Raw genomic sequence first — 72,089 nt, 5'->3', positions numbered from 1 at the left:
TGGGAAAACTGGGACACTGATGCATTGTTGGTGGAGTTGTGAAAGAATCCAACCATTCTGGAGAGCAATCTGGAATTATGCCCAAAAAGTTATCAAAATGTGCATACCCTTTGACCCAGCCATACTACTACTGGGCTTATACCCCAAGGAACTACTAGAGAAGGGAAAGGGTCCTGTATGTGCCAAAATGTTTGTGGCAGCCCTTTTCATAGTGGCTAGAAGCTGGAAGATGAATGGATGTCCATCAATTGGAGAATGGTTGGGTAAATTATGGTATATGAATGTTATGGAATATTATTGTTCTATAAGAAATGACCAACAGGAGAAATACAGAGAGGCTTGGAGAGACTTACATCAACTGATGCTGAGTGAAATGAGCAGAACCAGAGGATCATTATACACTTCAACAATGATACTGTACGAGGATGTATGCTGATGGAAGTGGATTTCTTCAACATAGAGAAGAACTAATCCAATTCCAATTGATTAATGATGGACAGAACCAGCTACATCCAGAAAAGGAACACTGGGAAATGAATGTAAACTGTTATTTTTACCTTCTGAATCCAATTCTTCCTGTGCAACAAAAAATTCGGTTCTACACACATATATTGTATCTAAATTATACTGTAATATATTTAACATATATAAGACTGCTTGCCATCTGGGGGAGGGGGTTGGGGGAGGAAGGGAAAAATCTGAATAGAAGTAAGTGCAAGGGATAATGTTGTAAAAAATTACCCATGCATATGTACTGTCAAAAAATGTTATAATTATAAAATAAAATAAAAAATTAAAAAAAAAAAATAAAGTAGGGTTCTGTTTCCAGATGGAAGGCATAATGTCCCAAGCTTCAGGGGATTTTAGAAATCCTTCTTGGGACCTGTATTATGAGCTAGCACTGCTACCTAGATCTGAGTATGGACAAAGCCACAGAGTCCTGCCACAATGCCATGAAAGAGGCCCTGCAGTCATCCTCTGACCACTGTTCCAGCCCCTATCTGAGCTTTGATCTCAGGAAGGAGCCAGTGCAGTTGCTGAGATCACTGTGGCTACTGCAGCACTGCTTGTGTCTCTGTTGATTCAGTGCCCCCAGAGCCTGATTCTGTGCTGGGGCTCCCGTCACCCCCTAGTCTTGCTGAGTTGTCCTTGGTCTTTGTGGACTGAGAGATCTGGAGATTACTGCCACTGCTGCCTGTTCCTAGTTTCCTGAGGCCTGGCTTGGGCTGATATGTCTTCACCATGATTAGTTCCTGACCCACCCCTATGCAATAGACCCCTTCTGCCAACCTTCAGCTGGAAAATTGTTTCACTCTGTCCTTCTATAGGTTCTGGCCCTCTAACATATGTTTAAAGTCATTATTTAAAGATATTTGGAGGAGTTTGGGGGAGACCTTGGGTGAGTGCCTACCTTTACTCTGCCATCTTGACTCCACTTCCATTTAAGGTTCTCTTGGTAGAGTGATAAGAGAGTTGCCATTTCTTTCTCCAGCTCCTTTTACAAATGAGGAAACTTAGGCAAGCATTTATAAATGATTTGCCCAGAGTCACACTGCTAGTCAGTATCTGAGACCAGATTTGAGTGACATCCCCACCTTGCCAGGCAGAGTATCAAGCTCTCAAAGGAACCTGGGCAAATAAAAGCCTGGGAGTCAATGGGCTGCACTGGGACTGGTAAGCTACATCTTGAAATTAATCAACCAACCAACAAGAATTTTTAAAACCACTAGAATCCAGGCACTACGTTAGGTCCCTGCCCTACAGAAATTATATTCTAATGAGGGAAGTAGGAAAATAGCATGCATACATCTATAAGTGAGGAACATATAAATCAAGAGTTACAAAGTAGCTCTGGAAGGAACATTAACAAGTTTGGATTGTTCCTGGTTTTATCTATGGGGCTTGACTTTTAAGACTGGGATGGGACTGAGCAGTACATCAAACAACAAGTTTTTAAAACATCTACTGTGTGCTAGCTTCCCTGCCCTTGAGAAGTTACATTCCAATGTGGGAGACTGTGTATGGATACAAGTCTATACAAGATAAATCAAGATATACAAAATAGCTCTGGAAGGAACATTAACAGGTTTCGATTTGTTTCTGTTTTTACAGACCTGAACTGAGTACAAAGCTGGGAGCCGACTGAGCAGCTGCCCCAAACAAGAGTTTTTAAAGTATCTGTTATTCCTTAACCATTATATTAGGTCCTGCCCTTGAGAAGTTACATTTGGACCCAATGAGTATGGATACAAGTCTATGCAAGATAAATCAAGAGACACAAAGTAGCTCTGGAAGGAAAATGAGCACGTTTCAATTATATTTCTGATTTTACATGCCAGAACTGATCTGGGAGGGGACTGAGCAGCTGCACCAACCAAGGGTTTTTAAAGCATCTACTCACTATGTGCTGGCTGTTATATTAGATTCCCAAATGATGGGGTTTGGCAGCAATTCATATGTGAAGACTCAGAAGGATCTTTTCCTTGCCAAAAGGAGCATTTATTTAAGAGAAGAGATTGGAGACAAGATGCAAACGTAAAATAGGCACCAGGAGTGGTAAATGTGAAAAAGATCCGATAGAACACATAGTTAGCAGGGAAAGGGGGTTTTAACAATTTACAATGGAAAAGCAAAGTTCCCTAGTGGGACTCAGAATTAATGAGGAGAAAAGACACTTGTATGAGGTGGGAATATGCCATTGACTGGCAGACTAAATACTAAAATTGAGCACCCTAAAAGAGTTAGCCAACCATGACAAGGAGAAAGACATCACAATTTTTAAAAATCTCTCCTGGATCTATGTTCAGGACAGAGAAGTTACATTCTAATAGGGGGAGACGGTGTGTGTGGATACAAGTACATGCAAGATAAATCACGAGACACAAAGTATCTCTAGAAGGAAATTCAACAAGTTTTGAGGAATTCAATCAACGAGGGCCAGTATTTCAGGCCCTGCATAAAAAAAACAAAGAAAGCAGAAGATACTATGAGGAAGGAAAGAGTAGGAGCAATGTGAAAGATCAGGAAAGGCATCCTGAAGGAGGTAGCAATGGAGCTGAGCCAGGGGGATGCTAGGAAAAGTAATGAGGGGACATTCTGCAGTTGCAAGGGATTGCCAGGCAAAGCAGGCAGATTTCAAGAAACACTAACTATAGGACAATTCTGGAGGAAAGTACTTTGAAATTCCCATGGTTTTGCTTTTTCTTTCTCATACCCACAGGTCAGTGGATTCGGCACACTAGGAAAAAATGTTAGCGATAATGGAGGCATACGCCAACCTTATAAAGTTAGCTGGATGTCATTTCTTCATTCAGCACCTATTGAGTGCCTACCGTATACAACAGAACATGCTATGTCAAGCTATATTATGAAAGTATGTCCTGAGTGCTTGAAGCCTAACAGAAAGATCTTGGGATTTGGAATGAAATGGATCACAGAAATTATCTAGTGAATTCCCCTCGTTTTACAGATAGGGAAACTGAGGCAGAGAGAAAAATGGATTTGTTTCATCTAGCATGGATCAGAGTCATAACTCCAATGAAAGTCCTGTGACTCTAACTAAGCCCAGTGCTCATCCCTATCAAAGAGCCAGAAAGTACCTTACCTCATTTAGCAGGTAAGTAAACTGAGGCCCACAGGAGTCGAGTTATTTGCTCAAGGTCACAGAAATAGTCATCAGGATTTGAACCCAAATCCCTTACTCCTAATCTATCACTAATTCATGCTGCTTCCTCAGTTTACATGGGCCTGCCCTTTGGTTGGAGAGAATTTCCTTTTATAAGGTTTTGTTTGTGGTGTCCCAAACAGGGATACCCAAGGCTATCTCACAGAATAGTGGATAAAGCACAAGACCATGAGTTCAAATCCAGCCTCAAACATTGATTGGGTGTATGACCCCAGGTGAGACACTTAAACTCTATCTACCTTAGCTTCCTCATGTGTATAATAGGGATTTTAACAGCTCCTATCTCTTAGGGTTTTTCTGATGCTCAAATAACAATTGTAAGGCTTTTTATCACACGTCCAGCACATATATAGTGTTAACTATTGTTATTATCATTACCATAATTATTATTATCTGTAAAATGGGAATCAGAACACACCTGACTTTCAGAGCTGTTGTGAGGATCAAGAGAGACAATAAGAGTTTCTGTAGGGTAGATGGCTTGTATAAATATTTAGAAGGTGCTTTCTAACTGCCAGCAATTATTATTGTGCTTACTCCAAGGTGGGGTGACCCCATTACAAAAAGATCTTTTACCAGGATGGGCTCTCCCACATTCTGGGTAACATGGGGCTTACCGGTTTCTCCTGTACACAGGCTTACACAGAACAAGTGGGGAGAGAACCCAGACTGCCAGCACTGAATCTTAACCATGAAGAGCCCAGCTGGGGCCTTCAGGCCTGTTACCTGAATAGGGCAAGCCTCTCTTACCTCCTGCAGCCTCACTTCCTTATGTCAAAGGGCCTAAAGTTTTCCAGATTTCAGATAGTCTCACATAGGCTGAGATACAACTAGAACAGGGTGACTGGGGCTTTTCCCCAAGGGGGTGAAATGTGGAGGTGTCTGAAATACAATCTTCCTCCATAGTGTTGCACCACAAAAAGCTTAGCACCTAATTAGAATAGAAACATGTTAAAACAAGAAACCAGAAGATGGCAAGCTTCTTTCCCAACAGCCCACACCCCTTCTGACTTTCTCTGGGACAAGTTCCTACTCATATACCCTGAGGTCTCTAGATCCTCCTCCCCTCAGCTGAATTTTCCCAAGTACCAAGATTGCTGTTTACAACTCTCTTCATGGACCTGTTCAGAATATCCTTCACCCAGAGAAATATATATTCCTCATCTCTTCAATTAAAAGGGGGATTAACTGGGCAGTATTGTGGTCCAGGCTCTGCTGAAGTGAAAACAACTCTTTATATAAAAGCATAAGAGAATGAGGGATGGAAGGGATCTAGAGTTATACCATTTTATAGATGTGTAGACTGAGGCCCATAGAAAGAAAGGGACATTTGACTCAGGTCCTCTAACTGCATTGCAGCATTTGGCCAGGCACATTTATAATAGGTATTTTAAATTCACGGCTTATTAATTTCTATAATCTTCATGCAGTGATATTAATTTATCATTTCCCAAAAAAGCAGAGAGAAGGACAACGACTTTGCCAAAGGTCTCTTGGCTCGAAAATCACAGCTATCCCATAATTTAAAGGTTAGAACAGATCCCAGCAGCCATCTGGTCCCAGCCATGACTGAAAAGAATGCCCACGATATGCCACAGCGTACGAGTGGTCTCTCAGCTCTGTTTTATGGCCCCCCAGAAGGAAGAAATACACAGCCTCTTGAGGCAGCTCCTTGCACTTAAAGGTTGCATTTTGTGGGACTCTTTGGCCTCAAAAGCAGACACCAGGCTCTTTCGCCAAGTCTGATTTTCTTCAAGTGAAAGCTCTCCACTTCCTTCAAACAGTCCTTACACCACATGGAATTTGGTGGTTTCTGATACTTTTCAATGTCCAGTTTCAGAAATTGTTTCCACCCCCATTCCATTGGTCCCCAAATGCACAAGGGACTGAAGCAAAGAAGTCTGAAAGCAGGAGGTCTGGCGGCTTGCAAGGGGTTAGAATGGGGAACACATTTATTCTGTGGAACAAAATCCATGGAACTGCAGCCAGGGACAGAAGAATTCTACATGTGTCGGTGTATTCTGCCATCGGGATGTGTGAGGTGCTACCCAGGGCTCTGGGAGAACACACATTCCTTCTCCACAGGTTTGATACTTTTGTGTGAACGATCCACAGCAAACCCACTCTGCTACCTGGGCCCTGATTTTGCCACAACCCAAGACACCTGCTACCTCCCAATTCAGGCTTCATTCCTAAATCATCTTCCTAATTCTCTAGTTGTATGTTTCTCCTTCATGACTGTTTACTGAGCTCCCGTTTGTTGTCATTATAGTTCAGTTGTGTCTGACTCTTTGTGACCCCATTTGTAGTGTTCCCAACAGAGACTCAGATACAATTTTCCATTTTCTAATTCAGCTCATTTTACAGGTGAGGAAACTGAGATAAACAGGGTAAATGACTTGCCCAGAGTCACACAGCTAGGAAGTATCTTACGCAGAAATGCAACTCAAGTCTTCTAGTCTCTAAGACCAGTACCATCTAGCTGCCCAGTAATTTAGCAGATGTCTAATACTGTGTGCTCATCCCTCCTCCCACTTGGGTTCTTCAGGGTGATGGGGTCCTTGCAAAATTTTGAAGCTTTTTCAAAAACTTTCCATTGCTACAATGGGACAATAATGCACTCTGAGGAGAAATATAGGGTGGGATACCCCAAACTCAGCCCAAATACAAGCACTTCAACCCCACAGTCAATTCCAAGCAATCTTCAAGGTAGGTTTTGAGGACTGGTCCCTTTCTTCAGATTGCCCATGTGCCCACTGCTTTCTCTCCTTCTGTCCCATCTATTGTCTCTGCCTGGGGGCAGATACAGGAATATGTGCCAAGAGATTGGTTTTCCACCAATTATCAGCCTGACTAGGGAGTTCTTTTTTTTTTTTGGGGGGGTGACATTTAAATATACTTTCAAATGACACTTAGATGGTTATTTAACCAACTAGTTTGTTTGTTGGTTTGTTTTAATTTGCTGAGGCAATTGGGTTTAAGTGACTTGCCCAGGGTCACACAGCCAGGAAGTGTTAAGTGTCTGAGGCCACATTTGAACTCAGGTCCTTCTGACTTCAGGCCTGGTGCTTTATCTACTACACCTACCTGTTGTCCCAACCATCAAGTTTTAAGATATATGTGTGTGTGTGTGTGTGTGTGTGTAAATATATATATATATATATATATATATATATATATATATATATATATATATATATATATATATATATATATATATATATATATATATATATATATATATATATATATATATATATTTGCCAGCCAATACCCTTCATACAAAGGTCCAGAGCCTGAATGGCTGACCTAGCTGAGGTGTTTCACTAAATACAATTCAGCCATATCTCTTAGCTCCTACTGTGCTACCTCTTCCTGGAGATTCCTCAGATTTGCTTCTGGTGCAGAAATCTGTAATCCTGTGTCTCCTTTCCCAAGCACCTCATGGCTGTTCCATGTCTGAGAGTTTCAGACTCAAACAAAATAAATCTCTCTGAATCCCACTCGGCCTTCTAAAGAGCTGTTCTTTGTATCCTCAGCATTCAAATTAAGGTGGGGATTTGTTTCACTTCTGGAAGGAAACATGATGAATGAGTGATTGAGTGAGTGAAATGGGGCCAGTTATTTATTAGGCACCTACTATACGACAAGCATTAACTCTTGGGAAATAAAAACTAGAGCAAGATACCATCTCTACCTTCAGATAACTTTTGTTGAAATGTCGCACACTACATAGATGGGAGATGACAATCCCATGGAAGAGAGTTCTGGTCTGAGGTGTCCCAGCGATGCTGAGCAGAACCATGGGATAGCTGACGGCTACGTCATTTTCAGGACTGGGGCAGTGCTGAATACCGTTCTGGGACAATACAGGGAATGTTTGTGTGGTACAGAGGCACAATATATGCGAAAGCGGGACCAGAAGGCAAGATGCCTCGGTAGACCCTGGTACCCTATGACAAGACAAAAGATAACACAGGGTTTGGAGTCAGTTAAAGGAGAGAGCAGGATTAAGTGGCTTGGGACATTCTCACCAGTAAGACAATTGAGACCCAGGAAGGGCTTCAAAGAGAAATGAATTAATGGCCTTAGGGAGCTATGGCACTGCCTCTAAGGCCCAGTTTCAGGGAGTGACTGTTCTAGGGCAGGAAGGAGATTCAGGGGCAGGACAGGTGGTCTGATGTGCAGATTCCTACTGTGGAAAACTTGCATGTGGACATAGGTGCCCAATCTTTATTTATACAGATGTGCAATGAGGAATTTTCATGCCTGGACAAGAGTAAGAAACCTAGCACGAGAAAGAGGGAGTCCAATCTGGTTTTCCATCTAATAGCTTTCTAATTTATTTTTGCTGACTCATTTTAAAATCTACATCTTCTGCATTGATAAAGGATCCATTAATTGGGTTAAGGAACTAGTGTCCTACTTTGGTGATGACTCTGCCTTTCCCAGAGTTCTTGGCACTTTCAGATTCTTCTCCATAATGGTCCAGTGAAACTAGTTGTGGTCATTTGTGGTAGTGGGAACTTACAAAAATCAGTTCATGTGTCTTGCTAGATGAAGGCAGGGAAACTGCTGATAGCCTGGGCTGGCCTCCTCAGGCCAAAGAATCAGTTTCCCCTCCCAGTAAGAACTTTGTTTTGGCTCAATATCACATTGGAAGCTTTCACAGACAGCTCCCAGACATAGCTGTATTTCTCATCCATATTCTTCCCTATCTGACAATTCCAGCTTTTCCTGTTTGGTAGTTAGATCTTCCCACCCTTCCCAGGTCCCACTTGGCCTATGCGAGGCTCACAGAAAAAAAAATTATTTCATTTGGCAAGAGTAAGAAATCTTTCCCTTACATCACACAAATCTCCATTGAGATCTATTTCATAATAAGTGTAAGGAGAGCTGTAATCTGTTGATTGTGAAACCACGTCAGCTTCTTTCATGTCTGGTTTCTCCCACTTTCTCCCTCCTCTTTACCCAGAAATCTGTCCAGGGACTTTCCTTCATAGGATGCTTTGGGGAACAGTTCTGGGAAACTTTATTCTGTAGATATGATTTGAATGTGCCTGAAATTTAAGTCAACTAAGAAAGGCAGCTTCCTTTTTTTCTCCTTTGTTGCTACAATGCATGTTTAGAGGTTAATTTGGAGGTGAGCATTTTTTTCCTTTTTATAGTGGTAGCAAGAAAGTCTACCAACTTTGCTGAGCTCTGGTCTGATGAGAGGGACACAATAATCAGAGTCTTGGCTTTGGAGGCAAGAAGCACCTGAGTTCTGATTCCTTTTTTACTGTAAACCAGTCACTTATCTCTCTGGGCCTCAATGGGTCCACTTGTAAATATGAGTGTTGCATTAGGTGATCCCAGAGGTTCTTGTAATTCTAGAACTATGATGCTACCATCCTTACAGGCCACCTTCCCATAAGGAAAGCCCCCTTTGGGGTATTTGTATTATGGTGGCTCCATGGAGAGAAGAAAAGGTGATGCCTCTGATATCAGGCCCCAGCTTGTCTGACCTGCCTCTGCTGGGCTTGTACCTACTTAACTTCCCCTCCACCAAGAGGCAGCCAGGTGATGGTGTCTGGCCCTTGTTAGGTAGTGCTGAGCCTCTCAAAATAGAGTCAGGGCAGCAGGAAGAAAAGAAGTTTGGTAGGCAGAGGCTCCTGACTGAAAAATCTATCTGGGTTCCATCTTCTCTGCAGAGCCTTGGGTAGTTCACTTTGCCTCTCCTACCCCAATTTGGAGAATGAGCTTTTTGAGAGCAGGGATCATCTTTGGCCTTTCTATCTCCAGCCCCTATCCAAACGCCTGGCACATTTTTGTCTTTGTTCCATTATTTTCAATCATATCCGACTCTGTCCTTGATCCCATTTGGAATTTTTCTGGAAGTCTTGCGGAGGGATTTCAAGGAGGGCTATGCCCGCTGCCTGCAGGAAGCCTTCCAGTTCTTCTCTTTCCATAGGGCACAGAGGGACACCCAAAGCAAATTGAGCAGCCACTTCCAGAAAAGCTCCTGGGCCACCTCTGAGGGGCTGGCTCCCTCCTTCTCCGCTCCTGCTCCTGGGAAGCAGCCTGTCCTCAAAGGCCCTCCCAGTCCCCTGTGGAGGCCCTGGTAGATGGACCCATATCAGCCAGCTTGAGGTTTTCACTCCAGAGGAAGATGGCTGCTGCAGTCCTCCTCTTTTCAGTAGGGAATATTAGTTCCCCCTTAATTTATGTGTGAAGAGAATGGAACACTCGAACTCTTGGCAGTGGACAGAGCCCTGGACTGGGAGTCAGCAGGCCTGGACTCCAAACTCCATTTCTGCCACTTAGTGATCTTGGGCCAGACACTTTCTCAATTCTAAAGTCACTTCCAACTTGAAAGGAAAGACTCCAATATTCTGTTGGGGGTGTGGGACTATGTCTTCATAATGAAGGATCCCTTAATGAGTTGGAACAGAGTGGGAGAGGGAAAGGGATTTTTGTTCTGTATGTTTCAAGTGTAGTAACATTGTAAATCTGTTAAGTGCAGAGATGGGAGTGGGGGAGAATTCTCTGACTTGTGTAAGAGCTTTGTGCCTTTGCACCCAGTTTTCCCATCTCCCTCCTCCTGCTCCCAAGATATAAAGCCCTTTCTGACCTGTAGGCTAGCTTTTTTTAATCAAAGTTTTTTATTTTATTTTAAAAACATATGCATGGATAATTTTTCAACATTTAACCCTTGCAAAACCTTGTGTTCCAATTTTCCCTCCCTTCTGTCCACCCCCTCTTCTAGATAGCAAGTAATCTATGTTAAACATGGTAAAAGTATATGTTAAATACAATATAGGCAGACATAATTATTCAATTATCTTGCTGTACAAGAAAAATCAGATCAAAAAGGAGGAAAAATGAGAAAGAAAATAAAATGCAAACCAACAACAAGAAGAGTGAAAATGCCATGTTGTTATCCACACCCATAATTACAAATGCTTGTATAAGGAATTCAGTGACCACTCGGGCTTTCTCTTTTGCTGCTGGTATTGCAACAGTGAATCCTGAAAAGGTGTCTACCACAACGTGGATAAAAGATAGACAACCAAAATATTTATAATGGGTCACATCCATTTGCCAAATTTCATTAGGTCTCAAACCATGAGGGTTCATCCCTGGAGGGAGTGTAGGAGCATGGAAAGGAAGGCTTTTATTAGGCTCCTAGCTTCTTCTCTTGCTATTTCAAATTGTAAACGTAAAGCTTGGGCAGCCTGGTGATATTTAGAATGAGATTCTTGGGCTTCTTAAAATAAAGGAGTATTGGCTAACATAGTTAGAAGGCTATCTGCCTTTGAATTACCATCAAAAATAGGATCTGGAAGTCCACTATGAGAGTAGACATGCAAGATATAAATCTTACCTGGATGATTTCTCACTTGCTCTTGAATTTCCTTAAAGAGCTGATATATATTGGAGGCTACAAATTTTATTTGGGCTGTGGCAATTCTTTGTACCACACCTACTGAATAGGCCAAATCAGATATTATATTTACGTCTCCCGGATAATAAGAAACAGATAGAATGATTGTATACAATTCATTCTGCTGAATGGACTGAAAAGCAGTTCTGACTACTCTCTTTATAGTTAAGTCACAAGAGTATATAGCACAAATATTATGTTTGGATGCATCTGTAAAGATAGTTGGTCCTTTAAGAGGAACTTTAGAAACCTTTCTTCCAGAATCCATCGCCAATTATGTAACAGTCTGGTTATTTTTAATGAAGACCTATGTGTAAAATTTGGAACCATGGCTAATAAAATTTGCCACTCTGGGATGGTTTCACAGCACACATTAACTTGTGCACTAGTATAAAAGGTGTACATCTTGTCAGGTCTTATCCCAGATCATTGTACTGCTTGCTTAATGGCCTTTAATAAAATTCTAGCCACAAGCACTGGGTAAGGAATAAGACTTTATTCTGGTTGTGCTGGGAGGTTCACCCACTCTGTCACACTGCCTCTTTGATGAAGGACTGCTGTGAGTGCCTCTTGTGTAGCAAAAACTGATATTTCCAAGGGATTTGAGTGACTCTTTCAACAACATTGGATAAAGCTAGTTCAACTTGTCTCAAAACCTCTTGAGCTTCTTTTGTAAGCTGGTGTGGTGAATTTAAAGCACTGTCTCCCCTATATGTCATATAATGGTTGCAGTTGACAGATAATCAAGTCTAACAGAGGATGCATCCATTGGAGATCTCTTATCAATTTCTGGAAATCATTTAAGGTGTTTAGCTTCTATGTTCTTAAGGAGAGTTTTTGTACTGTAAGCACCTTAGGGTATACTTCATATCTTAAATATTGAAAAGGAGCATGCCATTGAATCTTTTCTGCTATGTATAATTTATGTATAATTTATAATTCCTTAGTGTTTCTATGGTTTTTTGTAGACATGCTTCTAACATTTGTTCCTCAGCTGCACATTCCAATATATCATCCAGGTAATGTAATAACATTACTTTTGGAAATGCTTTTCTTACTGGAGTAAGAGCAGAAGCAACATACATTTGACACATAGTAGGGCTGTTTTTCATTCCCTATAGCAAAACTGTCCATTCATATTTTTTATAATGCTCAGCTAAGTTAATGCTGGGCACAAAAAAGGCAAATAATTTCATATCCTCCTTACCTAGAGGGATAGAAACAATCCTTAATGTCTATAACCCACAGAGGCCATTCTCTAGGCAATTGAATAGGAAATGGAAGTCCAGGTTGAAGAGTTCCCATAGTTTTCATCTGTTCATTTATTTTTCTTAAATCAGTCAACATCCTCCATTTTCTAGATTTCTTTTTACAACAAATACTGGGGAATTCCAAGGACTAAGAGAAGGTTGTAAATGTCCTTGGTCAAGTTGCTCCTGTACTATATCTAATAAGGCCTGAATTTTATTGCTACCTAAGGGCCACTATTCTATCCACACTGTTGTATCAGTTTTCCATTGGATAGGAACAGGTGAAAATGTTGGCAGGCCTTCAACAGCAGCCCTGCCTAAAAAACCAAAGTACTCCTTTTTAACCCTAATTGTTGTAAAAGGTCTCTTCCCCACAGATTGATGGGGATTTTTTCAACTATAAAAGGAGTAAAAACTCCTGTTTCACCTTCAACTATCCATCTCAAAGGGATAACACTAACTTCAGTTGCTATTGATCCTCCTACACCAGACACGTAGGTGTCTGCCTTAATCTTTGGCCAGTGACTGGGAGTTAGCATCTCTAATGACTGTGTGATCTGCACCAGTGTCTACCAATCCTTCTAATGGTGTGCCATTTATATAGATGGTGAGCATAGGTCAATCCGCTGTCACAGCTGCTGTCCAGTATATTCCTGGGTTTTCCTGCTTGGAGTCAGAATCTGGGTGACTATCACCAGATTGCTTATTAGGGGTCTGTATCAGTAAACCTGATGCTACTACTTCCCCTGGTTGAAAAGTCACACATTGTCTATCTCTATTAGTGACTGGGATATTATCTACACATTTCCTGCTTCCCACATCAGTGGGACACTGTTTTGTAAGTACTCTCAGGAGGTGAAATGGTCAAGCCTACTGTGCCTGGAGGCAAGGGATCCATAGGCTGGAGAGGAACAGATTTCACCTCTCCAGGGAGTATCTCAGTTGTCCCAGCTGCATACAACTCTATCCTCCCCAATTGTAATCCCTTTCTCCCATCCAGTTGCTTCCTGGCTGATTGATCATGTCTGGGTATTGGACTTCTGCGAAGGTCCAGTCTAGCTCCTCTGAAGGGCTCAGAATAAGTCCTTGTCAGAATAAGGAAAGGTCCTGGTCCCATGTTGTGGACGCCAATTTGTAAGGTGCTGTTGTCTCCAGAAGCTACCGATCACTCTCTGGGAGGAGATCTGCCATGTCAACTCAAATCTCTCGGACAGATTCCTCTTCCTGTAGAGAACCGTTGTCTCCAGACAGTTGCCATTAACTCTTGTCCAGAGAAGTGACTTCCCTTCCTGCAGAGAGCCACGCCATGCCTGATGTAGAGCAGAGACTTCTCCTATCTCTGGAGTGGTATCCTCTTTTATCCTCCCAGAGAATGGGCGTGGGATGATGCAAGGGCTTCTGGGAAGAATTACTTCAACCAATGGACTTGCTCCTCCTAAGCATGCAAGCTCTTCCCCAGGAAAGGCCTGAACTAGAGAATTGTCAAGTACGGATTTAGCACTTAGTAAGAACCTAATATCTCATTATCTCATTATCACTTAGTAAGAACCTAACAGATGAATACTGTTTTGTAAGTATTCTCAGGGGGAGAGATGATCAAGCCTACTGTGCTTTATAGCAAGGGATCCATAGGCTGGAGAGGAACAGATTGCACCTCTCCAAGGGGTATCTCAGTTCTCCTAGCTGCATACAATTCTATTCTCCCCAATTGTAATCCCTTTTGCCCATTGTTTCCTGGCTGATTAATTGTATAATCCCTTTCTCCCATCAGATGGCTTCCTAGCTGATTGGTCATGTCCAGGTACTGGACTGGATGCTATGGGTGTAGCATTAGCTGTCATCATGCCCCAAGTGTTTTTTGCCTGGGGCCATGGAGCTGGGCCCCTCATCCCATTTCCCTGAATCAGTCTACATCCTGAAGCCCAATGGAAGTCTCTGTTGCATTTTGGCAATGGGGTATTGGGTCTTGTTCTTCCACCCTGTTTTCTCACTCTATCTCTGTGCCAACATTGAGCTTTCAGATGCCCTACTTTACTACATTAAAAGCATTGATGAGTCTCTCTGAAAATCCCTTGCTAAAAGGGACCCTTGTCTTCCCATGCTGGGATCTTGGGAAGTCTGCATCATAGCCTGGCTATAAAAGGCATGTGTGTCCACTGTGGCACAGTGTCTTATGAACTCCTCTAAAGAAGGATCCTTGCATAGTTCTAGTATAATTCTTCTACAAACCTCATTAGCATTTTCTTTAGTAAGTTGCCTTATCAAAATGTCTGTTACTGCATTTTCACCATTAGTTCCTATGATACCTGTCTGCAAACATCCCACAAAATCAGCAAAGTGTTCATATGGTCCTTGTGCAATTTTTGTGAAGGCCTCACCCTTGTCATTTTTATTGGGGAAAAAAGCCCATGCTTTGATAGCAGCAGCAGCAATTTGCTCATATGCTACTATAGAGTAATTAATCTGTACTGAAATTTTTGCATAAGAACCAACATCTGTTAGTTAGTCATAGGTGATTGGAGTATTAACTCCACTTTGACTGTTTTGTTGGGCTTGTATCCTATAGAGCTCACTATATTCAGAAAGCCACAACAAATTTTTTCCAGGTTCTAAGCATATCCTTGCTATAGATTTCGAGTCACTAGGGATTAAGACTTCGTAAGCCAAATTCTATAATAACATCTTAACATAAGCTGATGTAGCCCCATAAAGAGTGCAAGCCTTTTTCAGGTCTTTGAGAATTTCTATATCAAAAGGAGTGTGTCTTCTACTTTCTTGACCTGAAGAGTTAAACTGTTGAATCACAGGATACATTTCTATTTTCAAATCACCTAAATTCTGCCCTTCTTCTGTGGCTTTAAGTACTGCCTTTTGCAATCTAGTCATAAGAGGGGGTGATTGCTTCAGGGGAAGAGCTGGTGGTATCACTGCCCCTTCCACTATTCCTCCTCCCTCCATCCCAGAAGGTGGAGTTGATGGGGGCATGCCAATAATCTGTTCTGTAGGTGGGGTTGAAGTTGCCTTGTTGAGAAGAAGAATCACCATACCCTTGGACCTCACTTAAATCCTCATGCCCTCTGGTGATGTCATTAATCCATTCTTCATCCTCCTCTTCTCCCTCATACTTCCTCATCTAACTGTTCCTAAAACTTTTCTTTTTTCTATAACTTGCAGGATTCTTTAAGGCCAGTTGTATTATATTGTATGTATAAAATGCTTCCTTGGAAATTGAATGAGGACCTTTATCATTGTAGTATTCACATAGTTGATCTCCTACCAGCTTCCAATTATCTAGTCCTATTTATTCTTCATCTAAGAACCAAGGAGATGTGCATTCTAATGTACTCAAGAGCCTAACTATCTGTTCCCAAGTTACAATTAAGCCTTGTCCTTTGATCAACTTAAGTATGCTTTCTATAGTGCCCCTTTAGGGTGGGGGTGGGGATAGGAGTAGGGCTGGAGATGGGAGAGAATCTTTTTCTAACTTCTGCCCCATTTCAGCTAGAAAAAGTTACTAGTTTAGCCCTTAACAAAGTAAATTCCTTGTTTGTCTATTAAAATACTCACCTAATTGCCTGGTCACTCAAGACTTCTTCAATGAAAGAAGGGTCCTTGGTCCACACATTGGGCACCAAATGTGAAGAATGAGTTATCACCCTGGATATTTTAGAATCAGCCAGAGTCAGGATAAGCAAAAACCCTTGATCTTTATTCTTGGTCTTTTGGGGTAGCAGTCAGAAAAATGGACACAGGAATCTCCACACCTTCTTTCTCTCTCTCCACAGCCAAAAAGTAACTCTCACTTGTCTTATTCCACCCTCTAATCACCCTTACAATTCTCTGCATACACCAACAGATGGAGCCAGCACGGAATAGTGGGGCAGGCCATTTTCCAAGCATATGCTAATAAGAGTATTGTCCAATAAGTAATTAACCTTAAGTGCTCAGTTGTCCAAGTGCATCTCCTCAGTTTCAGCCCTTTACAGTGATCAGTAGATTATTTCCATTTCAACTTTGCCCTCTGTTTCTAAAATATCTGGGTAGTTTTCCTTTATACCTTCTTGAAATGTGATGTCTGAAATCTTTTCTTGATGATGGCTTTTAGGTAGTTCAATAAATCCTAAATGCTCTTCAGTCAATTTTAAAGGTCAGGTTTTTTCCTTTCTTTTTTTTTTTTAATTTTTTTATTAATTTTTATAATTATAATATTTTCTTTGACAGTACATATTCATAGGTAATTTTTTTTTTTTTTACAACATTATCCGTTGTACTCCCTTCTGTTCCAAATTTTTCTCCTCCTTCCCTCCATCCCTCCCCTAGATGGCAGGCATTCCCATACATATTAAATATCTTATAGTATATCCTAGGTACAATATATATGTGCAGAACTGAATTTTGTTGTTGTTGTAAAGGAAGAATTGTATTCGGAAGCTAAAAACAATCTGGGAAGAAAAAACAAAACAAAACAAAACAAAACAGTGCTCATAGTTTATACTCATTTCCCAGTATTCCTTTTCTGGATGTAGCTGATTCTGTCCATCATTGATCAATTGGAATTGGATTAGCTCTTCTCTATGTTGAAGATATCCACTTCCATCAGAACACATCCTCATACAGTATCATTGTTGAAGTGTATAATGATCTCCTGGTCCAGCTCGTTTCACTTAGCATCAGTTGATGTAAGTCTCTCCAAGCCTCTCTGTATTCCTCCTGTTGGTCATTTCTTACAGAACAATAATATTCCATAACATTCATATACCATAATTTACCCAACCATTCTCCAATTGATGGATATCCATTCATTTTCCAGTTTCTAGCCACTACGAAAAGGGCTGCCACAAACATTTTGGCACATACAGGTCCCTTTCCCTTCTTTAGTATTTCCTTTGGATATAAGCCCAGTAGTAGCACTGCTGGGTCAAAGGGTATGCACATTTTGATAACTTTTTGGGCATAATTCCAGATTGCTCTCCAGAATGGTTGGATTCTTTCACAACTCCACCAACAATGTATTAGTGTCCCAGTTTTCCCACATCCCCTCCAGCATTCATCATTATTTGTTCCTGTCATCTTAGCCAATCTGACAGGTGTGTAATGATATCTCAGAGTTGTCTTAATTTGCATTTCTGGTCAGGTTTTTTTTCTTTGAGATATTTTACATTTCCTTCTATATTTTCATTTATCTGACATTATTTTATTATTTCTTGAAGTCATTAGCTTCTAATAGACAAATTCTAATTTTTAATGAGTTATTTTCATCTATAACATTTTATGCATCTTTTGTCATTTGGACAATTCTTATTGTTAATTAATGTGGTTTTTTTTTTTTTTCATTTTTTGTGTCTTACAAAATGGTGAATTATCACTTTAAAATTTTCTTGTATTACTTTCATTTTTCTCTAATTTTTGTTCTAGGCTCTGATTATTAAAAGCATTGTTTTGATTTTTCTTTACCTCTTATAAGAATTTTTTGCTGGGCTTTATATTTTTGAGGTTTTACTGATATTTTAAAATCATTACTTCCTTTTGAGCCTTGAGCTTCTTCCACAGTATGCCCACATTCCCCACAGTATCTTTTGATGGTCAAATTCTCTTTTGGCTTGTCCATTTCTCCACTCTATTTTCAATTTAGATTTTATGTGAGAACTGGGTTCTACTCACCACTTCAGAGAAGTGGGATTGTGGAGCAGTAGTGTGAATAACTGTTTTACTTGGTCATCAGATTTTTATATTCTACTGCTTTCCAAGCTAGGTCTGGAGGTCAGTAAGTTTTTGGTGCTTCCATGGTGTTATGATGCAAAAAGAGTTAGGTCACTGCCTTCTTAGTCTTTGCTCTGATTCTTACCCAAGTAGGGATTCAGCACCCTTGCCATTACAAATATTTCTCTCCACCTTCAATAGGTAAATCAAAACTGAATAATGGCAGATGAAACTTCCAAATAGCTCAAGACATTATTGCAAATTATTTAAACAAAATAAATGGGCTTAATTTTGAGTGATTTGAAATAGATAAGAAGTTATAACCTGAAGCCTTCAGAAAAGTATAATCTCCATTAGATGGTTTTCCAGTAGTGTAATTCCTGTTACATTCCTGTTGGGCTTTAGCTGAATCCCTTGAGCATTGGCAGAATACCTGGGTGAATATTTTTCCAGCATAAAAGAGGTTAATTCTGAAGGGATAGATAATTTCTCTAAAATTATCTTAACTTGATAAAATCTGTGTCACCTTACAATGAGGAAGTTCTGCTGAGTAAGTTGTCTTTGAGTCCATTTGCCTATCAATTATAAAAACAAAACAAGACTGTGATTGTAACTAGGATTGCCTAAAATTTTTTTCAAAAATGGTAGGAACTGTGCATTTGTAACTATAAAAGAAACAAAAAAGAGTTTCCTAGAGAGATCAAGGAGGTAGAAGAAGGAAAGTTGTATAAGCAAATAGGAAAAGTTAAGGATGCATGGTTGGGTAAAAAAAGTTGGAGTTTGCACTGACAAGGAAATTCAGGGTTTGAAAGTAAAGGGTTTTAGAGTTTTGAAAAGGAATTTTCTGAGAGTCTTACCTCACAGAAATAGAAAACATTTAGGAATATTTTTAAGCAATGCCCCTTTGATAGTTGCTGCTTCCTTCCTTTATCAGTATAAGACTGCAAAATACATTTCATAAAATGCATGTTGATTAATTGATTGATAGAGAAAGTACTATTTCTGTGCTCTGGTTTCAATAATTAAACTAAAGGATTAGTAATTTAGGAAATTTAAAGGAATTGGTTTGGCTCTTTGGATAACTCAAACAAACAAAAAAGCAGTAATGGGAAGTTGGGAGTGTCATCATGAATTGTTTCATTATAAGCAACTAAAAATAATTAAACCTTGTATAAATTGAAGTCTAGTTATTGTCACTAGTCATAAATCAAAATTAACTGACTTGGAGATATTGTAATGGTAGTAAATTTAAAAACACAATCAGTCTTTACATGTATAAAGAGAGAAATACTTAGTATAAATACTTAAATTCAGATAGCATTATTCTAGGAAGAAATAACAGAACAAAACTTTTTAACAACTTTCCAACTAGGGAACCTTTTCATAGCAAAGTTTTAAAAATCAAAGTGACTGCAACTATGCATGAGCTAGGAATGTGGATCAGAAAACACAGAGAGCATGATGATTATACAATAGAACAATTAAAGCTTAACATCTATTTTATAAACTATATAATAAGATCTTCTGTGAACCAGCTTAACCCAAGTAAATGTAGATTGTTGAGTTAATAAGTTGTACAGTTTTAAATTTTACGTTCTGATTGACTTGTATAACATTACAAATTTTGGGAGATTCTGTATAATTCATAAAAGTTACTGTCTATGGGGCAGCGAGGTAGCACAGTGGATACAGCACCAACCTTGAAGTCAGGAGGACCTGAGTTCAAATCTGGCCTCAGACACTTAACACTTCCTAGTGGTGTGACCCTGGGCAAGTCACTTAACCCCAATTGCCTCAGCTAAAAAAAAAAAAAAACAAAAGATTAAGAGAAAATTTAAATTTTGCTTCTTAAACTTATGATACACAGGGAAATGGGGGTAGGAAAGAGAAAATCATATGTCCTTAAACTTTAATATTCATTCATTTATAGTTTTAAAATAAGTATGTGGAATTTTTTTATTCTGCTAATCTTTATACTGCTTAAATTATGTTGGAGTTATTTTACTAAGCAAAATATAAATAAAATCAATAAAATAATTTTTGGATTTTTTTAAGCAAAAAAAGAGTCATGAATATTTATATTTATCTCCCAGGGTTGTTGGGAGAAATACACAGATATGAAATGCTTAACACAGTGCTTGTGTTGTAATAAGGATGAGGGCTGTTCAGACTTTGTGGGAATACAATTAAGCAAGATGCTATCCCATTTATATATACCTTTTCAAAGTGGCATGAAATATTAACTGTAACATGCCCTCCTGGCAGTTACTATTACCAGTCTGTCCTAGGCCCAACAGAGTACCTTTGACCACTGACCTTTGCAATGTCAACTCTACCTGCCTTGCCTCCTCTGAGGCCTTCAAAGGTCTCTGGCCATGATTTCTTGAATCTATAGTTTAATAACCAGTAGTACGCTCAAGAACAGCCACGTGTAATCTTAAAAGCCTTTATTATACCTACTCACATAATGCCCTGACTTCATGCCCTGACTTGTTAACTCCCTAGTGAACACCTGGTCTGAAGACCCATGTGTTCACTACTAAACTCCTTACCTCTCTTGGCTATCCATCAGCTTGGCTTGGCTACCCCTGGCTAGGGAGCCAGGTTAAAGAGAGCGACTTGCTGCAAGCAGTGGGCTTATAAAGGACCTGTGATGTCACACACACAGCCAATCAGCGAGAGAGCCGTCACCCATTACGAAGCTATCTCAATATGGCCAAGGATCCCCCCCAGAGGGCAGTCCACAGAGAATACTTCTGGACCACTTGATCTCCTGTTGCACTGTGGCCGCCCATTTAAAGGATCCTTACAATTAATAAAATTGGGAAAATATGGGCTAAACATATTAAAGTATTATTAAACATATTACATTAAATATATTATAATATTAATGCTTAAACAACTTTCAAGACATAGAAATACAGAAACAGGCTGGCACATATTGGGCACTGCATAAATTATCATGATTAGCATGAAAATGCCAGGAGTAATGAGATAAATTACTTTCTGTGATTTTATACATTTTAAGTTATTTAACTAAAATGTAATCATGTGCTTGGTGATGTTTTCAACGCAAGAAGCTTAAGAGAAACTGTTAAAGTAATTTCTTTCACTTTTCAATGTGAATATTATTATATTATAATTGTATCTATGATTATTGGAGTATATTTAAAAATCACTAGAAAATAATAATGCTAAATGACATAGTATTGAGAGAAAAGCAAGGTATAATCCTCTTAGGGACATCTTTGTCTGTGAGGTTCCTTGGATTAAGCCTTACTAATGGGAAGGTAGGGGATATTCAGGAAAGACTAGTTCCTCCTGAGTGAGGTGAGCCCTTTTCAGGGCTGGTGTCCATCTGATCTCCCTAACTCTCACCCATGACTAGAATTAGTGAAATGTTGCTGTTTGAGGAAGAGTTTTTGGAGACTTCAGTTTCCTGTTATGTTGAGTCTTGAATCCAGGTCTCAGTGTCTTGACCCTGCATAAGGCTTCTGGTTCATCATTAAAGAGAAATGCCAGGTACCCTGTGGTCTGAGGTGGATGTCTGCCCCTTTCTGGGTTTGCATCGTCCATGGAGGACTGCCCTCTCTGCATTTAGATTGTAACAATCCATAGAAAGACTTTTGTCTTTCTGGGGCTCAGAATGGGGAGAGGGGAATGAGAGGAATAATTCATCTTGGACCCCTATTCCATTCCAATCAATATTAATCAATTTGACAGAATCATCTTGTATCAAAGTTTTCCACATAAGGCCCCAGAGCTTTAGTTAACTAAAAGCTCTCCACCCTTTTTTTGTCTTGTGTTGTCATGGTGACCAAGTCCAGCATGGCAGAGACCACAATGACATGGAAAGTGCCCCCAAAACATTTTGTGCCTCCAGACCAACCACTTGGCTGATAAGAGCAGACAACCATCTTATGCCTACGGAGGTTACTGATTGTAACCTCTCACCTGAGGAGAGGCCTGTCTATCTTCTGTGGAGATATTCCTTGCATCACCACCTTGTGACCTGCTGACACATTGCTTGTTTTACCTTCTACATCACATGTCAATTGATGGAATTATTCTATACTTGGTATGACTGTTCTGGAAGGACTGAACATCTAGCCCTTTAAAAATAAAGGCTAGAAGGAGGAGGCATCTCAGTGAGGAGGAGCTGAGGCCCACTTCATTAGAGGGGATGAGGGACCTTTCAATAAAATGCCATTGGCTCAGATCTTTGTCTCAGTCTCTCTTACTGTAGGTGGGATGATTTTAATCCCACCATCTTTAAGGCACTGCCCAGGGTGAGGTGAGAGGTCTAAGTGATGACAATTCTGGAAGGGAGCACAATGCACAGAGGGCAGATGGCTGTGGGATTGTAGCCCACTTCCTTCCCTTTCTAAGTTCCATAGCATCCCAGAGCAGTTGGAGATTTGCTCAAAGATTTAAGCAAAAAGGGGTTGGGAGGCCCTTCAGTTAGATCTCTTCCTTTTACAGAGAAGCAACGTGAGGCCAAGAGCTGGTGGCAGCTAGATAGAGCAGTTGAGAGGGCCCCAGGTCTGGAATCAGAAAGACCTGAGTTCAAATCTTCAGTTACTAGCTGTGTGACTCTAGGCAAGTCACTTCACATAGTTTGCCTCAGTTTATTTATATGTAAAATGAGCTGGAGATGGAACTGGCAAACCATTCTAATGTCTTTGCTAAGAAAACCATAAATAGGGTCACAAAGAATCAGAACTAAAAAGATTGAACCACAAAACATGCCAGGGAATGTGCTGAATTCAGGGATACAAGAATCCTCAGTGCCCCCCTCAAAGATCTCACATTCTTGAGGGAGAGCATGGGCAGACTACCATGGCTATACAAGATAGTTAGTGGTGAATGAGAGGTTCTCTCAGGGGGAAGAGGTTAGTATTAAGAGACACAGGGAAATGTAAGGTTCTGGTTGTTTTTCTGTAAGTCTTTGGATCAGCTTTAGTTTCATCTGAATAATCACAACAATAATAGCCAGGAATAAAGTCCAAATTCTTTATTATCTCCTTCACAGTCTAGTTTCCTTGCCTGGGGCTTGGGCCAGCTTTCTTGAGGTCCTCCGGAATGTGTCTTGGTTTCTATGGGGGAGGCAGGAGAACCACCACAATGATCTCTGTCTTGAAGTCTGTCTAAATTCGAGAGCTTGTGCTCTCTGTCTTCTCTGAGGCTGTCTCCCAGCCCTTCTCTGACTGAGTTTGTCCCAGTTTATATGCAGTATACTGACTATAAGCCAGTCATTACATCACTAGGGAACCATTATTTGTTGTAAGATTAATTCAATTATTCTGAACTAGAGAACTATTAATCACCATGCTAAAGCAGATAACCATTGCCTCTTCAATTCCACTTAGCATCTTGTAAGAATCTTTGTTTCAAATACACAGGAAAAGATCTCTTTCAGAAAGTAGAATCTGAGCTTTAACTGAAGGTAGAGAGGAGCAGCAGGTGAAAGGCATTACTGGTGTCCCCTGCTGGAACAGAAGATCCCTGAGAGCAGATAGTGTTTTATTCTTTGTTCTTGTAACCCTGGAATTGCACACAGTGCCTGGCACATAGGAAGCACTTAATAAGTGCACGTCAGAGTTAAACAGATAATATCTGAGACGGTGCATGCGTCCAGGTCTTTTTGACTCTGAGCCTAAAGCTCTGTCCACTGCAGCCTCTATAGATCTTCCTGTAGTTCAATTTCTCCTTTCATTGTGTCTCTGAAAAGCTTGTCTCTTCTGCTTCCTGACACCTGTCTTCTTTGAATTTCAGCTTTCAACACAACTAGAACAGAACGGTGAGGAGCTTTTGCCAAATTCATGAACTGATCAGTTGCTTCCTGCTCTGGCATCTTTTTGCTAATATTGCTGAGCTCTTCCAGCTGAGAACATCACTTCCATCCATCTTTGGTCTAAACAACAACCCTGAAAGGATCAGCTGGCCGGTGATCTCTAAATCTCTTTCCATTAAATAGAAGACCCCCTTTCATTAAAAAGCACAAGGATTTCAGACATCATAGTTAGGAAGGAAATTGATAGGAGAGGAAGGTGGCCAGGCTGAGGATTCCTACCACATAAGAACTAAAGAAAGTTCTGGGCATCTTTAGTCTGGAGAAGAAAGGAAACCATGAGTGATGACTTCAGGCTGTTATTTTTAAAAATTACTTTTGTTCTGTTAAATCATCTGAGATTGGATTGAAGCTAGGAAAAGTTTCCTCAGCATTGGAGCTGCTGTCAGGGAGAAACTCCCTCAGGAGGGAGCTGGCTCTCCTTGGCTGCAGGTCCCTTAGAGGCTGGAGAACTGAGTCCTAAGGAGTCAAGGGAGAGCATTCTGGCTCAGGTTTGGGTTGGGGGAGTTGTCCCCTGGGGTCCCTTCTGCTCTGACTCTATGATAGAGAAAAGCCAGGGGATATCCTGTTGTGTGTAATGTTCTGGTCCTGCATAAATCATTCTTTTTTTTCTCAGTTTCAGAATTCTCCCATGACATGTAAGGGCTGGATGAGTAATTGCAGTTATCCCTTCCATATTGCTGGGGTTAGAACACAGCAGTCCTGGGATCTAGAAAATCTGCTGTATCACAGCAGTCTGAATTGCTATGGTATTAAAAGATGAAATATGTTCATGTTATAGAATACTATGCATGCATAGTGTTCATGCTATTTTTGAGTTATATATTTTTTCTCTATCATCTGCAGGCATTCACATGGAATCTGTGACTTCTGCAAAACTCCAACCAGATTCCCATTTAATTTCTTACTTGACTCATAATACATCAAAACTGCTATTTAAAAAGTTGTGATTGCAAAAGATAAATGTGTTAAATACACACACACTCTCTCTTTCTCTCTCTCACACACACACACACAAATAAACCTTAAAAATACAGAACAGCCTCAAACTGAATTCTTTTTTGCTTCCCTATCTATATTTTCTTATAATTCAGGTCAAAGATGTGGAAAGAATCCTTTAGGTCAATGAGTAAGTCACCAATATGCTTATGTAGGAGAATAGTCCATTTTCTCATTAAAAAAAAACAAACAAAAAAAACTCCAAAAAACAAAACTATTGTGGTATATTCATAATTATCAAGGATACATGAAATGAATATACTAATAATTTAGTTTTTTCAGAGTTAAAACCATTTTCCCAGCAGATTATGGGAATCAGAGTCTCACGATGCAGCTTGAAATGACCAATTTTTGACCAGTGCTCTCCTGTGTATATTAAGTGAAGTGAATCAAAGACTGTAGAATCTGATCTTATCACAGAGTTCTAGTCCTTCACCTGGTAACAACAACTTAATAATTGTCCCCACAGGACTGAAGAACAGAGTTCTCCACCCATTGTGTCCTGGACTCATGGGCTTGTCAATGGGTAAGCATCCAGGCCCCTCCCTTTCATGATTCATGATTTTTGTATATATCTTTGAATTTAGAATAGAAAAAGCAGCCCACAGTGGAACTTAAGGCATTTGGGGAAAAGGTATTTGAGGACATTTGTATGATAATTTGTGCATCACAACAATTTATATCTCTGTTGACTTGGACAAAATCTGGGTTGAAACACTGGCATCTCAGTAGATTAAACTTGCTAGAAAAGATATAATATCAAAGAGTGTACCATGCATTAGCTCTATAAATATTAGAGACATATGGAGCAGGACTCCAACAGTGCTCTACTCAGGCCCAGGTGGGGAATTTTTAAAAAAATAGATTGTCCAAGATTAGGGGCAACTAAGGAACTAAATGACATAATCATAGTTTAAGTCCAGTCCTTCCTTGTAATATTCACTCTCATTAATTGTTAACCAAAGTTGATTGCCAACCTGGGGAGCACTGATTGTAAAAAAAACTATAAATTGTCTTTAAGCTAAGAGAATGATGGCCAAATGACCATCTTTTTCTTAAAATTCTAGTATTTTAATATAATATATTTATATTATATATTTAATATAATAAATTACTCAAATTATGTCTCTTAAGCTTCTTTACTCATCACACAAGAGTGCTTTTGGTAACAGCTCTTGGATTTCTGTGGGTTATGACTTTTATGGAAAATAAGTCTAGACCTAAATCACCTATTTATCCCAAATTAAAAAAAAAAAAAAAAGAAGAAGAAGAAGAGAGAGAGAGAGAAACATTGGACATGTCAGCCTTGGAATAAGGAAGACTAGGGTTCTGCTTGTGTGACCCTAAACAAGTCACATATACTGTCAGTGCCTTCAGCAACTCTTAAGTTAGAGAGAGTTCTGAATGAGATGAGGTGAGATCTTTCAAGACAGTTGTGAAAATCGAGTAAGGCTTCATCTACTTCAGAGTTCGAGTAGGCCCGAAGGACTCTGAAGTTCAGCAAAGGGCACTGCCTTCCCCTCCTATGATATCATCTCCCTATTTCATCCAAATATGGGCAACTATGTACTTATTGGTCAAGTTAAATTTCATGGGTAGATCTTGCGTTTAGAATGTAAGACTCTCAGCCAATGAGGATGAGGGTCAGTGGTGGGAGGGGGCGTTTTGCATTAGGGATTAAAGGTGCTGTCCTGCCCACAGGAGGCGCTTCCTCTCTTCGATAGTCTACTCGAAGAGTGGGACGCCCTTCTCGCGAGAATGTACAATAAACTTTGCTTTTCTCTAGAGCTCTCTCCAGCTTTTTTTTATTAAATGGTGACCCCTCACCATTTCCGTACCACACAGTTTGGGGGCTAGTCCGGGATCCTTTACTCGGTGAGTAAGTGAACTCCTGGGTGCTAGTGGGATGGCGCCCTGCCTTGATTTAGGCAGCCCGCCAGCTTCCAGGGGCTTCTCCTTGCTCCCTGACGTAGAGTGGACCCGAAGTGGAGAAACTCAGAGAAAAGCAACGGAAACTCCATGGTGAAAATCCCAACCGGTTGGTGGAGGACAGATCAGTCAAGTAATTTGCTGCACAGCAACCCAGTGGAGGTAAGCGTCCTGTGAAGCCCCTTGAGTCTAGTTATAGGTTCTGGAGGGGGCTGTAGACGGTAGACAGGAAGAGAGCTAGGCCTTCCTGGGTGACTGAGTTAACCGGCGACGGTTAGCGTGTTTGGGCGTTTAGGAGTCTGTTAAACTCCTTCCAAATTCAATGGGTGTGGCCTAGTCCCCGCCAGCCCTCAAGGAGAGAAATGAGAAAAATGATCATAAGATACCGGTAGATATTCCCTTGGGAGATAAATTAAGTAATTGGAACAAACTGCCAAAATATGAGGAAAAAGAAAAAGCAAGAAAAAGTGGATAAGGTATTGTTGTTTTGTTGCAGACTGGTGGTGCCAAAAGGATTAAATGGTACCTGAAGGGAAGGACCTGAGAGGATTTAATTCCATTAGCCCTTCCAGGGGCCTTCAGGCCGGGAGGAGAACTAGGTCTTTTGAAGCAGGGGTCGTTTCAGCTGACCAGAAATAGCTGTTAGTAGATCCCATTTGGGATCAGAAACCCTGTACATGGGGAAGTTTGTGGGATTGAGCCAGTGAAGATGGTGGCTTCCTTCCTCTTCCTCCCACGTGTCCTGACTGCAGCAGGGCCACGTGGGCCGGGGGAAAGAAACCGCTATTTGGTGAAGTTCATTGTTTTAAATCTGATAGCAAAGTAGTTTTATATTATTGGGAATTTAAAGCTGTGATTGGGATTTTAAGTTAAAACATAGGTTTTTAAAACAATGCTGGTAGCTTACTTAGGGGAGGTTGTGGTTGTATCTCCCTACTTAGATGGTATGTTTGCTAGAGGTAATTGGGTAATTTGTAACTGAGCTATGCCTTAAGTGTTTGTCAGCTCTGTTGGGCATGTATTAAGTTTTATGAAATTTGGGTCAGTTACTTGCGAACATTGAAGTGTAAAGTTTAAAAATATATACATATATATATTTACTTAAAGACGGGACAGGAAAGATTGATTTGTAAAAGTAATTAATAGTTTAAATGGAGCTATGATATATTGGGTAGGGAAGCATGGTGGTGTGGGGGAAGGGTGACCACGTGGAGAGGTCCCTCCTCCCATTAAGTATAGTGGGGTTTTTTTTGTTTATTAGTTTGTTTTTAATAACTGCACCTCCTTGCTGATTTAGATATTAATTATTTCTACTGTTTAAAGGAACAGCCTACATTTAGATAAAATCTTTTGGGACTGAAGCTAATATTTACTTGGAGTTTTGAATTCAGGTATAACTGTTTGCAGAGGTCGTTAAACTCCACCATCTGGAGGTGGGATGGTTAAAATTAGGACAGCTACCTGAAGTAAAACTGCCTTAAATCATGCCCCTGGTTTTTCCTCTTATGTTTGTAATCAGAGCCAAGTGGTCAGTGAATTAAACAGTGCTAGGACCGCTCCCACTTTGCCTTTCTTTTTGAGACGAAGCTGGCAATCTCTGGAACCCCAATCCCAAGTTCCTGACTATAGATGTATATTCAGATGCGTTTTTCATGTTTTGCATGATCATGGTGGGGAAAGAACTTTTGACACTCAATCCCCTATTTAATATGCAGAGAAGATGAAATGAAGGGGTATTCAAGTTAGAACAATATTAAATCTAGAGGGCTGGGAGATGGCTCACAGATTCCAGAGTGTTGAAACATGAGGCAATACTATTAGAAAAGAATGCTCCATAATCCAAGATCATAATTTTAATCCTGCTTCCTTTTTGTCCCCTGGAGAACAGAACTATTGCTGTATAAAACTGTATGACTATTGCTATTTTGGGAAATTTACTAGTCTGTTGTGTATAATCTGATAATTTCTGTAAACGGGGGGGGGGAAGGGAAACTGAGATTTCAACTGGTCAGAAAATTGGGAAAAACTGATATCTTATTTCAGTTCAGGCCGAATTGGAAACTACTTACTCTTTGCTTACCTCATCATTTTGGTTCCCTGATGAAGGACCTCGAAAACTAGACATAATTTGGGTACTGAATGGAACTCTGGAAAAGGTAAAAAGATTTTTTTTGCAGCGGACATCCAGGCTGCTTCCGGCCTGGATCGTTGTTAGAGCTCTATGCTCGGCACAATTCTTTTAAGAATTGCTGGGATTGACGGAAGGTCTCCTTTTGTCTCGCTCTCTTGTCTCTACAGATAAGGGAGAGGCTGCAAAAAGTTGAAAAAGCTCTTTACCTGTCCACTAGCTAGACACACCTGATTTTAGCAGATGCGGGGTTTGGAGAAGGCTGCAGAGACAAAAGGCCTTTACAGGGGACTCTAGCTGAAAATTTGCTAGACTATGATTGGCTAGCTTATGTTTTAACTTTGAATTATTGTCCTGACTCAGTCCTGCCTCAGTTTCCTTGCCTCTTAGTTCTGCAAAAAAAAAAAAAAAACCCTGCCTCTTTATCAGAATACTTGATAAGACCTTATGTTTCAGAATAGCAGAATGTCTCTCCCATTACAAGTTAATGGGAATCTCTTATCAAAACTTCTTGAATTCTCTTGTGTGGAATTAGACATTCTGTATCTGATTGTATTTGCATTGGATGTTTTTAAAAACAAACTGATTTGTATGAATAATGTTCACTTATGAAAGATCTACTTGGATATAAACTCATTGGGACAAATTCCTTATTGTTATCAACACAAGGTTGTTAGGATTACTAAGTGAGAACTGAGGTTGTCTGGATAGTGACGAGGTGAGAATTCAGGTTGGACAATTACAAGGTGAGAACTCAGGTTGACTTGATAGAGGGGGCAAGCTCATTGGCTAGGGTGGTTCTTCCCAGAAGCCCTTGCATTATCCCACGCCCATTCTCTGGGAGGATAAAAGAGATAGCACTGGGCTCAGAGAGCAGATCGGCCTGGAGAAGGATAAGAGCTGGAGGAGATTCAGAGCCAGGATTCAAGAAGAAAGACTCTGCATTGCATCAGGCTTGACGGGGCTCTCTGCAGGAAGGGAAGTCACTTCTAAGGACAAGAGTTAACATCAACTGCCTGGAGACAACGGTTCGTTACAGGAAGAAGAATCTGTCTGAGAGATTTGAGTAGAAGACACAGCAGATCTCTTCCCAGAGAGTGATCCGACAGCTTCTAGAGACGACAGCTCGCTACACTTGGCGCCCAACGTGGGGCAAGGACTTTTGCTTATCCTTTTGCTTATCCTGACAAGAGGAGCTAGATCAGACCTTCGCATTTTGGCGCCCGAACAGGGACAGAAACGGTCCTGATTCCAGTGGAAAAGCCTCCGATCTAGATCTCAGTCTCTCTGACCCAGAACCGTGAGTAACGAGGAAAACTTTGTTAAAGATTAAGTGAGTGTGCTAATAGATAAATAAGGAACTTGTTAAGGGCTAAACCAGCAATCTCTTATAGTGAAATGGGACAAACACCTTCTGTTCAAGGAAAATGTTTAGAGAGCATCATCAAGGTTATGAAAAGCCAAGGATTGATTATAATTTTAGAGGAGATTACTGAACTTTTAAGAACTGTGAAGGTCATATATCTTTCTTTTTCTCTGGAAGAAGAATTGGATCCAGATGAGTGGAAATTAGTAGGAGAGCAATTAGGTGAACACTACAATTGTCTTTGTGACATTTTACCCTTTGGTTCCAGACCAAACTCAGTTTCCAAAGATACAATTCATACCTACAATTTAATCCAAATGCCTTTAAAAAATGTTATTCTAAAGGAAGAGATGAAGGAGCAAAATGGGGAGGTGTCAACTAAACTAGGTGAAAAGGATGAATCAGATAACAATGAAGTTAAGTACAATTCTGAGCAACAGCAACAGGAGCACCTCCCATCTCCTCCCTCAATTAACCCTTCAGGGGTGGAGCAAGAAGGAGGAGAGGAAGAGGCAGAAACACAAACAGAATTGCCTGTGAAGAAGCCTAAGCCTATGACAAGATTAGAAAAAGCATTGGTTAAAGCTAAGAGAGAAGGACAGGATATAAGTGATTTTATACATGCATATCCTGTGATTGAAAATACTGACTCTGTAGGTAAAAAAAGGAGAAGATATGCACCTTTAGATTTGAATAAAATTAAGGATTTGAAAAAAGGTTGTACCCTTTATGGGGCTACATCAGCTTATGTCAAAATGTTACTAGATGGTTTGTCTTATGAAGTCCTAACCCCGAATGATTGGAAATCCATAGCAAGGACATGTCTGGAACCTGGAGAAAATTTATTATGGCTTGCAGAATTTCATGAATTATGTAAAATTCAAGTCAGATGCAATTTGGAAATAGGAGTTAACACACAATTCACTTTTGAGCACTTAGCTGGTGAAGGTCAATATGGAGAGAATTCGGAACAGATTAATTATACCATGACAATATATGAACAAATTGCTAAGGCTGCAATAAAAGCTTGGGGTGTCCTTCCTGGACAGAAAGATCGTGGAGAGGCTTTCACTAAAATACAGCAAGGTCCCAATGAACCTTTTGCAGATTTTGTGGGACGTTTGCAAACTGCTGTCAAAAGAACTATTGGAGAAAATTCAGCTACAGAAATAATGACCAGACATCTGGCTAAGGAAAATGCCAATGAGATTTGCAAAAGAATTATATGGGGATTAGACAAAGATGCTCCTTTAGAGGAGATCATAAGACGCTGTGCTACAGTGGGAACAAATGCTTTTTACACCCGGATAATGATGAATGTGGAAAGACAGGGTCCCTCCTGGCAAGGGACTTCTAGAGAAACTCGGAGATGTTTTCAATGTGGAAAAATTGGGCATCTAAGAGCTCAGTGTAGGTATGGAGATACAGTGAGAAGACAGGGTGAAAGAAGACCTAAAACCCCATGTCCAAAATGCAACAGAGGACTCCATTGGGCATCAGAGTGTAGAATAATTCAGGGAAATGGGATGAGGGGCCCAGGTCCAGGGCCCCAGGCAAAAAAGACTTGGGGCATGATGGCAGCTGATGTTACACCCAAAGAACCTTTAGAAGGCCAGGACTCTGATTTAATCAATCAGCAGAGAAGCAATCACATGGCAGAAAGGGATTACCTGATAAGTCAGTCAAAAGGCAATCAGATTGCAAAAATGGATTACACTTGGGGAGAGGCCTTTTAAACCAACAGGGCTGTGCCCAGTGCAAACAACTCCAATGTAATTGTCAGATGATGAGAAGAGATTTAGAAAGTGGTAAATAGAAGGAAATTAGATAGGTTAACTGCCTGGGAGAGAGGGTTTGCTTGTATTTCTTCAGCAGGAGAAGGAATCAGATGGGTGCCAACGAGTCATATTCGCCTTATCCATCAGAGAGAGACAGAAAAAGAGAAAGACCTCAAAATAAAGGAGAAGATCTAAGAAACATCTGACACTGAAAGAGCATGGATAATAAGAAGACTGTTAAAGAACTTTAAAAACCAGCAGGAATCATTGGACTTCCTCACACAAGATGAGACTAATGGACAATGGACTTATGGACATTTATAAATTTTCAATTTATGATTATTTGATTATGATTATGTTATATACTTCTAGCATGTGTTATGTTACTATGTTACTATGTGCTTATGTAATTTATGTAATTATCTGTAATACTTCCCATATTGATGGATTTATGTTTCAAGGTCATGACTGTCCTATGTTCTAAATCAAAAGAAAGGGGGAGATGTTAGGATTACTAAGTGAGAACTGAGGTTGTCTGGATAGTGACGAGGTGAGAATTCAGGTTGGACAATTACAAGGTGAGAACTCAGGTTGACTTGATAGAGGGGGCAAGCTCATTGGCTAGGGTGGTTCTTCCCAGAAGCCCTTGCATTATCCCATGCCCATTCTCTGGGAGGATAAAAGAGATAGCACTGGGCTCAGAGAGCAGATCGGCCTGGAGAAGGATAAGAGCTGGAGGAGATTCAGAGCCAGGATTCAAGAAGAAAGACTCTGCATTGCATCAGGCTTGACGGGGCTCTCTGCAGGAAGGGAAGTCACTTCTAAGGACAAGAGTTAACATCAACTGCCTGGAGACAACGGTTCATTACAGGAAGAAGAATCTGTCTGAGAGATTTGAGTAGAAGACACAGCAGATCTCTTCCCAGAGAGTGATCCGACAGCTTTTAGAGACGACACCTCATTACACAAGGTTATGATAAATATTTGTTTAGAATTTATGTATGGTTCTTCTAGGATGGTAAATGGGAAAAGAAATGGGTTTGTTAGAACTTACACTGTTACCAAGGGCAGTCTACCTGCCCATTAGTTGGCTCAAACTTGTGAATTGTTGTGAATTGTATGCTTTAAATCAAGCGTTAAAATTATTGCGTGACCAAGATGGGAATATATATATACTGATTCTAAATATGCCTGGGGTGTGGTGCATGTATTTGGGAGGATTTGGGAGGAAAGAGGATATGTAAACAGTAAAGGTAAAGAACTGGTTCATCATACACTAGTCAGAGAGATACTAGAAAATATTCTGACTCCTAGGAATATAGCAGTAATACATGTAAAGGGACATCAGATGGGAAATTCTTTTGAGGTAAGGGGAAATAGATTAGCAGACCGGGAGGCCAAGGGAGCCGGAGATCAGGAAATCTCTCATATAATGGCTTTGATACCTGTACTTCCCCCTAGTCTACCCTCTCCTAGTTTTACTCAGGAGGAAAAAGAGAAGGCCTCAACTCTCGGAGCAGTTGAGAACTCGGAAGGACGATGGCTCTTACTTGACGGCAGAGAGGTACTGACCAAAGCAAGTATGAGGCAAGTCCTTCAGCAACTGCACCAGGGCAGCCACTGGGATGTCCAAAACCTGTGTGATGCTATACTGACAAGGTATGTTTCCCCCGGCCTATATACTATGGCTCGACAACTGGTGGACGGTTGTCTTGTTTGTCGAAGGACTAACAGGGCTACCCAACGCCAGCTTCCAAAAGGGGGACCACCTCCTGGAATCAGACCATTCCAAAGCATCCAGGTGGACTTTACTGAGCTGCCACCAGTGGGTCGAGTTCTTGCTGGTCATAGTGGACCATCTGACCTCATGGGTGGAGGCATTCCCGTCAGGCTGAGCAACTGCCTCGACAGTAAGTAAGGTCTTATTAGAACAAATTATTCCTAGATATGGAATGGTGGAGAGGATAGACTCGGATCAGGGAACACATTTTTCTGCCCAGGTAATGCAGAATCTGATTAGGGCCTTAGAAATCACTTGGGATCTCCATACCCCTTGTCATCCTCCCTCTTCTGGGAAAGTAGAAAGGATGAACCAAGAAATAAAATGGCAGCTGACTAAGTTATCTTTAGAGACCCAACTACCTTGGACGAAATGACTTCCTCTCGCTCTGGTTAGAATCAGGACCAAGCTGCGTAGAGATATTGGGCTTTCACCTTATGAATTATTGTATGGTCATCCTTTCCAGGCTTATCCTAAGGGAGACTGGGACCCTATTTTAGAAACTAAGGATTTGTTTGTTAAGAGATATGTGAAATCATTGCTGGAACATTTGCAAGGACTTCAACAAAAAGGGCTAATAGCTCAGACTTCTAGGTTTCCCTGTTCATAGAATTCAGGTTGGTGATTGGGTGCTGATCCGTTCCTGGAAGGACGAGAAGCTGACTCCGTGCTGGGACGGACCCTACCAAGTGATACTGACTTCAGATACTGCGATTTGCACCCAGGAACGAGGCTGGACACACCACACCAGGACAAAAGGACCTGTGGCGCCACCTTTATCAGAGTGGACAGTTGAAGACAGGGGAGACCTCCAATTACATAAGAGGAGGGGACCTCCACTGAATGGGAACACTGATTCTGAATCCAGTGCATTGTAACTGTATGACTTCTCTTTTCTTACTTTGGGTCTCTTTGCCTGTTTGTGATTTGATATATTTTCCTTTGGGAAGTTCACCTTAACTTCACGGTGTTATAATAGTTGAACATTATGAGGCTCTCCCTAAGCTTTGGGTTTATCTATTTCCTTATGACCAATTTCTCCTGCTCATGCAGAATATAGGGAGCACATTTAACTTATCGAATTGTTGGATCTGTGGTGGATCCCAACAATTGAACCAATGGCCATGGGTACCTGTCCCCTTAAGCCCAGCCTGGATCCTTAGCAACAGATCCCAAATTCATCATGGGACCGGTTTCTGGAATTGAGAAGAGAAACATCAGTGGTCATTGACAGAAGATAGGAAAGGGAAATACTGCTTAAATCAGACAGGACAAGGTTTGAAGCTGGGAATTAGTGTATATTATTCCCTATCTACATCCCTTGTTTGATCAGATTAATAACCAGAATTGTCCAAAACTCATCTGGAATGATCAGGTTGGAAGAGAAAGCTGAAGGGTCTGTTAAATAGATGCTGTTAAAAGGGTAAGGGTGGAGCCGGTGGCCCAAGGCCAACAGGAATCAGAAGGAAGTGAGGAATTAATAGGGAATGTGAAATTATGTTACAAAAAATTTGAAGAGATCTCAGTGTACAAAATAAGAGGAGGGACTGAATGAGATGAGGTGAGATCTTTCAAGACAGTTGTGAAAATCGAGTAAGGCTTCATCTACTTCAGAGTTCGAGTAGGCCTGAAGGACTCTGAAGGGCATTGCCTTCCCCTCCTATGACATCTCCCTATTTTATCCAAATATGGGCAACTATGTACTTATTGGTCAAGTTCAATTTCATGGGTAGATCTCGCGTTTAGAATGTAAGACTCTCAGCCAATGAGGATGAGGGTCAGTGGTGGGAGGGGGCATTTTGCGTTAGGGATTAAAGGTGCTGTCCTGCCCACAGGAGGCGCTTCCTCTCTTCGATAGTCTACTCGAAGAGTGGGACGCCCTTCTCGCGAGAATGTACAATAAACTTTGCTTTTCTCTAGAGCTCTCTCCAGCTTTTTTTTTATTAAATGGTGACCCCTCACCATTTCCGTACCACACAATAGGAAGATGGATTTAGAAATCACTGGCCAAGATGATGCATTCAAGGTTTGTTGTTGTAAACGAAAGGTAGATGGAAGTGACATTTAGATAGCAACATCAGCAGAAAAATGTCAAAGCATTCAAGGTAATTGATCAATCCATAAGTTTGGCAAAAGCTCCTCACCGTTCTATTTGTGTTGTAAGCTGAAATGCAACAAAGATGAGTGTCAAGAAGCAGAATAGACACAATTTTAGACATATCATGAAAGGAAAGACAAAATTACAAAAAGATCTATATAGGGTGTGGTGGACAGAGCTCTAGGCTCAGAGCTTAAAAAGACCTGAATTCATGTAGTGCCACCGACACCACCTGTGTGACTTTGAGCAATCAATCAATGTGAAATTATTAAATTTCTACTGTGTTCCTGGCATTATTATTCTATGGTTACAAGTACAAAGAATAAAACAATCTCTGTTTTCAAAAATCTTCTTTTCTAACAGGGGGAACACAAGGAGTATTTTTTCACTAGTTGCTGTTGTGCCTTGGATTCTCCCCATGCTCCTCTCTATTTTCATTTAAGGTGGTTGCAATTTCACCTTGTGAAAGATATCTTCCCATTCCTCTTAATGCAAATGCCCTCACTCTGAGAGAACCTCATTCACTACCAAATATCTTGTAGAAACACATTGGTTTGTCCATGATGTCCTTCATTAGAACGTGAGATCTTTGAGGGCAGGGACTGAGGGTTTTTATATATCCAAATTCCGCTCATTCTCTGACATATTTTGTTGTTCAGTCGTTTTTAGTTCTGTTTTACTCTGTGACCCCATTTGTTGTTGTTGTTGTTTTGTCATAAATACTAGAGTGGTTTGCAATTTCTTTCTTCAACTCATTTTAAAGATGAGAAAACTGAGGCAAACAGAGTTATGTGACTTGCCCAGGGTCACCAAGCTAGGAAAAATCTGAGGATTAAATTCAGTTCTTCCTGACTCCAGGCCTGATGCTTACTCCACTGCTCTTTCTACATAGTAGGAACTTAAGAAATGCTATTTGAGATGACTTGATATGTGTCACATATATTTAAATGCCTAGCTCTTGGCATAAGTGCTTAATAAATGCTTTATGTATTTATAATCTATCTATTCTTCTATCTAGCCACCTGTCCATCATCTATATTTTACCTGTCATTTTTCTTTCATTCATCTATCTAACCATATTCCCATCCCTCTTTTCATTCAACAATCTTTTCAGATATCATTTCTTTGTCATCTATCTATCCATCCATCTATCTTTTTTGTTTATTTTTTTTCTGTTACATTTTAAGTTTCAACTTGTCTCCTTCCCTCCTTCCAATCCTATACTAGGGGACACCATTTGATGCAGATTTTTAAATGTATGTAAAACTATACTATGTGTACTTCCATTTTTCAGTTCTTTCTCTGAAGATAGATAATATCTTCCTTTCTAGATTCTTTGTAGTTGATTTGAATCTTTATAACTCTGTATAACTAGGTCGTTCAATTATTCTTTGAACAAAGTCACTATTACTACATACAACATTCTCTTGGTTCTTCTCACTTCACTTTTCATTATTTTATTTGTCTATCCATGTTTTTCTAAAATTAATTAGTTCATCATTTCTTGCAATACAGTAGGATTCCATCACAATCATATATCACAACTTGTTCAACCATTCCCCACTTGATGGGCATCCCCTCAATTTCTAGTTTTTTGACACCACAAAGAGATCTGCTACAAATATTTTAGCACATACAGGTTCTTTTCCTTTTCTTCAGGATCACTAGGGGAAACAGACCTACTTGTGGTATTTCTGGGTCAAATCATTCTATCTATCTAGCCATCTATCCAGCATCTATCATTCTTTAAATCGTCCATCTTTCTATAGAGAATGTTTTCATTTCTCCCCCTCTCTCCCCATCTCTCTCTTATTTATCTTCTATCCCCCAACCATCTATTTATCTACTTATCTATCTACCTCTTCTGACAATCATGACTTCACTTTGGGGAAAGGAAGATTTTCCTAGTTGACTTCACAAACTTGTGATGATAAGAAATCTCATTTAGATTGGCTTTCTGTGAATTTGACAGGTTAGTGATTAATAGTAGAAATATAACTAGGAATTTCTGTGTCTGGGGGCAAGAACCCCAAACTGAACCTAAATTAAATCCACTTTCAGTTAAGTGGAGAAGTGGCAGGGACAAGATAGAAGGATGGGAACAGGGAAAGTTCTCTCTGCCTTCCACCTGACATTTCCCTAAGTTGCACTGAATGAATGTATGATTTAAATATGAGATTTGTGGTTGCTACAATGGTAAAGGATTCCTATTCTGGTCAGAGCCACTAAATTCACTGCCCTGGGGCAAAGTTCCCACTGCTCTATCTTCTTTGTGTTTCTGCTTACCTCCTTCTTGGGTATTTTTTCCATCTAGACAATAGTTTTCACACCAAAATTAAAGTAATTATAATGATAGTGGGAATGATGACAAAGTATCTCTTTTGATGGTGACTGTCCTGTGAGCACCGTGCATCAGTGATGGCAGTGCCTGGCCTTTCTTCATACAGACCCTGGGCAGTACAACTAGGAAGACAGATGAGGACAAGTGTCACTGAACATGAATTCATTCCCATCATCCCACCATGAGTAAATGAGAAAGAGAGGCAGAGTATCCCAAACAGAGGGAGAGAAGTAGATGAAGACAGATGCAGACCCCCCCCCCTTCCCAAATGTGTTATATATACCAAAAACTTCAGAGGGAGGGCACCCACGCTGGAATGGCTAGAAAGACAGTGTGTCCAGAGTCAAGATTTAGACAAATTAGAATTATGAAACCATGTTTCTTTTGTTGGCTTATTTTGGGGGTAAGAACTGCAATTTTATCCGTGTGGTAGATTCCCTGCTATAGAAATGCTTTCCTCTGATGCAGGAATTGTCAGGAATTGAGAGCCTTAGATTGTTAGCCAGGGCACTGAGAAGGTGTGACATGTTTCTGAAACAAAGTCTTTAATGTTTAAGAAACAATGCTGGGCATCCTGATCCCATGGAGAGTCCTGTATATCTCACTGCCTAGCCTAACAGTAAGATAGAAATTACTGAGACTGTGCAATCAATGTTTTACAGTTGGACTAAAAAAATCAATTCAAGATTATAGAAGCTGTGATTTCTAGATCTGGAGACACCAATGGACATAACACTGGACCTAGAAGTTTAAGTGGCAGTTCAAATCAATTTGATTCAGACATTTTCAAATATAGAACCTTGAGCACTTAATCCCTGCTTGCCTCAGTTTTCTCATCTGTAGAATATGGATAATAGCACTGAGTTCCTAGTGGAGCATCAGATGAGACAATACCTAGACAGTGCTATATAATGGCTAGTCTTATTGCTATTGTAACTCCTGTCCCAGTGACCACTGGTATAAAATGCTCTTCTTATTGGTCGCTATGGATGATGTCCCTGTGGACATCAGCTGGGCAGAGCTGGGGAAAAACTCCATCTTGATCAGTCCTTTTTAGGAGTCTTCAACCTTCAAGGTTTGCTTCTGGCATAGAGCTTCAAGCGGGAGGATGGAAGAGGCCAACCCCATTTCAAATTCTTGGAGGAAAAACCTCTGGAAAGACATGGAAGGGACCAGCAGCCTCCATAGTATTCTCCTCCCCAGCTTGCTACATTTTCTCTTTCAGGAGCTCTAAAATTTTCTCTTGGTTAGGTTATCTCACTGCTGGTGGGAAACCTCTTTCCTTTGTATTATCTGGTATATATCCTCCAATGTATTTCTTTTCTGATATCTCTTTTGCCACACTTTAAATAAGTGAGCTTCTTTGTTTTTTATCATATATGTTCATTGTGAGAAAGAAATAGAGTGGTAATAAATAAGAAGCTTTGAATAGAAAGCTTGGGGTTTCCATTCCTTGTCCAAAATAAAAAGACAAAGTAATCACAAATTAGATTGAACCTGGTGATATCTTTCAGAGTAAAAATATTTAAAAGGATAGTTATAATTCTAGCCTGGAACCCCATTTCTCTGAGAAAAACAAAGTGGTCTCAGTCCCTGACTTCCTGCTTCTGCTCTGGAAGATAATTAAAGTCTTCCTTGGTAAAGGGCAAGTGGGAAAAAGACTGGAGATATCTCACCTTTCTCCTTTTGAATCACACAGCAGCCCACACCATAGGCATGCCTTAGCCATATGGAGAGGTTTCTTAATTTCTCTCTCTCTGTGTGTGTCTGTCTCTCTATTTCTCTATCTCTTCCTACTTCCCTCCTTTCCTCCTTCCCTCTCTCCCTCCCTTACCCCACCTCTGTCTGTCTTTTGGTCTCTCTCTGCCCCCCCCCCACTTCTTTATCCCTCTCTTTCTCTACTTGGGGTCTCTAAAACTATTATAATATCATTACTATTAGGGTTTTCCTTCCCATTAAAGAAGGACAAAGTGTTCAGAAGTTAGTTTGAACTGAATCATATCCTCCAAACTAATAATATTTAAGGGAGTAGAGTCATTATTCTAATGTGCTACCTTTTCCTCTGATGTTGCTTTCAACAATAATTATTGTTTTTATTTAATTATTAATAAATAATAATTATTGTTGTTTAGTCATTTCAGTCCTGTCCAACTTTTTGAGGCCCCATTTAGGGTTTTTTTTTTTTTTTGTCAAAAAAGTTGGAGGGGTTTGTTATTTCCTTCTTCACTAATTTTATAGATGAGGAAACTGAGGTAAACAGGATGAATGACTTGCCAAGATCACAAAGCAAGTGTCAGAGGCCAGATTCAAACTGAGGAAATGAGTCTTTCTGACTCCATACATGACATTCTATCTACTGTGCCACCAGTTTACCCATTTATCGTTATCATTTATAATGTTAGAGCTAGGTTCCTAGAGGTCCTCCGGAAGGGCCTTGGCCCAACCCTGAGAGCCACCATGAGGATCTGTCTTTGAGTCTGTCTTTTCCTTCTGTCTTAGTCCTTAAATTTTCTACTATAATTACATCATTCCATCATACTGAATAGGTTTTAACTTGTAGAACCATGACATCAGCATGCTAAGTACTAAGCACATGTAAATTAGATAAGCATTGTCTCTTCAATTCCACTGAGTTAACACCTTGTTTCAAGTATGCTTCTCCAGAGTTCCTGCCCTCTACAATCATTATTATTATTATTGAAAGGGACAGCAGAAGCCACCTACTTCAACCCTGTAATTATAAAGATGAGGAAACTGATGTCCAAAGAATGAGAGGGATTTATCCCTGGTCATACAGGAAACAAATGTCAGAGGCAGGATCTGAATCCAGCTCTTGGGGCTCCAGAGTCAGGGTCCTTTCCACTCTCCCAGACCACTGTCCTGGGAAGGACTAAATGGGACTAGGTAACAGTCTATCTGAAAAGGGCTTGGAGCAGGAGCACACTGAGCACCTCTGGTAAGTTGACAATGCTATTGGAAAACCAGCCATGGCAGTTCAGCTTTAGACTACATGATGGCTTTAGGATAAAGGAAATCCAGGAGCAGCTAGGTGGAGCAGTGGATAGAGAATCAGCCCTGAAGTCAGGAGGACCTGAGTTCAAATCTGACCTCAAACACTGTGTGACCCTGGGCTAGTCACTTAACCCCAATTGCCTCAAAAAACAAAGGAATAAAGGAAATGCTGTGATACTGTCCCATGAATACTATGCTGGTTGGCTTAGAAATGAAGAGTTCACGTCCCTTGATTAGCGAAGAACTTCCACAAGAGGGCGCTTGAAGGCTCATAGATTGTGAGCTAGAAGTGACGTCAGGAGATCCTTTGCTCCAGTCCCTTACTTATAGATGAGGAAAAACCTCCATAGAAAGTTCAAACTAATGATAACAATAGTTAGTATTTATGTAGCGACTCCCATGGGCCAGCACTTTTAAAATAACATCTCACTGGCCCACCACAGGTGGGAGCATCCATGCTATTGAAACCCAGATTCTCTAGACTCCAAAGCCCTCTCCATGGTCCTGGGGCAGTCAGGGCAACAAACCATGCATGGGAGGAGCTGCTGAAGGACGTCCTGGAGAGGCCAAAAGGGTGTACCAAGTACTTAAAGAATTGGTAAGTAGGAGAGAAGCAAACTCACTCATCTTGGCCACAAAGGGTAGAACCTGGAGTGATGGAGAGAATATACAGAGAAGCAAATTATAGTTCAGTTTCAGGCAAAAAGTTCGGAGGCTGTCCAAGAGAAGGAAGACAAGAAGGAAGTACAGACAAGCAGAACAGCATTGAAAACTACATATTGAATTTCTTTTAAGCCTGAAAATACATGCAAGCTATATAGAAGAGAGGTTCATAGTGTCCCATAAATTTGGAGGAATCAGCATGAACCCTAAGGCAATTGTTAAATTTTCAGGGTGAGCACACAGGCCTCAGAAATGGGCAAATTCTACAAATTAGGACTTGATTTCTTATTTTGTTGCATGACTAGACAACAAAATGCTGATGATGCAGAATAAACTTAAAGTATGTCCAGTGTATATTTATTTCCCAGAAATCCAGTTGTTACTTACCTGCACACCCCCGTGGATATTTTTGAATTTTATTTTCTGTTCTATTCTGTTTATGGAAACTTTTACTTTATTTGGAATTCATTAAATTCACAATTTGTGTTCAGATTATTATAAATGAATAAGACCACCAAGTCCCAGAGAACATGAACAACCTACTTAGTCCATGGCAAACATCGGTCCAGGGTCCCCGGCTGGCACTTTTCACACATGGTGTTGTTTCTCTCTGTGCCTGAAAGAGAAGGAGGCATGGAATATGTAATGCTTAGCATTATAATAGGAACAAAGCATGTTTGTTAGAATAGTGTCCCTGGTGTAGTGTAGTCCTTTCCCTGGAAGCTCTGTGTCAGAACAAAGAGTATTGAGGACAATTCTAAGAAACACCCCCCCGGGGTTAAGTGGAAAAAATTTGTTATTTTTTAAAAATATATTTTGTTTTTGTATCATCTATATTACCCAACATTTCTTTGGTGTAACAACCAACTCTTTAGAGAAAAAAAAAAAAAAAAAAAAAGAAAGAAAGAAAAGAAAATGGCACATTTTAATGTCTTTTATGTTTAGCCAACATTATTAAAAATTTCTCCACCACTTTCCAAAATTAAGCAGCTAACAAAATAATACATTAAACTCTGATTTATCCTGTTTCATTATGCTCACGTTGAAAATTTAACAATCAGCTCTTGCGAGACAAATTCTGACTGATTCTACCATGCCTCTGATGACCTTATCTTCTACAGTGAGTCATCTTTTATAATATATAATCTTTAAAAAAAAAAAAAAAAGTTCCATGAACTAAGCAAAAAAATCAAAGAAAAGGTAACATTATTTGTAGTGTTCCAAACCTATAACCCCCCACTTCTTTGCAGAAGCTGGAGATTGAAGAGGAGTTAGACTTGCAGTGGTCCTCAAACTTTTTAAATAGGGGGCCAGTTCCCTGTCCTCAGACTGTGGGAGGGTGGACTATAGTAAAAACAAAAGCTCACACTCTGTCTCCACTCCTCAGCCCATTTGCCATAACTCGGCCGGCCGCATAAACATCCTTAGTGGACTGCATGTGGCTCGCGGGCTGTAGTTTGAGAACCCCTGAGTTAGAGTATTGAAGTGTCTCAGTGGATAAAGAACTGGGTTTGGAATCAAGAAGATTTTAGTTCAATCTGGGCAAGTTACTTGACCTCTACTTGCCTGTTTCTGCTACTCTAAAAGAGGGATGATGATAGCATCTACATTCCAGGTAACATGTGTAAATCTGGCACATAGTCAATGCTTGTTTATTTATTGTTATTTTACTATCTGTAAGCATACAAATAACTTTGTCTACTTCCAGGACCCTGACTTTAGAGGAAGAAGCGACCTTAGAGATTATGGGGTCCAACTGTCTCATTTGACAGAAGAGAAAACTGAGACCAAAAGGGCAAGTAAGTGATTTACTTGGCCACATCGGTTGCTCCATCAATACTTGAAAGATCTTCAGTTTGGGCAGCTTGCTCCCTCTCTGCACAAATGCAGATTGTCATTTCCTAGAGTTATGTGTGAAACATCCATCCTTTGAAGCCTCTAAAAGACTGAGTTCCTCTGTATTTAACTAGGCTGACCTCCAGAAAGACAGAGCCTTGGTCCTATTTTAGAAGTCTCCAACTAAGTATTAATTGCTGGAAATTGAACTCTTTGTGTATCCCCTTCAGGAACCAGGGATATATCATAAACTAATAAGTGGAGCAGTGAGGAAATTGCCAATCAGATCTAGGGACAGCTAAAGAGTTTATGGCCAAACAACAAAGAGGGATGATCAAAAAAGATAAAATGGTTAGTGTTTATTGTATAAAATTTAAAAGGTTTTGCACAAACAAAGCCAATGCAGGTAAAATTAGAGGGGAAGATGAAAGGAAAACTTACCTATGGATTTTAGTTCTTAGTAAAATTTTATTATATATAGTATGTTTTTCAGACATTTTGGAGACTGTCCTACATATGTTAGATTACAGGTAGTGTGTTTTACGTTTGCATAAATCATGTCTGCATTTCCTTCAACTGCAATAAACTGTAACTTGGTTGCTACACGGTGTGTGTGTGTGCACGCACACACATGTGTATGTGTGAAAATGTGGATTTTTTGGACTACTACACAATAGGATATTTTACATCAGAAATACTGTGAATAAGAAGTTGCTGAATGGTTATTCCTAGCAGTAGACACTAAATAGAGTTGCAGAATATAACCTTCCTGCTTCCCCTTATTAGGGTTTGAGTTTTTGATGAAGTATGAGACATCCAATCAAGTCTTTAAGTCTTGCATATGGAAATGTCAAGTTTTAAAGACTATGTTGTAATTTGCTTTTTAAGTGCTGAAGTAAGAAATTATGATATGCTCAAGTGGAATAATATATCTATAAAGATATATTTCACCTTTACTATTTGTAGGCAGTAATATGTAAAGCATAACATTTTTCTTTTTTACTTATTTTTATTAACGCTTTTTATTTTCAAAACATATGCATGGTAATTTGCAACACTAACCCTTGCATAGCCTTGTGTTTCAAATTTTCTCCACCTTCACCCCCAACCCCCCCTCAGACGGCAAGCAATTCAATATATGTCATACATGTTAAAATATATGTTAAATGCAATATATGTAAACATATTTAAACCATTCTCTTGCTGCACAAGAAAAATCAGATCAAAAAGGAAAGAAAATGAGTAAGAAAACAAATTGCAAGTGAACAATAACAAAAAATTATGAGAATATTATATTGTGGTCCCCACTCAGTTCCCACAGTCTTCTCTCTGGGTGTAGAGGTTCTCTTCTTCACAAGGGCATTGGAACTGGCCTGATTCATCTCATTGTTGAAGAACCAAATCCATCATAATTGATCACATAATCTTGTTGCTGCTGTGTACAATGTTCTCTTGGTTCTGCTCACTTCACTTAGCACCAGTCATGTAAGTCTCTCCAGGCCTCTCTAAAATAATCCTGCTGATTGTTTCTTATAGAACAATAATATTCCATACCATTCATATACTGTAACTTTAGCCATTCTTCACCTGATGGGCATCCACTCAGTTTCTGCTTTCTTGACACTATGAAAAGGGCTGCCACAAATAATTTTGCACATGTGGATCCCTTTTCCTCCTTTAAGATCTCTTTCAGATATAAGCCCAGTAGAAAAACTGCTGGATCAAAAAGTATGCACAGTTTGATAACTTTTTGAGCATAGTTCCAAATTGCTCTCCAGAATGGTTGAATCAGTTCATAGTTATACCAACAATGTCCCAGTTTTCCTGCATCCCCTCCAACATTCATCATTACCTTTTCCTGTCATCTTAGCCAATCTGAGAGGTGTGTCGTGGTATCTGAGAGTTGTCTTGATTTGTATTTATCTGATCAATAGTGATTTAGATAACCTTTTTCATGTGATTAGAAATGGTTTTCTTTATCTGAAAATTGTCTGCCCATATCCTTTGACCATTTATCAATTGAAGAATGGCACATCAAATGTATTTTTAAAAAAGACTATGAGAGATATTGTATGAAAATGGTCTTTCCATAAAATTTTGATTAAAAAATAAAATGAGAGGAGAAGCAGATAACTAGGGAAGGGAGCATGGAAAATTTTTCTGATAAAAGTCTCATTTTCATTTTATATATAAATCTACATTGTACATTATATGACATGCATATATAAATAATTATGTATATACATCATGTATATATGTATTATCTGCATTATATATAATTTACATTCAAATGTGTAAGAACAAGAGCCATTTTCCAAATGATAGCAGTTTTCAAGGAAGAAATCTAAATTATCAATAGCCATGCTTTTGAAATGCTCTTAATCTTTAATAATTGGAGAAATACAAGTTAAAGTAACTCTGAGGTTTTATCTTACACCCCATCAGATCAACATGGCTGACAAAAAAAGGAAAATAGCAAATGATGGAGGAACTGTGAAAGAAACAGATATATTGATGTACTGTTGGTGGAGCTGTGACTTGGTCTGGGTATTTTAAAACATAATTTGGAACTATATCCCCAAAGTTACTAAGCTGTACAACCCTTTTGACTTACTGATAGTACTTCTGATCCTATATTCCCAAAGAGTTCAGAGAAAGAGTAAAAGAACCAATATATACACAAATATTTATGACCTACATTTTTTTTTCTGTAAACTTTGAAAACTGAAGATATACTCACCAGTCAGGGAATGGTTGAATAAATTGTGATACATGGATTTAAAGGAATACTATTGTAACATCAGAAATGATAAAGGGGATGATTTCTGTGAAACATGGGAAAACTTGTATGAACTGCTGTGAGAGAAGTGAGCAGAGCTAGGGGAACAACTACACTGTAGCAACAAACTTGTAAAGACAACAACTTAGAGAGACTTAAAAACTCAAATCAATGGAATAACCAACTATAATTCCAAAGATCTCATACTGACACATGCTACTCATCTCCTAACAAAGAAGTGATGGACACAAGGTGCTGAAAGAGACATATATGCTCTTTGGACATGGTCAATGAATGAATGTGCTTTGTTTGACTACCTGGTCAAACCTCAGAGACCTCAGAGCTCTTCTATCCCCTGTATTATCCCCTTTTCCTATAGACAAAAAAACCAAGGAGCAGAGAAGTCAAGGATCACATCACATGAACTGTAGGTACAAAGATTAGTTTTGACTCCTAATCCTCTCACACTAGATCCAAGCAACGTTCCATTGTATTACGGTTCTAGGAAGGCAGCCAGAACTGAGGGAAGGCTGGGAATTTCTCAGGCTGCCATAGCAATAGTCCTGGTTCCCTGCATGGATGGTGACAGAGCAGGCTCACCTTTAGCCTCTATATATTGGCCAGGCCTGCAAACTCGATGAGGCACACACAGCTCACAGTCATCATCTTTCATATCAGTGCAAAAGTAACCTGGAGAACAGCCACACACAGTGTTGGAGGTAGAGGAACATTCCCTTCTGGTCACCAAACCGAGCTCTGAAAGAAAGACCAAAGGGAAGAAAGAGACATTAGGTCAGTCAATTACCATTTATTCAAGACCTACTATGTTCCAGGCAGCCATTAAAAAGAAAGGTAAAAGATAATCCCTGCTGTGAAGGAGATCACAGTCTAATGCACACAAACCATCTGTAGAAACAATTGGAGATGGTCAAGAGAAATAATGCCCTAGACTTCAGAAGGAAAGAGATTTATCTCTTGCAAAGCTGGGCTTTTAGCTAACATTTTAAGGAAGATAAGAAATACAGAAGGTGGAGGTGTGTATAGAGCCATGAGGAAAAATGCTCAACTGAGAAAACTACAGAGTTCATTGTCCCTGGATCACAGAGTGTATGCAAAATAGGGGAGGATATAAGGTGCAATAGGATTGTAGGAGTAGTAAGGAGCTAGGTTATGGATACCTTTACAAATTTCAGTTTTACTCCTAGAAGTGAGAGGGAGCCATTGAAGTTTATTGAGTCAAATGGTGACATATTTGGACCTCTGCTTTAGGAACATCATTTTGGCAGCTGAATGGAGGATAAATTGGAGTAGGGAGAGACTGGAGACAGGCAAACACCCTCACAGCATTTACTGCAACACTCTAGGTTTAAGGTAAAGAGGGTCTGCTGTGTCAGAGGAGAGAAAGGGGTATATTCAAGAAATACTACAAAAGGTGAAATCCACCTTGTAGGTCTTTGTAAGTCCATGAGAGAACTGAAGAAGGAAGGACCTGCTGTGGTTAGCTACAGGGTGACATGGGCTGAAGATATTTGGGACCAGTCATTTACCCTTCTGTGAGCAGGAGGCTGGCTCCCTTTCTACAGATTCACATGTCTTTGGGTTGCATGTTCAACTATACCAAACCATCAGGGTTCTTCATACTCTCAGGCAAGTCTAACAGACTCTGCAGGACATTTTCCTGATGCAGCCATTAAGGTCCAATTGGGAAAAGGACTTTCTCAAGGTCACACAGAATCATTGAGAAGTGTCAAAAAGTAAGGAGGAGGGGGAAGGGAAGAAGCATTCATTTAGTGCTTATCCCTCAATGAACCAGGCACTGTGCTATATAACAACCCTGAGAGGCAGATGCTGCTCCTGGCCTCCCATTTAACAGTTGAGGCAGACTAAAAGCAAGCAGTGCCCAAGGTTGTAAGTGACTGAGGTCACATTTGAACTCAAGTCTTGCTGACTCAGATCCAGCATTCTATGCACTGTACCAGCAGCTACTAGTGCCCAAATCTCCCAGCCAAATGCAGAGAGAAGACATTTAGAGGCTGATGGAACCTGACTTGTCATTACATTGAACCCTCTCATTTTAAACATGAGTAAATGGAAGCCCAGAGAGATAAATTACTTTTCCCTGATTTCCCTCAATGCTAGTCCTTTCCTTCTAAGATAATTTCTAATTCATTATTCTGCCTATACCATGTTTGTACAAAGGGCTGTCATGGCGTGTATCCCATTATGTTCTAAGGTCTTTCTCGGTATCCTCAGCACTTAACCCAGAGCTTAACACATAGTATGTGCTTATTGGATGTTTATTGACTGGCTTGCCCAACATCATACAGATAACAAATGGAAGAGCTAAGTTTTGAGCCCAGCATCTCTAACTTCTGATCTAGGACTCTTCACTATGCATCACCTGGTGGCAATATTGGGGATGAAAACCTTTTCAAGCTCTAAAAATGGATGTGCCTGAGAAAGGAGGAGGGAAAGGTGAAAAGCTCTGAGCAATGAGTTAACTTGCCATCATGGGACCTGAGGTCAAATCCTGGCTCTGCTCTTTAGTTGTGACTTTGGTAAGGTCCCAACTTCACTGGGATCAGTTTCTTCGGTAAAATGAGAGTCTTGGATGAGATGAACTCTCTGAACATTTTCAGCTTTGGGTCTGTTACCTATTTATCCTTCCCATATGGAGCCCAAATTTCAGAATACTCAGGGCTAAAATGGGTGAGAGAGCAGAAAGACCAGCTCTACTACTTAGCATTCCCTTGCCCTCTTTCTATCCCACCCTCCTCCCCCACAAGGATACATATGCCCTTCTCCAACCTGATATAGCACTGACCCATGTGGGATTCAGAGGTAAAATGGGGTAGGACCAAGGGGAGGAGATTCTTTGTTCTTGAAAAGCATCCTCCTATTACTATGGGTGAAAATCCATCTTTAAAATTATTCATTCAATGGATGCCCATCCATTGGAGAATGGTTGGATAAATTATGGTATATGAAGGTTATGGAACATTATTGCTCTGTAAGAAATGACCAGCAGGATGAAGACAGAGAGGCTTGGAGAGACTTACATTAACTGATGCTGAGTGAAATGAATAGAACCAGAAGATCACTATACACCTCAATGCTGTATGAAGATGTATTCTGATGGAAGTGGAAATCTTCAACATAAAGAAGATCCAACTCACTTCCAGCTGATCCATGATGGACAGAAACAGCTACACCCAGAGAAGGAACACTGGGAAGTGAATGTAAATTGTTAGAACTACAGTCTATCTACCCAGCTTACTTATACCTTCTGAATGTAATACTTAACGTGCAACAAGAAAATTGGATTTACACACATATATTGTATCTAGGTTATACTGTAACACATTTAATATGTATGGGATTGTCTGTCATCTAGGGGAGGGAGGGGAAAATTTGGAAAAATGAATACAAGGGATAATGTTATAAAAAACAAACAAACTACTCATGCATATATACTGTCAAAAAATTTTATAATTATAAAATTTTTAAAATGAATTGAAAAAAAAATAAAAATTCATTCAAAACCCTAAGACAGGGAAATATTGCCAGTGATTCACAGTCTAATATGAATTAATTCCTTAACACAATATCTCCCTGGAAGAACATAAGGGAATGATCAGAAGAGATGCAGAAGTAATTTGAAATGCTAGAACACTGATATGGAAGATGAGCCCAGCTGGGAGTTACAGGAGAGATTTTGGGCCATAAGTAGGAAACACAGATCTTGAAATAACCCTCCTACTCCTGCAGCTAGAGATGAGGAAAGTGTAGACATGTATATTTACAGAGCTGGGCGGGCTCTAGTGCCTAGCTCAGCCTTTTTGACAAGTTCCTGAGGGCCAGCTCTGCTGATAAGCTTCTTCAAAATGCTAGACATTTTAAGCATTCTCTTCTGAGGTTTATTCCAATTTGGATGTTCCAGGATTATGTGACAGAGTGTGAATAAATTACCTTGTGTTTCCTTAGTGTGAAATACCATGCTCTAAGAACCAGGAGATCATTGCTCATGGCAACATCAATATTATATGACAATCAATTTTGATGAATAGGACTCTTTCCAACAAAGAGATGACTGATGCCAGTTCCAATGATCTTGTGATGAAGAGAGCCATCTGCCCCCAAAGAGAGGACTGTGGGAACTGAGGATGGTTCCCAACACAACATTCTCACTCTTTTTGTTGTTGTTCACTTACATTTTGTTTTCTTACTCATTTTCTTTCCTTTTTGATCTGATTTTTCTAATGCAGCAAGATAATTGCATAATTATGTTTACATATTTTGGATTTAATGTATATTTTAACATGTATAACATATATTGAATTATTTGCCATCTAGGGGAGGGGATGGAGGAAAGGAGAGAAAATATGAAATACAATGCTATGTAAGGGTCAATGTCGAAAAATTATCCATCCTTATGTTTTGAAAATAAAAAGCTTTATTTAAAAAACAAAACAAAACAAAAATAAACTATGCTCTAGGATCCTAGGAAGCAGTCTAAGCCTGTCATGGTATAGATGTGCAAACTGATGTCTAAAGAATGAACATGACTTATCCAAGTCCACAGAAGGAAAAGCCTGGAATGGAACCATTCTCTCCCAACTACTAGCAAAGCATTCTCACTGCCTCTTTTCCTGGTCTACAGCACTGGGTCATAGACATCCCTCTTATCCCATCTTGCCTGGTAAATCCAAGATTTTTAACTTCCCCAGAACCCAGTTCTCCCTTTCCCAGGAAAGCTACAGTACCTACCATAGGACCAACTCTGGGTTAGATCCAGGTCCTAGTTGATCTTAAGGCCCCTGAAAAATTTCTTACCAGGGTTGCAGACTTTACATAACAGACACTTGTTCAGGACATGCTTGTGTGTAGTGTAGGTCCCAGGATCACAAGGAACACATCTGGTGCCTCTCGTTATGTTACATGGCCCGACACGCCTGTAACCTAAAGATAACAAAAAGGCAGCATCAAGAACAAGGCACAAGACACCTCCTTGTAGAAGCCACTGCTTTCCAATCTCATTTCCCCTTAATAACACCATATGAGCACCCTAGAAAATGTTCAAGAAGCTCCCAAGGCTACTTACAAAACTTAGATGGTTTATTATGAAAATTAGGAGGGTGCACATCCATCCCTCAATTTCAACCCAGACTGTCAAAACTGGAAGGGATCTCAAAGACAGAGAGAGAGAGAGAGAGAGAGAGAGAGAGAGAGAGAGAGAGAGAGAGACAGAGAGAGACAGAGAAAGACACACACATAGAGAGACAAAGAGAGAAACAGAGAGAGAAAGGGAGGAGGAGGAAGGAGAGAGACACATCCCCAGAGAGAGGAAATCAGATGAATTTTGAGTGCAGAATAAAAAATAGGTAGTATTTTTCACTTGCTTCTTTTTTTGCAACATGACTAGTATGGAAATGTTTTACATGATTTCATATATATAATAAGTTAATATTGCCTAACATCTTATGGGATGGGGGCAGGACTGAGAGAGAAAAGGTATTTGGAACTCAGAATTTAAAAAATGATGTTAAAAATAAGTAATTTTTTGAAGGGGAGAAACAGAAAAAGACCATATGGAGAAGGTGATGTCTGAGTTATACATTGAAGGAATTTAGGAATAACATAAGAGTAATAGGGAATATTGCAAATTAAAAGGACTTCTGATAATGCAAAAAATGCAGATATTTGGGAATAGCATGCAGTCTAAGGCAGCCAGGTGGTCAATTTGATTGGAATAGGAAAGTGTGAGAAGTTAGATGAAATAACATAGCGAGGTGGTTGCAGTAGATAGAACACCAGGCTTGGATTCATGAGATCAAATCCAGTCTCAGATATTTGTTGCATAAACAGGGAATTTCTGTCTGACTCATAATTAAATAATGGAGAAGATAATAAGGCCTGCATTTTTTATGGCTGCTGAGAGAATACAATAAGTAAGTATCAACTTTCAACAAATTATCAGGGAAAACATTCCTGATATTTTAGAACTAGGGATAAAATAAAAACCATCAATCACCTCCTTAAACAGATCCCAAAATAATAATTCTCAAAATATTATGGTAGAAATGATCCAACCATCTGGAGAGCAATTTAGAATTATGCCAAATGGTATCAAAACTATGCATATCCTTTGGCTTAGCAGTGCCATTACTGAGTTGGTATCTCAAGGAAATAAATCATAAAGGAGGGAAAAAGACCCCATATATGCAAAAATGTGTGTAGCAGTTCTTTTTGTGGCAGTAAAAAAATTGAAAAGTGAGGAGATGCCCAACATTTGAGGAATGGATGAATAAATTGTAGTATATGAAAATAATGGAATATTACTGTTCTGTAAAAAGTGATGAACAGGAGGCGGAGCCAAGATGGCGGAGAAGAAACACACGACTCAGTGAACGTCCTCACTCCCTCACAACCAATTAGATAAATTAAGTCTCAAAATTAGCTCAGGACTGATAGATACCACAAGGACTGGAAGCACGACTTACCAGCTGAAGAGAATCTGGAGTTTCAACAGGAAAGGTCAGTTCTCAGGGGAGGAATAAGAAAGACCAGCACAGACGGTGGGGTAGGGGCACACTGCGCCCATTGCGCTGGGAGGGGCTCTGGGATCAGAGAAGCCACTGAGGTAAAGGAATCTGGCACAGGCTGTTAGCTCTTCTCTGCTAATTATATAGCAGTTCAGAAGAGAAAGCCAAAATATTTTAAAACTCAGATTAGATTTCCCCCCCCCCCACACCCTGGGTGTGACTCGGCAGACTCCGCACCAGGGGGTGTGGCCTCAGCTACCTCCTGAGAATAGTTAAGAGACTGACAAGTGGGTGGATACGGCCCAAGGCAACACACACTGCCTAGCTTAGCTGGAGGGAGTGGAACTCAGCTCCAGGAAGTCCCAGAGAAGCGGAACCTTTGAACTAGGGACCGCGGTTTCTGGCAGACACTTCCAGTTTGAGCGCAGGGGCTTCTCACGTCACCTGCTGCAGACATCCACTCCCCACCCGGACACATAGGCTGAGCTTCTTGCTGTCTTCACTATTCTACGCCCTCAAAGCACAGCAGTGCTAATCACCTCTGAGGCACTTCCAGGGAGGGGGTGGGGAACTCTCTCCCAGAGCTCTCTCTTAGCGCGGGCGCGGGGGCCGCTGCATCCATCCGGTCTGGGAGGAAGCTGGTAAAGAAGTAAATAATTTCCTACCCCAGGGACAGACCCCAAAACATTTTTTAAGTATGAGCAAAAAAGCTAGAAAAAATATAGATTCCTTCTATACAGAGAAAGAGCGGGTATCCAACCCCGAGGAAGTTAACAGCAAAGATTCAGAAGATAACAACCTAAAGGGGAACGATTCCTGCCCCCCATCACATAACTCTCTCCTAGAAGAAGCTCTTAAGAAATTGAGGGAGATCGAAGAAAAATGGGGCAAGGAAAGGGAAGTTATGATAGAGAATAACAACGTCCTGAAATTGGAGTTGGAAAAAATAAAGAATTCACAGGAGATGCAGGGAAACAAAATTAGTGAATTAGAAAAGGTTAAAAAAACACAGGAAAGTAGGATTTTCTGAATTGGAAAAGATAAAAAAGTCTCAAGAAAATAGAATTTCTGAATTGGAAAAAGAAAATAATTCTCAAAAAAAAAAAAATTAGGGAAATGGAAAAAAATTCAATAGAGCAAAACAATTCATTTAAAAACGAAATTGGGCATTTACAAAAAGAACTAAAAACTGTGAAAGAAGAAAATAACTCCTTAAAAGTCAGGATGGAACAAATAGAAATGAATGATTCACAGAGAACCCAAGAATCAGTCAAACAAAACAAAAAAAATGAGAAGCTGGAGAACAACGTCAAATACTTACTGGGAAAATCTATAGACCTGGAAAATAGATCTAGGAGAGATAATCTGCGGATTATTGGACTTCCAGAAAACTATGACCAAAAAAAGAGCCTAGATTCTATTTTACAGGAAATTATCAAAGAGAACTGTCCAGAGATAATAGAAACAGAAGGGAAAGTAGATGTGGAAAGAATTCATCGAACTCCTTCTGAAATAGACCCTAAAAAAAGAACACCCACGGAATATTGTGGCTAAGCTGCAGAATTACCACACAAAGGAGAAAATCCTGCAAGCAGCTAGAAAAAAACAATTTAAATACCAAGGTGCCACAATAAGGGTCACCCAAGATCTGGCTGCCTCCACATTAAAAGATAGAAGGGCCTGGAACCTGATATTCCGTAAGGCAAAAGATCAAGGACTGCAACCAAGAATGAACTACCCAGCTAAGTTTAGCATCTTTTTCCACGGAAGAAGATGGTCATTCAATGAAACAGAGGAAATTCTATATGTTTCTAAGAAAAAAACCAGACTTAAACAAAAAATTTGATCTACATCCACAAGACTGAAGAGAAACAGAAAAAGGTACACAGAACCCTTGAGAACTGTAACTCTGTTGTGGGTATATAAAAAATACTCAAGGATAATTTGATTTTACTGATATAAAAGAAAAAAAGGGGGGTGTAGTAAAGGGAAGGAGGTCGGTTCAGAAAAAGGGGAAGGAGTGATAAAAAGAGGGAAACTACATCCCAGGAAGAGACATAGAAAATACACCATATCTGAGGGGAACTTAGTGAGGGGGAGAATCATTGTGTGAATCTTACTCTCATCAGAAGAGGCTCAAAGAGTAAATAATTAACATATTTGTTTTTCAGAGAATTTTCTCTCACCTCATTAAAAGGGGGGAGAGGAAAAGGGAAAAGGAAAAGGGGAATAAGTGAAGGGACTTGGAGGGAGGGGGGAGGGATCCTAAAAAAAAAAAAAAAAAAAAGAGGGAGGGTTGCGCGTCACAAGGGGGGTCTGTAAATTAAATATCGGGGAGGGGGATCAGGGGGGTCAAGGGAAAAAAGCATAATCTGGGGATAATACGATGGCAGGAAATACAGAATTAGTAATTTTAACTGTAAATGTAAATGGGATGAACGATCCCATCAAACGGAGACGGATAGTAGATTGGATCAAAAAGCAGAACCCTACAATATGTTGCCTACAGGAAACACACTTAAAGCAGGGAGATACATACAGAGTAAAGGTAAAAGGTTGGAACAGAGCCTATTATGCTTCAGGTAAAGCCAAAAAAGCAGGGGTAGCTATCCTTATCTCAGATCAAGCAAAAGCAGAAGTAGATCTCGTTAAAAAAGATAAGGAAGGAAACTATATCCTGCTGAAAGGTAGCATAAATAATGAAGCCATATCAATACTAAACATATATGCACCAAGTGGTATAGCATCTAACTTTCTAAAGGAAAAGTTAAGAGAACTGCAAGAAGAAATAGACAGTAAAACTATAATAGTGGGAGATCTCAACCTTGCACTCTCAGATTTAGACAAATCAAACCACAAAACAAACAAGAAAGAAATTAAAAAAGTAAATAGAACATTAGAAAAACTAGGTATGATAGACCTTTGGAGAAAACTGAATGGCAATAGGAAGGAATATACTTTCTTCTCAGCAGTTCATGGATCCTATACAAAAATTGACCATATACTAGGACATAAAGATCTCAAAATTAAATGTAGGAAGGCAGAAATAATAAATGCCTTCTTCTCAGATCACAATGCAATAAAAGCTACATTCAGTAAAAAGTTAGGGGTAAATAGACCAAAAAGTAATTGGAAACTGAATAATCTCATCTTAAAGAATGACTGGGTGAAAGAGCAAATTATAGAAACAATTAACAATTTCACCCAAGATAATGATAATGATGAGACATCATATCAAAATCTTTGGGATGCAGCTAAAGCGGTAATAAGGGGAAATTTTATATCTTTAGAGGCTTATTTGAAGAAAATTGAGAAAGAGAAGATTAACGAATTGGGCTTACAACTTAAAAGGCTAGAAAAAGACCAAATTATAAACCCCCAACCAAAAATTAAACTCGAAATACAAAAATTAAAAGGAGAAATCAATAAAATTGAAAGTAAAAAAACTATTGAATTAATAAATAAAACCAAGAGTTGGTTTTATGAAAAAGCCAATAAAATAGATAAACCTTTGGTAAATTTGATCAAAAAAAAGAAAGAGGAAAATCAAATTGATAGTCTTACAAATGAAAAGGGGGATCTTTCCATCAATGAAGAGGAAATTAGAGAAATAATAAGGAGTTACTTTGCCCAACTTTATGCCAATAAATTTGATAACTTAAGTGAAATGGATGACTTCCTCCAAAAATATAGGCTCCCTAGATTAACAGAGGAGGAGATAAATTGCTTCAATAGTCCCATTTCAGAAAAAGAAATAGAACAAGCTATTAATCAACTCCCCAGGAAAAAATCCCCAGGGCCAGATGGATTCACATGTGAATTCTACCAAACATTTAAAGAACAATTAGCCCCAATGTTATATAAATTATTTGAAAAAATAGGGGATGAAGGAGTCCTACCAAATTCCTTTTATGACACAGACATGGTACTGATACCTAAACCTGGTAGATCGAAAACTGAGAAAGAAAATTATAGACCAATCTCCTTAATGAATATTGATGCTAAAATCTTAAATAAGATATTAGCAAAAAGACTTCAGAAAATCATCTCCAAGATAATACACTATGATCAAGTAGGATTTATTCCAGGAATGCAGGGCTGGTTTAATATTAGGAAAACTATTAATATAATTGACCATATTAATAATCAAATTAATAAGAACCATATGATCATCTCAATAGATGCAGAAAAAGCATTTGACAAAATCCAACATCCATTCCTACTAAAAACTCTTGAGAGTATAGGAATAAATGGATTATTCCTTAGAATAATCAGGAGTATATATTTAAGACCGTCAGTAAGCATAATATGCAATAGAAATAAACTGCAACCTTTCCCAGTAAGATCAGGAGTGAAACAAGGTTGCCCACTATCACCATTACTATTCAATATAGTACTAGAAACGCTAGCCTCGGCAATAAGAGCCGAGAAAGAGATTCAAGGAATTAGAGTAGGAAATGAGGAAATTAAACTATCACTTTTTGCAGATGACATGATGGTATACTTAGAGAACCCCAAAGACTCTGCTAAAAAGCTACTAGAAATAATTCAAAATTTCAGCAAAGTGGCAGGATACAAAATAAATCCACATAAATCCTCGGCATTTTTATATATCACTAACAAAATGCAACAGCAAGAGATACAAAGAGAAATTCCATTCCAAACAAATGTTGATAGTATAAAATATTTGGGAATCCATCTACCAAAGAAAAGTCAGGAATTATATGAGAAAAATTACAAACACTTGCCACAAAAATAAAATCAGATTTAAATAATTGGAAAGACATTCAGTGCTCTTGGATAGGCCGAGCGAATATAATAAAGATGACAATACTCCCCAAACTAATCTATTTATTTAGTGCTATACCAATCAGACTCCCAAGAAACTATTTTAATGACCTAGAAAAAATAACAACAAAATTCATATGGAAGAATAAAAGGTCAAGAATTGCAAGGGAACTAATGAAAAAAAACTCAGAGGAAGGTGGTCTAAGTGTACCTGATCTAAAGCTATATTATATAGCAGCAGTCACCAAAACCATTTGGTATTGGCTAAGAAATAGACCGGTAGATCAGTGGAACAGATTAGATACAAAGGACAAAAAAGGGTACATCTATAGCAATCTAATCTTTGACAAACCCAAAGATTCCAACATTAGGGATAAAAATTCATTATTCGGAAAAAACTGTTGGGAAAACTGGAAATTAGTATGGCAGAAATTAGATATGGATCCACACTTAACACCATATACCAAGATAAGATCAAAATGGGTCCATGATTTAGGCATAAAGAATGAGATCATAAATAGATTAGAGGAACAGAGGATAGTCTACCTCTCAGACTTGTGGAGGAGGAAGGAATTTATGACCAGAGGAGAACTAGAGATCATTATTGATCACAAAATAGAAGATTTTGATTACATCAAACTAAAAAGTTTCTGTACAAATAATACTAATGCAAACAAGATTAGAAGGGAAGTAACAAATTGGGAAAATATTTTTAAAAACAAAGGTTCTGACAAAGGTCTCATTTCCAAAATATATAGAGAACTGACCATAATTTATAAGAAACCAAACCATTCTCCAATTGATAAATGGTCAAAGGATATGAACAGACAATTCTCAGAGGAAGAAATTGAAACTATATCCACTCACATGAAAGAGTGTTCCAAATCACTACTGATCAGAGAAATGCAAATTAAGACCACTCTGAGATACCACTACACACCTGTCAGATTGGCTAAGATGACAGGAACAAATAATGACAAATGTTGGAGGGGATGTGGGGAAATTGGGACACTAATACATTGCTGGTGGAGTTGTGAAAGAATCCAGCCATTCTGGAGAGCAATCTGGAATTATGCCCAAAAAGTTATCAAACTGTGCATACCCTTTGGCCCAGCAGTGCTACTACTGGGATTATATCCCAAAGAAATACTAAAGAGCGGAAAGAGACATATATGTGCCAAAATGTTTGTGGCAGCTCTTTTTGTTGTAGCTAGAAACTGGAAGATGAATGGATGTCCATCAGTTGGAGAATGGTTGGGTAAATTGTGGTATATGAAAGTTATGGAATATTATTGCTCAGTAAGAAATGACCAGCAGGAGGAATACAGAGAGGGTTGGAGAGACTTAAATCAACTGATGCTGAGTGAAATGAGCAGAACCAGAAGATCACTATATACTTCAACAACGATACTGTATGAGGATGTATTCTGATGGAAGTGGAAATCTTCAACATAAAGAAGATCCAACTCACTTCCAGTTGATCAATGATGGACAGAGGTAGCTACACCCAGAGAAGAAACACTGGGAGGGGAATGTAAATTGTTAGCACTAATATCTGTCTGCCCAGGTTGCATGTACCTTCGGATTCTAATGTTTATTGTGCAACAAGAAAATGATATTCACACACATGTATTGTACTTAGACTATATTGTAACACATGTAAAATGTATGGTATTGCCTGTCGTCGGGGGGAGGGAATAAGGGAGGGGGGGTAATTTGGAAAAATGAATACAAGGGATAATATTATAAAATATATATATATATATATATATATATAATAAAAAAAATTAAAAAAAAAAAAAAGTGATGAACAAGCTGATTTTAGAAAGGCCTGAAAAGATTTACATGAATTGATGCTGAGTGAAACAAGCAGAACTATCAGTATGCAGAATTATGGAGACTGAATATAAATCAAAACATGCTATGTTCACTTCTTTTTCCTTTTTTTTTTTTCTCTCATGGCTTTTCCCTTTTTTTCTGATTTTTCTCTCCCAATAAGATTCATAAAGCAATATGTATTTAAAAAGCTAATATACATGTGTAACCAGAAAAAAAATACCAATAATACAGAATATATAGTAACATTCCAAATCTCCAAGGCCAAGGAGAAAATATTATAAGCAACCAGAGCTACAAGTAGAATAACACAAAATTTAGCAGCTCCTATATTACATAAGGTATTCTGGAAAATAAAAGTCCTAAGATTAAAACCAAGAATCATTTACCCAGAAAAACTGAGTATAATTATTCAGAGAGAAAAAAATGGATATTGAATGAAAAGGGGGACTTTTTAGTATTCCTGATGAATAGATCAGAGATGAAAAGAAAAAAAAATTGATTTTCATGTAAGACTCAAGAAAGACATAAAAAGGTAAATAGGGTCATCTTAAAGGACCAAATAAGGTTAAACTGTTTACATTCCTTCATAGCATGATGATATTTGTAACTCAGAAGCTTCTCAGTACTTGTGCTATTAGAAGAAGTATAGATAGACAGAAAGCCCAGATCTAATTAGAATATGATGGGTTGATATCTAATAAAATAAAATAAAATAAAATAAAATAAAATAAAATAAAATAAAATAAAATAAAGGAGGTGCTTGTTTTGGCAGCACATACATTAAAAAAAAATTCTTTAGAATTTGTTTTGTTATTTCTTGTGTTCTATAAATTCTTCCTGGGTAGCGAGCCATTTGAAGTTATTCTTTGGGGTAGAAGAAGCTCTTTTTCCTTAAGTGTCCTGAAGATGAAGGTCATTCTTCTCTGTTCCCATAGTAAATTTCTATAGTGGAGTTCTTTCTAATTTGGCAGTTCATTTTTTTAAAAAATAAGATGCATTAATGTAAGCACCTCTAGTCCTAGGGTGGGTTGAATGGTACCTAGTCTCACCTCTCTACCCTTTGACCAAGAACCCCAAACCAAGAGCTCCACCTTCCAGGAAATGCCCATATCCAGCAGCACCCTGCCTTACTGCCTCTGCCCTCACTGAGTGCTAGCTACTTCTTGCCCAGGGCCACATCTCTGCTGCACATCTGGGCCTGGTGTTCCTGATCAGCTGAGCTTCATTCAGTCTTTTGAGATTTAAACTCCATATGCAGTTCAGGAGGTGAAAGTCTGTGGTTTCTGCACTGCAGAGGTTCCAGACACACCTAGGGAGCCCTCTTAGTAGCTTTCCACTTGGTGTTTCAATGAAGATAGTCTGGAGGTATTTGCACTTCCCTGGGGTAATTTCCTAGTCCTGTGTCTTTCTTTGTACCTTTTTAGGCTGTATTGATCAAATTCCTGTTCTATACTAAGTTTTGTTTTTTCATCAGTCTATGTTCTCCCTGAGGTGCAAATTTCATCTATTTGTGGGGGAAATCTGGAGAGCTTGAAGTTTACCAACTTACTCTACCATCTTCCCAGAATTCTTCCAAAATGTATTCTTTTATATTGAAATATCTCTTATGGTCTGCTGTATATATGGTAATTTTTTCTTATGATTTTTTTGTCTAAGTTTAAAATAAAAAAAAAATTAAAACCCCCAAAAGATAAAAGATCTATATGTTCAAAAAATTTTGTAACAGCTCTTCTCTGATGGCAAAGAAATGTAAACTGAAGATATGCCCATCAATTGAGTAATGGCTGAACAAGTCTGATACATAATGGTGATGGAGTATTATTGTGCTTTAAGAAATCATGAGCAGCTTCTTCTATCCAAAGAATAACATGAAATGGCTCTCTACCCAGAGAGAATTTATAGAAGAACTCAAAAAATAATTTAAAAAATCAAATGACATTGAGAAAAAAATTTAAAAAACAAGATTATAAAAAAAAATGGTGTAATGCTGGAGAAACAGAGGCAGATGGGTATTAGTGAGCTTATTGATAATTTATTTAAAAGGGAGAGATTACTAGGACCAAATGGATCCATGATTTGGTCCCAGGGCTGAATGAGACTATGTTTCCAAGAATCCAGCATCCAGCTAGCATCCACCCAGCATCTAGCAACCAATGTGAGTTCTCCATGACATATTTATGCACAGTAGATAAACAAAGGCTGGGGGGTGGAGTCCAAACTCTGCAGAGCTAGAATCTCTGGGCAGGAACCATAAATCCAATTCTCACAGGTTGGGGGGGGCATAAATTCTAACAAACTGGGAGTTAAGAAAGTGTCTGACTAGAGACACAAAGTCTGGAGTCCCCTTTTCTGAGTTTACACATTAACAATTTATAATCTTAGGGGGCAGCTAGGTGGCACAGTGGATAGAGCACCAGCCTTGAATTCAGGAGGATCCAAGTTCAAATCTGGTCTCAGACATTTAACACTTCCTAGCTGTGTGACCATGGGCAAGTCACTTAATCCCAATTGCCTCAGCAAGAAAGAAAAAAAAGAAGAAGAAGAAGAAAAGGAGATAGAGTCTCAAAGATGAAAATAACTCTTTGAAAATTAGAATTGGGCAAGGAGAAGCAAGTGAAGCTAAGTCCAAGAAACAACAAAACAGATTCTAAAAAATAAAAAAAAAAATAAAATAGAATATGAAACATCTTATAAAAAATATTGACAGATCTGGAGAATGGATGGAAAGAAATTATAAGAATAATTTGACTGCCATAAAGTTGTAACCAAAAACAAAACCTTGACATAACAATGCAAGAAATAATCCAAGAAAATTGTCCTGGAGTGAGAGAACATGAGGGGAAAATAGAAATAAAAAGATAAAAAATGTGTAAAATACATAGGAATATTATTACTAATTTTGAAACCCCCAGAGAGAAATTTTTGCAAGAAACAAGAATAAAACAATTCAAATACTCTGAAACCACAATTAGAATTGTAGAAGACTTAGCAGCAGCCACAATGAAAGGCCACAGATCCTGGAATCAGATATACCAACAATCAAAAGGACTAGAACTACAGCCAAAAATATCATATCCAGCAAATTTATCTATAATATTGGACAAGAAAAAATAAACATTCCATGAACATGCAATTTATAGGACTTTCTATCAGCCAAGCCTAAACTCAATAAAAAATTTAATATATGAAGCAATATCAAAGATCAGTTTCAAGGAACTCAACATGCACAATTGTTCATGTTTTTGTTTTGTTTTGTTTTTTTAACGTGGGAAATGCATACCACATGTTTAAAATTGACATCAACAATTGGGCAACTCAGAACAAAGACTGGGACATAGTTAAAGTAAAACCAGTAATTATGTTATACAAATGAGGTGCAGAGGAAGAATAGAGGCATTAGAAGAGGGAGAAGAGGACCTGTTCTGAAAACCTACTCACATCAAGAATGAGTTAAATATACACTACATATATATCATTGATGCAAATTGTGTTCCCCTTGACTTTTGGGGAGAAGCAATGGGAGAGAATACTGAGAAACTCTCCTCTGGGAGACCCTCCCTCCCCCGCCCAAGGAATCAAGATAAGTGGTTTCATTCAGTTGGAAATCTTGGCCAGGAATAGTTGTACCCTCTATTTTTTTTTTTTTATTCATTTTCCCAAATTATCCCCTCCCTCCATTCCCTCCCCCCCCCCCATGACAGGCAATCCCATACATTTTACATGTGTTACAATATAACCTAGATACAATATATGTGTGTAAATACCATTTTCTTGTTGCACATTAATTATTAGCTTCCGAAGGTATAAGTAACCTGGGTAGATAGACAGTAGTGCTAACAATTTACATTCACTTCCCAGTGTTCCTTCTCTGGGTGTAGTTATTTCTGTCCATCATTGATCAACTGGAAGTGAGTTGGATCTTCTTTATGTTGAAGATTTCCACTTCCATCAGAATACATCCTCATACAGTATTGTTGTTGAAGTATACAGTGATCTTCTGGTTCTGCTCATTTCACTCAGCATCAGTTGATGTAAGTCTCTCCAAGCCTCTCTTTATTCATCCTGCTGGTCATTTCTTACAGAGCAATAATATTCCATAACCTTCATATACCACAATTTACCCAACCATTCTCCAATTGATGGACATCCATTCAACTTCCAGTTTCTAGCTACAACAAAAAGAGCTGCCACAAACATTTTGGCACATACAGGTCCCTTTCCGCTCTTTAGTATTTCTTTGGGATATAATCCCAATAACAGCAATGCTGGGTCAAAGGGTATGCACAGTTTGATAACATTTTGGGCATAGTTCCAAATTGCTCTCCAGAATGGTGGATTCTTTCACAACTCCACCAACAATGTATCAGTGTCCCAGTTTTCCCACATCCCCTCCAACATTCATCATTATTTGTTCCTGTCATCTTAGCCAATCTGACAGGTGTGTAGTGGTATCTCAGAGTTGTCTTAATTTGCATTTCTCTGATCAGTTGTACCCTCTATTGAGTTGAAAATTAATCCAGAACTTCTAGTAGCTTATTCAATTGGAGATCTCAGCCTGATGTCAGTTAAAAGTGCTCCCTAGCTCCCAGGCCAAGACTAACCCTTAAAAGAGATACCTTTGCTAAATTTCTAATTAAGAATTTTGCCTGCTGAGAAAGCCTCCTTAATGAACAATAAAACTTCCTTTTTGCCACAGAATCAGGTTTGCGAATTCTTTCATATTGGACCTGCCTCTCCAAGCAGAGGGGATCTCTCCTCCTTTTCCCACACCTCAACACCATAAAGACTATAGCACCTTCAAAAATCTATGAAGAAATAAGGGGGGAGGGATGAGTTTACTAGAAAGGAAAGGGTGTAGTAAGAAGACAAGAAAGCAATTCATGGGTGTGGGGAGGAGGTTAAGCAATAGCAAGACAAGTTTAGGAGCAGAATTAAAGCAATACGTCAGCAGGGATACAGAAGATATATGTGGTGTATGTGGGATGGTGAGATGAGGTGTGTGTGTGTGTGTGTGTGTGTGTGTGTGTGTGTGTGTGTGTGTGTGTGAGTGTGTGTGTGTAAACATAAGTATACATTGCTTGGGAATGGGGGGGGGGATGAAAAGGGGAAAAAAAGAATAAAGTAAAAAAAACAAAAGAACAATTCACAAGGAAGTACAAAAAAAGGTCACCCATGAATATAAACAAAAGAGAACATTGTTGTGTGCCCAGAAGAAAATAAAGGAGAATTCAAAATAAATAACAACAAATTTTAAATCAAGAAAAAATATATATATATATATACTTTCTTGATTTTATATATATATATTCACTTTCTTGTGTGTGTGTGTGTGTGTGTGTGTGTGTGTATGTGTGTGTACTTTCTTGATGGGCACATGACAATGTTCTCTTTTCTATTCTTTCTCTATTTTTCTTATTCTGTTTTTTTAGGGAAATTAAAAAAAAAGAAATGATGGAGCAGGATTACCCCTAGAAAAACTTGAAAATACTTATATGAACTTTGTGTGGAATGGGTTCTAGACCTCTTCCCAAAATGAACTAATCAGAGACATCTTCAGGTACACAGAGAAAGCATTTATTTAGTCCCTGCAGTGAGAGGCTCAGACACATACCTGGAAGTCATTCCAGCTCCCACCATGTGCTTGTGGAACCTGACCAGCTTCCAACTTGTTGGGGTTTAAAAAACAAAAGACCTGAGCCTTTTCAGTGGATAGACTAAAAAGACCTAATTATCCTTGACCAATGCTGTCTGCTTCTTGTGGGTCACATTGATGTTGTTCTAGCGGCAGTGATGAGAGTTGTGGGAATCCCCTTTTTGTTTGGAGGTGCAAGTCGAATGTGAAAGAATTCAAGAGCCCGAAATATTAGTGGCAAAAAAGCAAGTTTTATGGGCACTGAGAAGTCAGCTTTGCTAGGAAGACAGACTTCTGAGTGACAAGAAGTCCTAGCAGAGAAATCCTGGCAGAGAAATTAAAAGGGTTATCACTGAGAAGAGAATGTCTTCACAGTGGGCAAGTGTCCTGGTGGGCAGCTATGCCAAAGGGAGAGGTCCCTTGACAAAAGCATAATTCCTACTCTGGACTTCTGCAAAAAATAAGAAGTTTAGAATTATCCTTTCTAGAGGGACTTGGCTGAAACCAAGTCTTCCTTCTGGAGAGTGGAGAGAGAGGTTGGAGGGGAAAGCTGCTCACTCTTGGTTGGAAACAAGGAAGAGTCAAAGGAAAGAAGGGTTTCTTAGAAGTGTGTACACTTCAGCCCATCTTCTACATTGCTCTTCTAGTCAAGAAGTAAGTTAAGAAGTCTGAGGCTCAGGTTCCCAGTTGAAAAGAAAGTCAGTGCCCCCCAAGCCTAGAGACTTGGAGTTTCAAGCCATGAAATATCAGACCCAGATCTCCCAATGGAATGAAAATCACTTTGAAGGCTTCCTGAATAGGGATCCGGCTGCCCCCCAAAAAATCAAGGGGGGTTGATTTTCCTTAGAAAGGCCCAGTCCAGAAAATATGCCTTCTCCTAGCCTTTCTGGAGTCTGGAAGACCCTGAATCAAAGGGGACACAGTTTCAGAGTGATTATTTCACAAATTAAAGGGGACACAGTTTTACCCCAGTGATCATCTGACTTGATTCTGGGAATAGAGATCATGTGACTTAGTGTCAAACTGAACAATCTTCACCCAATCAGTCCAATTCAAATTGATACAAAGTGAAAACATTGTACACAGTAACAATGATAATGTAACATGATTAACTGAGAATGACTTGGCTATTTTTAACAGTACAATACAATGATATAAGACTGTGAAGGACTTATGATAAAAAATGTTCTCTCTCCCCAGAGAAAGATGCAATCTGAATTCACACTGAAGCCCACTTTTTAAAAAAACTTTAACTTTCTGCTTTGGTTTTTGGTCTGTTTTCTTTTACATCATGACTAATGATGTAAACACACACACACACACACACACACATTTTTATGCCTAAATCAAATTGTTTGCCTTCTTATGGCACCTCCATCATTCCTCTAAACTCTGAGAACATCCCCTCCTTCCCCTCAGAGTTCCTTTAAGCTCTGAGATTCTGTGATTCTGGAATTTGAATGGACTCATGAAGACAGAAGAGAGCTTGGAAGAGGCAGCCATGTACCAGAGTAAGAGAATGATTTGTCTCAGAGGAAGAAATTTTCTCACTTACCAGGATGGCAAGGACGACAGCAATTCCCATTCACTTTATAAAGTCCTCCATACACTCCAGTGCATGAGCCATAAACATGTTGAGTACCTTGGGCAAAGAAAAGGAAGGCAATGAAGGCAAGGAAGAGAGAACAATCTAGGATGTCAGGGAAAGTGGGCTGTGATCTTGATTTTGTCATTCTCTGGCTGACTGGAGACAACTTGAAAATCCTCAGGATTTCTTCCTGTTCCAGTCCTGGGATCCTAAGATTTAATCTTTAAGATCTCTCTCTCTCTCTCTCTCTCTCTCTCTCTCTCTCTCTCTCTCTCTCTCTCTCTCTCTAATTAGTTTGTAACTCCCAAAAGCAGGAGTCTTATAAAGGCTAGAAGGGGAGAGAAGAAAGAAAAGCCTCCTTCCACTGTTTCCAGTCACCCTACCTACAGACCAGATCCCTGAACTCAATATCATGCACCCTCCCCTTTTGTTAAATTTCTCAGGCACTTTATATCACGTGGTATAGTCTCTCCCAGATCCTGCTGAGGTTACAGATAGTCGGAACTTTCCCCTTCTGACGGACAAGTTTGGAATTGGGGGTATTTCCATTCCTAGATACCTGAGTTTTCCATTCTGTGTCCCCTCCCCCTCCCACCTTTGTATGAATCCCTGAGCTGCCAAAACCTGATCTCCTCTGTGTCTCTGATGACAAGTGTGGAGTCATTCAGCTTGGGAAACAACTTAGGCTGTCTTTCTTAGACGGAACTTGGGGAAAAATTGATCACACACATGAGCACACAGAGCAGTGTCCCATCATGCAGCTCCCAAGACTTTTGCATTAGATTCTTTCTAACTTTGAGCCTGGTTCTCTACTTGCTTCTTTGGAGAACATAGATGCATATTTATGTGTGTGTATGTAGGTGTGTGTATGTATATATTTATGTGTGCGTATATATATGTGTGTATATATATGTGTATATATATATATATATGTATATTTCAAGCAATAAATTAAAAGTAATAGCTAATTTACCAAGCAAACCTAGCCAGCTTCAATAAAATGAATAAGTCCCTATATAAAATAACTGCATTACAAGTACCAATATCTACCACAATTAAAACACCTTGCCATAGCATAAATATAACATAAAACAGAATCAAATGAACATAACGGAAAATAAATAATTTTCAACATGTAGTTATTTACATGCACATCAATAGAAATGCAATTATAACCAAAATTTTTCACAGAAGAATGCCTCCCATTGTCACCTAGACAAATACAACTATGTAACATTTATAACTAACTGTGTCTTCAGATTACTGATTGCATCACACTTTCATGTAGTGACTGATCTAACAGGCATCCTTCTCTTGTCACTGACTGACCTCTCTGCTTTACAATGGTGCTAGAAGTTGGAATTGGCTGACTCCTGAATGATGCTAAATTTGATTCTACACTTGAGTTGGCCACCATTCCAGGTTGGCTGTCAGTACATTCAAGCCCTGTGGGTTGAAGCTATAACCTCTGTGTTCCAGGAGCAGGTTTGGGCATGAGCAGAGTTGGCTCTTGGTTTAATTCTCCTGCCGTATAATAATTCATATGGTTTTCTTTACATTTTCAGTGGCTACATCTAATCAGAAAGTCTGTACACCTGATGGTCTCTTTTTCTCACTTTTCTCACCATGGACACTCCCGTCTCAGCTCTCTCCACCTGCTCTAATTTTCCTATGAGCAATAGGTCTTTGTGATAAATAGTCCCTATAGAGTCCTGTTCCCCACCACCCCAGTTCTGTGGGGCTAGTTTATAAAATGACGAATTGTCTAGTCTCTCACTAACCTTATATTAAATAGTTTTGCTAACATCTCAGTCTCTGGTGAAAGCAGTCTTTGTCTCCTTTAGAGGAATCTGACAGTGCTTGGTACACAGAAGGTGTTTAATAAAAGTTGAGTGAGTGACAGTATTCACTAGCCAAGTACAAGACTGAAAGTTACTGGCTGCCTAGAAGACAATCAAAGGTGTCTTGTGACATGGTGTCCTAGTCCACACAAGTCCTTTGTTCAAAGTTCAGGAACCAACCCATCTCCATATCTTTCTATTTTTCTTGGGCACTACCTCTAAGAGTCATGGGAAAGGGCTGCTGGATTCTGCAATGGTATTATTCCTGTCCTTTCTTGGAGACAGACTCTGAGAAATTTCTTTTAAGACAAAACATGACAGCCTTTGCCATATGTGGGGCTTTGCATCATGTGGGGCCCTCTACAAGTGGGGGCTTTGTCCTCTAGAATAGAATTTCTCATCACTTTTTCAAGGAATTGTGGGGTATTGGGAGCTAGTTCTCCAGAGCTGGGACAAGTTAGTTTATCTATCTTATTCTTCTTTAATGTGGTATTTTCTCAGCATATTGGGTTGAGAGTGGAGCTATTTGACCATACTTTTCACCCCAAATTGCAGGGTATTAGTGAAGGGTCCATAAAAGCTCCACCCTCCATTTCTGTGAGGCTTCACTGTATGAGTTCCATGGGTCAAAAGTCTCCTCTGTGAGACATTTCTTCTTTCTAGACCTATCAATCAATGGGCATTCTACATTAAGTGCCCACAGGGGGCAGCAGGTAGTGAGCTGGTGCTGGGGCACAGAAAGAATGAAATGGTCCCTGCTCTACAGGAGTTATTTGATACCTTAATTTTTTTTTTCTTGTCTTGTTATATTTTCCTATTTTATCACATAAAATTCTTTAAAATCCTCATTTGAGGTTTTCTTGAAAAGTTACAAGAGTGGTTTGCCCATTCTTTCTCTGGCTCCTTTCACACATAAGGAAAGTGAGGCAAAGCAAGTCACACAGCTAGGAAGTGCCTGAAGTCAGATTAGAAGTCAGATCTTCCTGACTCCAGATCCCCAGCACTCTTTCTATTACACCAGTTTGTTACCCATATCCCCTCCAACATTTGTCATTATCTTTTGCTGTCAATTTAGCCAATCTGAGAGGTGTGTAGTGGTATCTGGAGTGTCTTAATTTACATTTCTCTGATCAATAATGATTTGGAGCACCTTTTCATAGGACTACAAATAGTTTTAATTTCTTCATCTGAAAATTGTTCATATCCTTTGAACATTTATCAATTGGAGAATCTGCCCCATAATTTGAACATGTGGGCAGAGATGTACATTATATCCAGGAGATAGATTGGTAAGGTAGCTCTTAGTTTAGCCCAGGATCTTGCACCCCAGCCTTTCCTGGCATCCCCAGGAGCAGTGTGAATAAGACTGGCACTAATGAGTCAACTCCCACATCTTTCCAGATATCCTCGGTGTTACAGTTAGGTCTCTCTAGTCAAGTGATCTTATGCATAATTTTCTATTTAGAGGGAGTATCCCCAATTAGGATGTAAACTCCATGAGGTCAAGAATTGCTTTTTCATTTTCTCTTTATATTTTAGGCCCTAGCTCAATATTAAGTAGACAATTAATAAATGCTTATTGGATTTAATTAGAGTAATAAATAAATGAGTAGAGTAATAAGTGAATTTTAAAATATCCCAGAGAAAAGAGTAAGTGAATGAAGGTGGGAAAAGGAATGATGAGGATCACCATGAGTGACAGTCCCTGTCTTCTCTCTCTTTTTTTTTTTTATTATAACTTGTTATTTACAAGATATATAAAATATATGCATGGGTAATTTTATAACACTGACATTTGCCAAACGTTTTCTTCCAATTTTTCCCCTCTTTTCCCCCACCCCCTCCCTCAGATAACAGATTGACCAAGACATTTTATATATGTTAAAGTATAAATTAAATATAAGTATACATGTCCAAAAGTTGTTTTGCTGTGCAAAAAGAATTGGACTTTGAAATAGTGTACAATTAGCCTGTGAAGGAAATCCAAAATGCAGGTGGACACAAATAGAGGGATTGGAAATTCTATGTGGTAGTTCATAGTTATTGCCCAGAGTTCTTTTGCTGGGTGTAGCTGGTTCAGTTCACTACTGCTCTATTGGAACTGATTTGGTTCATCTCATTGTTGAAAATGGCCACATCCATCAGAATTGATCATCATATAATATTGTTGTTGAAGTATACAACGATCTCCTGGTCCTGCTCATTTCACTCAGCATCAGTTATAATCATAAGTCTCTCCAGCCTTTCTGAAATCATCCTGTCGGTCATTTCTTACAGAACAATAATATTCCATAATATTCTTATACCACAATTTTTTCAGCCATTCTCCAATTGATAGGCATCCACTTAGTTTCCAGTTTCTAGCCACTACAAAGAGGGCTGTCACAAACATTCTTGTGCATATAGGTCCCTTTGCCTTCTTTAAGATCTCTTTGGGTAGTAATACTGCTGGGTCAAAGGGTATGCACAGTTTGATAACTTTTTGAGCATAGTTCCAAATTGCTCTCTAGAATGGCTGGATGTATTCACAGTTCCACCAACAATGTATCAGTGTCCCTGTTTTCCCACATCCCCTCCAACATTCTGCATTATCTTTCCCTGTCATTCTAGCCACTCTGACAAGTATGTAGTGGTATCTCAGAGTTGTCTTAATTTGCATTTCTCTGATTAATAATTATTTGGAGCACCTTTTCATATGGCTAGAAATAATTTTAATTTCTTCATCTGAGAATTGTCTGTTCATATCCTTTAACCATTTATCAATTGGAGAATGGCTTGATTTCTTATAAACTAGAGTCAATTCTCTATATATTTTTATCTGAAGCTTTGACTGTAAAAATGTTTTCCCAGTTTATTGTTTCCCTTCTAATCTTATCTGCATTAGTTTTGTGTAATGTCCTGTTGTCTCCAGAAACTGCCCATTGCTCTCTAGGAGGAGATCTGCTGTCTCAATCTCTCAGCCAGATTCTTCTTCCTGTAGAGCAGCCAACTCTGACCTAGAGTGACTTTCCTCTCCCTTGCTCAATGTTGCTTCTTTTATCCTCCAAGAGAATGGGCATGGAATAACTCAGGGGCTTCTGGGAAAAAATACTTCAACCAATGAACTTGTTCCTCTTATGCATGCAAGCTCCTCCCCAGAAATTCAAAGGGCTAAAACTCCCCCCAAAGACGGGAACTAGAGAATTGTTAAGTACCGACTTAGCACTTAGTAAGAACCTAACAGTTTTGTTTGTACAAA

General features: G+C 39.3%; 1 protein-coding gene across 1 annotated transcript; it reads right to left on the bottom strand.

Moving 5' to 3' along the window:
• Window positions 1–37,924: 37,924 nt before the first annotated feature.
• LOC141560000 (tumor necrosis factor receptor superfamily member 14-like) lies at window positions 37,925–67,381 on the bottom strand. Its single transcript, XM_074297642.1, has 5 exons — window positions 66,978–67,381; window positions 51,455–51,580; window positions 47,222–47,377; window positions 42,550–42,622; window positions 37,925–38,453 (listed from the first exon to the last, which is right to left on the bottom strand). Exons 1-5 carry the CDS (start codon window positions 67,153–67,155, stop codon window positions 38,315–38,317), a joined length of 672 nt encoding a protein of 223 aa, XP_074153743.1. The 5' UTR covers window positions 67,156–67,381; the 3' UTR covers window positions 37,925–38,314.
• Window positions 67,382–72,089: the final 4,708 nt, after the last annotated feature.

The sequence above is a fragment of the Sminthopsis crassicaudata genome, chromosome 3, assembly GCF_048593235.1.
Source record: "Sminthopsis crassicaudata isolate SCR6 chromosome 3, ASM4859323v1, whole genome shotgun sequence".
Classification (NCBI taxonomy): Eukaryota; Metazoa; Chordata; class Mammalia; order Dasyuromorphia; family Dasyuridae; genus Sminthopsis; species Sminthopsis crassicaudata.
The sequence above is the reverse complement of the archived record's forward strand: the minus strand, read 5'-3'. Positions and strand labels throughout refer to the sequence as shown.

Bases quoted from the DNA above. Each gene is read 5' to 3' on its own strand.
- LOC141560000 (XM_074297642.1), bottom strand. From the start codon at position 67,155: ATGACAAAATCAAGATCACAGCCCACTTTCCCTGACATCCTAGATTGT. The intron at 47,378-51,454 runs GTAAGAAATTTT...TCTTTCTTTCAG, and splicing joins ATGTAAAGTCTGCAACCCTG to AGCTCGGTTTGGTGACCAGA. The intron at 42,623-47,221 runs GTGAGCCTGCTC...CTTCTCTTTCAG, and splicing joins CCAATATATAGAGGCTAAAG to GCACAGAGAGAAACAACACC.